General features: G+C 38.2%; 4 protein-coding genes across 10 annotated transcripts; 2 read left to right on the top strand and 2 right to left on the bottom strand.

Moving 5' to 3' along the window:
- Positions 1–15849: 15849 nt before the first annotated feature.
- LOC110803870 (GDSL esterase/lipase At5g45960) lies at positions 15850–20730 on the top strand. Its single transcript, XM_022009412.2, has 5 exons — positions 15850–16172; positions 16271–16401; positions 18916–19149; positions 20039–20315; positions 20500–20730. Exons 1-5 carry the CDS (start codon positions 15875–15877, stop codon positions 20691–20693), a joined length of 1134 nt encoding a protein of 377 aa, XP_021865104.1. The 5' UTR covers positions 15850–15874; the 3' UTR covers positions 20694–20730.
- Positions 20731–20932: 202 nt separating this feature from the next.
- On the bottom strand, positions 20933–36499 carry LOC110803871 (GDSL esterase/lipase At5g45950). 3 transcript variants are annotated; one of them, XM_056833264.1, is made up of 6 exons: positions 36041–36499; positions 32741–32838; positions 32266–32499; positions 31511–31760; positions 27210–27400; positions 20933–21204 (listed from the first exon to the last, which is right to left on the bottom strand). In XM_056833264.1, the coding sequence occupies exons 1-6, from the start codon at positions 36333–36335 to the stop codon at positions 21154–21156; spliced, it is 1119 nt and encodes a 372-aa protein (XP_056689242.1). In that variant the 5' UTR covers positions 36336–36499; the 3' UTR covers positions 20933–21153. The 3 variants fall into 3 exon arrangements, with proteins under 3 accessions (XP_056689242.1, XP_056689241.1, XP_021865105.1); XM_056833263.1 differs by having other exon boundaries at positions 32741–32871; positions 36041–36495; XM_022009413.2 differs by lacking the exon at positions 27210–27400 and having other exon boundaries at positions 32741–32871; positions 36041–36490.
- Positions 36500–39182: 2683 nt separating this feature from the next.
- Positions 39183–42161, top strand: LOC110803868 (uncharacterized). Of its 2 annotated transcripts, none has more exons than XM_056833231.1 (7): positions 39183–39581; positions 39923–39989; positions 40104–40134; positions 40229–40369; positions 41582–41607; positions 41717–41750; positions 41857–42161. In XM_056833231.1, the coding sequence occupies exons 1-6, from the start codon at positions 39286–39288 to the stop codon at positions 41717–41719; spliced, it is 564 nt and encodes a 187-aa protein (XP_056689209.1). In that variant the 5' UTR covers positions 39183–39285; the 3' UTR covers positions 41720–41750; positions 41857–42161. The 2 variants fall into 2 exon arrangements, with proteins under 2 accessions (XP_056689209.1, XP_021865100.2); XM_022009408.2 differs by having other exon boundaries at positions 41692–41750.
- Positions 42162–43865: 1704 nt separating this feature from the next.
- Positions 43866–54285, bottom strand: LOC110803861 (serine/threonine-protein phosphatase 7 long form homolog). 4 transcript variants are annotated; one of them, XM_056833948.1, is made up of 5 exons: positions 52561–54285; positions 46588–47503; positions 46403–46490; positions 44851–45283; positions 43866–44757 (listed from the first exon to the last, which is right to left on the bottom strand). In XM_056833948.1, exons 2-4 carry the CDS (start codon positions 47496–47498, stop codon positions 45227–45229), a joined length of 1056 nt encoding a protein of 351 aa, XP_056689926.1. In that variant the 5' UTR covers positions 47499–47503; positions 52561–54285; the 3' UTR covers positions 43866–44757; positions 44851–45226. The 4 variants fall into 4 exon arrangements, with proteins under 4 accessions (XP_056689926.1, XP_056689925.1, XP_056689927.1 ...); XM_056833947.1 differs by having other exon boundaries at positions 50587–54284; XM_056833949.1 differs by lacking the exon at positions 52561–54285 and adding an exon at positions 47614–47752.
- Positions 54286–72089: the final 17804 nt, after the last annotated feature.

The following is a 72089-nucleotide window of genomic DNA, read 5'->3' as shown; positions in this document are numbered from 1 at the left end:
ATACAAGATGTATATTGAGTGTGTTCAGGGAAAGAGGACTGTGACAGGATACACAACGGAGTTCTTGCGTTTTTCAGAGCACAATGAGTTGGGAGAATCTGAGAGTCAGAAAGTGGCTCGTTATGTTAGTGGCTTGAAGGGTTCCTTGCAAGAAAAGATGGTCTTACAGATTGTGTGTTCTATGGCTGAAGCATTAAGTATGTCTTTGAAAGCAGAACTGATAGATAAATCCCGTCGAAATTTCTCATCTTTCAGGAGATACTCGCCCCAAAATAACTTTGAGACCGTAGGTGATAAGGAGAAGAGCGTAGATGCTAAGGAATATAACCCTACAAGCAAGGGGGCTGGTAGTTCCAGTAGTGCGCAACAGGGTAGGACACCTTCCCAAAAGTCGAACAACCCGTATGCTAAACCTGGTGGAGACACGTGCTATCGCTGCAATGGCAAGGGACACAGGTCCAACGTTTACCCGTCTCGGAGAGTAACTGCTGTTTTGGAAGGAGATGGAGAGAAACCTGAGTTAGAGAATGATGAGTACGCAGACGTGGAGTTTGCAGAAGAGGAGTCCGATGAGAGGGTTAATTTTGGGTTGTAGAGGGTTCTTTTGACCTCGAAGGATGAAGGGCAACGCAAAAATTTGTTCAAGACTCACTGTTCTATTCAGAACAAGGTTTGTAATTAACCTGATTGTGGATAATGGTAGCACAGAGAATCTGGTTTCACAGAATCTGGTGGAGTATTTGAAGTTACAAACAGAGCCACATGAGAAGTCGTACACCCTCGGTTGGGTCAGTAAGGGGTCCCGAGTTTGAGTCACATTGGCCTGCAGAGTCCCTATCTCCATAGGAAAGCACTACAAGGAAGAGTTACTTTGTGATGTTCTTGATATGGATGTTTTTCATGTTTTACTTGGTAGGCCTTGGCAGTTTGATAATGATGTTACTTATCGGGGTCGAGATAATGTGATGATGTTTGCTTGGGGTACACATAAAATTTCTATGGCACCTGTTTCTCATTTTGAAAAGAGTCTGGGGGGGAAGAAGCCTAGTTTCTTGATAATGACGTATAATGATAAGGAACTTAATGATGCCTTCAAGGAATCTGATTATTTTTGTCCAGTAGTGATTAAGGGGTTGTTGAGTGCGGGTAAGGAAGAAAAACCAATTCCTGGAGTAGTGCTGGAAATCTTAGAGGATTTCAAAGAACTGATTGCTGATGAGCTCCCTAATGACTTGCTTCCTATGAGAGACATTCAACACCAGATCGACCTAATTCCAGGTTCAAGCTTACCCAACCTTCCCCATTATCGCATGAGCCCTAAAGAGAATGAAATTTGAAGATTTGTTGAAGAAAGGGTTCATCCGTGAGAGCATGAGTCCTTGTGCAGTACCGGTCCTTCTAGTTCCCAAGAAAGGAAATCAATGGAGAATGTGTGTTGATAGCAGGGCCATCAATAAGATAACTATCAAGTATCGGTTTCCAAATCCTCAACTGGAAGACATGCTTGATGAGTTGTCAGGTTCTAAAGTGTTTTCGAAGATAGATTTGCCTAGTGGATACCATCAAATCAGAATCAGATCTGGAGATGAATGGAAAACCACTTTCAAGAGCAAGGATGGATTGTATGAGTGGTTGGTGATGCCTTTCGGATTTCCAAACGCCCCTAGTACTTTCATGTGGTTGATGAATCAAGTTCTTCGTCCTTTTACAAGTTCTTTTGTTATGGTTTATTTTGATGATATTCTGATTTATAGTAAGATTCAGGTAGAACACCTAGAACTCGTGAAACAGGTGTTGCAAGTATTACAGGAGAACCAGTTGTACATTAATCTAAAAAAGTGTACATTTTGCACCAACAAATTGATTTTCCTAGGCTTTGTTGTTGGTGAAGAAGGGATTCAGGTGGATGAAGAGAAGGTGAGTACAATTAGGGATTGGCCCGCACCGACATTAGTGACTGAAGTACGTAGTTTTTATGGTTTGGCCACTTTCTACAGGAGATTCATTAGGGATTTCAGTACCATTACTGCGCCAATAACAGAGTGTTTGAAGAAAGGGAAGTTCAGGTGGGGGGATGAGCAGGAAAAGAGTTTTGCATTAATCAAAGAGAAGTTGTGTAGTGTTCCAGTATTAGCTCTTCCTGACTTTGACAAAGTGTTCCGGGTTGAATGTGATGCCAGTGGAGTGGGTATTGGAGCTGTATTGTCCCAAGAGAAGAGACCAATATATGGCTTTCTTCAGCGAGAAACTAAGTGATGCTCGTCAGAAGTGGAGTACCTATGATCAGGAATTTTATGCAGTGTTTAGAGCCTTACGTTAGTGGGAACATTATCTGGTTCAAAGGGAGTTCATTCTGTTTACTGACCATCAAGCCTTGAAGTTCCTTCACAGCCAAAAGGTGATAAAAAAAAATGCATGCTCGGTGGGTTAGTTATTTGCAGAAGTTTCCTTTCATCATTCAACATAAGTCAGGGGATCTTAACAAAGTCGCAGATGCGTTGAGTAGAAGAGCTTATCTACTGATTACCCTAAACCAGGAGATTGTGGGCTTTGAGTGCTTGAAAGAATTGTATGAGGGCGACGCTGAATTCAAGGAGTTATTGAAGGAAATAATGCCCTTGGTCCAAGTATGCATTCAATGTTAAATCTAATAAATGCGGTTCAGTATTAATTAACAAGTTAATAATTCAGTGAGATCAAGTGAGCTGAATGCCTAGCTAGAGGCCGCTTCAGTTCAAGTGGAATTAATGATATTAATCCACAGCTTACTCTTGACTGAACCCGTAGGGTCACACAAATAGTACGTAAACGGATCAAGTATTTAATGGCATTAAATACTCCAACTATGGATATTCGGAATCGACGGATCTTGGTTTCAGTGGGAGCTGAGATCGTCACAGGCAAGAAATGAATACTCCGGAAACGATGATATTGCCGGAAACGGAAATATGGATCGTATCGGAAATATAAATATTATCCAAGTCGTAGATGTTGCCGGAAACGGAAACATGCTACGTATCGGAAAATATTATCCGAAATGGAAATATTGCCGGAATCGGAAATATTGTCAGAATCGGAAATATTATCGGAATCGGAAAATAGTTCCGGAAACGGAAATATTAAATATTTGTTCGAAACGGAAATTAATTCCGGAATCGGAAATATTAAATATTTTTCGTATCGGAAATGAATTCCGGAATCGAGAATTTAATCGGAAGCGCATCGTACGAATTAGCATCGGACGAGGCCTGCCAGACGAAGGCCCAGCACGAAGCCGGGCCATCGCCCAGCAAGCCAAGCGCAACAACCACACGCCAAGCATACGACCAGGCCCAGCGCAAAAGCCAGGCCCAGCCGAAGCTTGGGCGCGCGCGGGGGGCTGCGACGAGTGGGCTGGCGCTGTGCGTGGGCCGCAAGGCCTGCGTGCGGTGCTAGCGTATTACTCGAAGTGTGTTACTCGAATCCTAAGGCTACCGGGATTCGTCATATGATTAAATCTAATCCTAAAAGATTTAGTTTATTTAATTAGAGTCCTAGTAGGATTATAATTAAATAAATTAGTATCCTAATAGGATTCCAAATCCTTTTCCATAACTCTATAAATAGGTGCCTAGGGTCACATATTTACAACGAGTTTTCAAGTATTCAAAGTGAGTTTTTGAGAGAAAAATTCAGTCACATAATTGCTTAAAAGTGCCGAAAATAATAGTACCTTAAGGGCGATTCTAGTTGGTCAATCTTAAGGCGGATCCGGACGTGCTGTGGACTATCTACGGAGGGACGACACTTGGAGTCCTAAAGACTTGTTCTTGTTCGGTTCGGGCGCAGCTAGGGAAGGCACGCAACAAAGAGTATGCATCTAAACTATGCTAAATGATTATGTGTAAATAATATGTATTCCTGGCTTTATGGTTTTTCCGCATGATTTATGAATTGTCATATGTATCATAACCTAACAGTGGTATCACGAGCCTCTTATTATTTTCATAATCTAAATTGCATGAACATGGTTAAATATTACAAATTTGCAAGAATTAAAAGGGGTGATTAATTTTCGTAATTGTTAATTAATTGCAAATTGCGTTTATTTAATTATACGTACGCAGTTTTTCGGCAGTTTCTTCGTTACTCATCCAAATCGAGTGATTTTTGTATCAATTCCGCATGTAAAAGGCATTCTAAAATTTTGACAAAATTAATATTTTTCTGCCGAACCCAGAATTCTCAAATTCGAAGCCTAACTATGACTTTTCGGAGGTTTTAGTTTTTCGAATGCAAAATTTCGTAAATTTAAGATGTTAAATTAAATATTTGCGATTCTTGTTGATAAATCTTGAATTTTTGATTGACCTACTGTATATGTTTAAAAAGTTTGAATGCCTAGCCTTGTTAATTATGCAATCTAATTTGTAATTATGATTAATTTGTTGAAAATTAGAATAATTTAGAATTAATTTGATTTTCATAATTAATTATAATTTAATTAGATACCTATGATTAAAAACCACCAAAAAAATTGTAAATTTATGATAAATTTTAAATTTTTATGACCTAGACTTGAATCGGAAATCGATTGAATAATAAATTTTCGATTTTTCGCCCTAAAATTATGAAATTAATATTATTTATTAATTTGTCATTAATTTTAAATATAAATTTTTTAAATTTTATGCGATTCGCTCATATAACTTGCACGCACAAAGCAATGGACGCTACGTGTTACCCTTAAGGGGTGTTGTATAGTGCGGGCATGTGACGACGAGCAAGGGAGCTCGTCGCCCATGCGGCACGAATGCAATGAGCAAGGCCATGGTGCACGAGCACAAGGCAGCAGCCCTGCCTTGTGTCGTGGGCTATGAGCAATGGACGATTGGGCATGGGCGAAGGCAAGGCACGGCAGTCGCGTGTGGGCAGCAAGCGAGCTGCGCCACAACGCGCACTGCCTCGCGAAAAGCGTGCGGAGCCTCGCGCGCAGCGAGCGCAAGCTCGCGTTCCACGAGTGCTCCGCCCAGCGTCGATGCCTCGCATAGCGAGCGATGGCTCGCAGCATCGAGCGCTGGCGAGCGCGCACAGCGAGCGTTGGCTCGCATGCAGCGAGCGCTGGCGAGCGCGCACAGCGAGCGCTGGCAAGCGCGCGCAGCGAGCGCACAGCGAGCGATGGCTCGCGTGCATCGAGCGCTGGCGCGCGCGCAGAGAGCACCAGCTCGCATGAGGCCTTGCGAAGGAAAGCAGCAGCAGCAATGCGACGCAGGGCATAGGATGCGCGCACATGGCCAGCGATGGCTGTGTGCGTGTGGCCCATGGGCGTACGTTGCGTAGGATTGTTGCGTTACGATTAGATCGTTTTGAAATTTTAATTTGAAATTTTCAGTTTACGTAATTTTAATTTATTTTAAAATTAATAATTTAAATTATTTTCTTGGATTTTAATTTTGAATATTGTAATTATAATAAAATTTTATTTATTCTAATTATTTTACTAAAATTAAAATCATGAATTAATTTAAATACGACTGAAATTAAATTAAACTTTTTGGATTCAATTATAAATTTATATGAGCTTTAAATTTTAATAAAATTTGTATGTTTCCGGTTAGACTAGAAATACATTTTTATGTTTAAAATTAGTAAAGCATATGAATTTATTGGTTTAAGTGGGAGCCCTTTTAGTCATAAACTCTTGATTAGGTCTACAAATCCTTAAGGTTAAAACAACTTGATTAGAATTAATAAGGAGTGAATAATTGGTAGATTATTGGTGCCCTTGATTAATTGCTGCAAATGTTTACGTGATGCATAATGTGTTTTACTAACCAGCTATGTGGGCCATTCATGATAATGAATGGGTGAATGGTATATATTGTATATGTACTGTTTTGCATGTTATGAAGTGACTAGTATGGCCCAAATAGGATAGAAAATATGGTTTGCGTACCATTAATTTGAATGTAATTGGTCTAAAGTACCAAAGTTGTTTTTCAATTCAAATATGGTCTGCGTACCATCAAATAGTTGTAATTAGTTTTAATTATAGCTTATCCTATTTGAAGAAAATGGTGCCTCCCACGGAGATTTTCAAGACGGACTTTGAAGTTAAAGCTTCAAGATGAAGTCAGGCCATACTAGATCACATTTATCTTATGCATGTTTTAAGTTATTTATTGCTTTTAAATATGTCTTAAAATGCATGAGATCAAAAGCTTGATTATGTTGCATGATTAAGGATTTTAGTTCACTTAAAATCTAACCAACATAGTAAGAGCCTTAAGTTCCAAACTTAAAAAATTGAGTTAAAAGGTGCCATGCCAAAATATACACTTGCTTGGATATCCTTTACATCAATCTAGTAATAGTTTTCGCTCAGCGAGGTGTTACTTATTGGTCCTAAAGGGGCAAGGTACACAAATAATTGTGAGTACATGTTAGTTTTGGTGAAACTCAACGATATAAGTAAGGAGTCCTTTTATGTCGTGGAAAAATCGATAGGTTTACCTAATAAGTTCTTAGACGTACCTATCAACCAAGAATAGTTTCTAGACTATTAGCAAAAGGCTTTTGCTTACCTAAGATGTTTTAGGATTAAGTCGACAAACTGTGCTTAGTTCTTCAATGATTTTAGGATCTTGGAATCATTTTATTCACACCTGCCGGAACACATAACTTGAATAAAATGCTTAATAAACATTGAATTATGCATGTATGCTAGAATTTAAGTTTATTAAGAGAAACTGTGAATGGTTATTTATTTGTTTATTCTTTTCAATTGTAGTTTTAAATATGGCAAACAACAATCAAAACATCATCATAGGTTCTGAGCTTATGGTCAAGCTGAACCTGGCAAATTTTCTTGAATGGGAAGCTAAGCTAGTTGAAATAGTCAAACTCAATGGACTTGAGTATGTACTGTCACATCCCATGCCAAGCTACTATGCCAGAGACATGACCCCTGAGAGATTTTACGCCTGGGATGCGGATCTCAAAAAGGTTATGAGTCTCATGCTGAACAATATCCCTGATGATTGGGCTAGAAGGTTTGTAGCCTATGAACCTTTTACGCTCATCAAGAATCTGAGGGACATCTGTCGTGGAAGCACGGAGGATAGGGACCTGAACGTCCATGAGTTGATTGAATCAATGTCTGGTCTAAAGGTTAGTTCTCCCAACAGGTGTTATAGGATGGAGGTCCAAGAAACACATGTTCAGCTCCTTCGCACTAAACAGAGGGTAAGCGTCCCACTGAGGTTCCATGTGGATCTTATGCGTTCATACTTTGATCGCCTAAGTCTACTAGGAACACCAATAAGCGAAAGGATGGCAGTCTCTATCTTGCTCAATTCACTACACAGTGGGTTTGGTCGCTTCAAGCAACTATACCTAAGTGAACCAAGAGAAGAAACAGTTGCAGAATTTGTTCACCTTGTCAGAAAGGCTGAAATAATACTGGACTGTGAAGCCAAAGATTTACTCAAGGCTAGAAGGAGACCGTTCAAGAAAGGTGGAAAGTCCAAGGGCAATGCTAAATCAAAGCAGGACAAGTCCACATCAAGTTGTCTTTATTGTGATGGAATAGGCCATTACAAAAGAGAATGTCCAAAGCTAAAGGAAGATCAGAAGAACGGAACAGTCGTTCCATCTTCAGGTATTTTCGTTATAGACTGTATACTTGCTAATTCAACTTCTTGGGTATTAGATACAGGTTGTGGCTCACACTTATGTTCCAATCCACAGGGACTAAGAAGAAGTAGAAAGGTAAGCAAGGGTGAAGTCGACCTACGAGTGGGAAATGGAGCACGGATTGCTGCATTAGCTGTAGGAACTTACTATTTGTCGTTGCCCTCCGGGCTAGTTTTGGAACTGGAAGAATGTTTCCATGTTCCAAGTCTTACTAAAAACATCATTTCAGTTTCTTGCTTAGATGCTAAGGGATTTTCCTTTTTAATAAAAGACAATAGTTGTTCGTTTTATTTTAAAGAGATGTTTTATGGATCTGCTAGATTAGTCAATGGACTTTATTTATTAGATCACGACAAACAAGTATATAACATAAATACCAAAAAGGCCAAAAAGGATGATTCAGATCTCACCTATCTGTGGCATTGTCGATTAGGCCATATAAACTTGAAACGCTTAGAAAGACTTCAAAAGGAAGGAATTCTAGAACCATTTGACTTAGAGGATTATGGTAAATGCGAATCATGTTTACTTGGCAAAATGACAAAGCAACCTTTCTCTAAAGTTGGAGAAAGAGAAAATGAACTATTGGGTTTAATCCATACAGATGTATGTGGACCAATGAGTACAAATGCTAGAGGTGGTTTCAGCTACTTTATCACTTTCACTTATGACTTCAGTAGATATGGTTATGTCTACCTAATGAAGCATAAGTCTGATACCTTTGACAAATTCAAGGAATTTCAGAGTGAAGTAGAGAATCAATTAGGCAAGAAGATTAAGGCACTGCGGTCTGATAGAGGCGGTGAATATCTGAGCTATTAATTTGATGACCATCTGAAAGAATGTGGAATTCTATCAGAATTGACTCCTCCTGGAACACCACAATGGAACGGTGTGTCGGAACGGAGGAACAGAACCTTGCTAGACATGGTCAGGTCAATGATGGGTCAGGCCAAACTTCCATTAGAATTTTGGGGACATGCACTAAATACAGCTGCACTCACTATAAATAGAGCTCCGTCTAAAGCTGTCGAAAAGACTCCATACGAATTATGGTTTGGAAAGCCTCCAAATGTGTCTTTTCTGAAGATTTGGGGATGTGAAGTATACGTGAAACGATTGATTTCAGACAAACTTCATCCAAAATCTGACAAATGTATCCTTGTGGGCTATCCAAAGGAAACAAAGGGGTATTACTTCTACAATACATCTGAGAACAAGGTGTTTGTTGCTCGAGATGGTGTCTTTTTGGAGAAAGATAACATTTCCAAAATGACAAGTGGGAGAAAAGTAGACCTCGAAGAAATTCGAGTCGAACAACAAACTCTAGAGAATGCTCAAGATGACATTCAGGATGAAACTCAGAGATCTTTAGAAGAATCTGGTGAGAATCATGGTCAATCTAGAAATGTTACCCCGCGTAGATCGCAAAGATATAGATCTCAACCGGAAAGGTACTTAGGTATTTTGACGAACGAGAGCTATGACGTTCTATTACTTGAAAGTGATGAACCTGCGACTTACAAACAAGCTATGACGAGCCCTAGCTCCAAGGAATGGCAAGAAGCCATGCAATCTGAATTAGACTCCATGTCTGAAAACCAAGTATGGGATTTGGTCGATTTGCCAGATGGCTACCAAGCCATTGGAAGCAAATGGGTTTTCAAACTGAAAAAGGACAAGGATGGGAAACTTGAAGTTTTCAAAGCTAGATTGGTTGCAAAAGGTTACAGGCAAGTCCACGGTGTGGATTACGATGAAACCTTTTCACCAGTTGCAATGCTAAAGTCTATTCGGATAATGTTAGCAATCGCTGCATATTTCGATTACGAAATATGGCAGATGGATGTCAAAACTGCTTTCTTAAACGGCGTTTTAACAGAAACTGTGTTTATGACACAGCCTGAAGGTTTTGAGGATCCAAAGAATGCTAAAAAGGTATGCAAGCTAAAGAAGTCAATCTACGGATTGAAGCAGGCATCCAGGAGCTGGAATATACGTTTTGATGAAGCAGTCAGTGACTTTGGTTTCATCAAGAACGCAGACGAATCTTGTGTATACAAGAAGGTCAGTGGGAGCAAAATTGCTTTCCTAGTATTGTATGTCGATGACATATTACTTATCGGAAATGACATTCCTATGTTGAACTCTGTCAAGATTTGGCTTGGGAAATGTTTTTCGATGAAAGATCTAGGAGAAGCACAGTACATATTGGGCATCAAGATTTACAGAGATAGATCTAAAAGGATGATTGGACTTAGTCAAAGCACTTATATCAATAAGGTGCTTGATAGGTTCAAGATGGAGGACTCCAAGCGAGGCTACCTACCCATGTCTCATGGAATGACTCTAAGCAAGAATCAGTGCCCAAAAACACTTGATGAGCGTAGACGAATGAATGGGATTCCATATGCATCATTGATTGGTTCAATAATATATGCTATGATATGTACACGCCCGGATGTTGCGTACGCACTCAGTGCTACGAGCAGATACCAGTCAGACCCAGGAGAGGCGCATTGGACTGCTGCCAAGAATATTCTGAAGTACCTGAAAAGGCACAAAGATGACTTCCTGGTCTATGGTGGAGATGATGAATTAATTGTTAAAGGCTATACGGACGCAAGTTTCCAAACCGACAAAGATGATTTCAGATCACAGTCTGGGTTTGTCTTCTGCCTCAACGGAGGAGCAGTAAGCTGGAAAAGTGCTAAGAAAAGCACCATTGCGGATTCTACAACTGAAGCGGAGTACATTGCTGCACATGAAGCAGCAAAGGAAGCAATATGGCTAAGGAAGTTCATAGGTGAACTTGGTGTAGTCCCCTCCATTAAAGGGCCAACAGCCCTGTATTGTGATAATAACGGAGCTATTGCACAGGCAAAGGAGCCTAGACACCACCAGAGAGTCAAGCATGTACTTCGTAGATTTCACCTTCTACGAGAGTTCGTTGAAAGAAAAGAAGTCGAGATAAAAAAGATTGGAACTGATGACAACATATCAGATCCATTGACTAAACCTCTGCCGCAGGCGAAGCACAACTCGCACACTGCAGCTATGGGAATCAAGCATATTGGAGAATGGCTTTGATGACCCTGTTTAATGTTTTAAAGTTTTAGAGTTTAAATCTTTGTAAAACATTATTGGTTAATCATTCACAATAAATGAAAAGAATTCATTTTTCCATTTAATTTGTGGTTTATTAAATGATGAGTCCCTTCAATTTGACAATATATTCAAGATAGACTGTCAGGACCAGTCCTGTGACTAAGAAATGTCTATCAAGTGAACTTGAATGTCAAAGGTTGAAAATGGTCCCTAGTCGGAGTTTTCTATAAAATTGGACGCATAGAAAACGTTAGACGATTAGAATGCAAGATGACTAGTAGTTCTGTTTCTTGAACTATGTGGACATGGCAATGTCATAATCATTTGCATAGATACTTACTTTGGGAAGACTAGTATCGGACAAGACCTATGAAACTTTACTGTAAGAGATGAAAATCTGTCATAAGTAAATTTCATTAAAATTATTAGACACTAAATCCTCAATACCTGAGTGATTTGAGATTACTTGTTTGAGAACTGGTTGCTTTGACGTTGACCAACCGTCGCACCGTAAAAGGAGGCTATAAAGGCAACGCTCAGGTAATCACCTATCAAACGAAGTCTAATCTCAAGATCGCAAGATTGGGATTGTCCTCCCATAAATCGGGATGAGATGCTTAAAAGTTGTACAAGGCCACTCGGAGAGCTAGAAACTGTGAAATGCATGGCCGTGCTCGGATGAATCATAGGCTATGATTATCTGTTTATTTGATCAGTTGAACTCTGAAACCGAGGAACACCTCTGGACATAATAAGGATGACAACTCTTACCTTATGTTCAAGAGCAAGCATCGAGCGACAAAGGAATTAGGAAATGCACACTTGTCCCTAAGGACAAGTGGGAGACTGAAGGAAATAATGCCCTTGGTCCAAGTATGCATTCAATGTTAAGTCTAATAAATGCGGTTCAGTATTAATTAACAAGTTAATAATTCAGTGAGATCAAGTGAGCTGAATGCCTAGCTAGAGGCCGCTTCAGTTCAAGTGGAATTAATGATATTAATCCACAGCTTACTCTTGACTGAACCCGTAGGGTCACACAAATAGTACGTAAACGGATCAAGTATTTAATGGCATTAAATACTCCAACTATGGATATTCGGAATCGACGGATCTTGGTTTCAGTGGGAGCTGAGATCGTCACAGGCAAGAAATGAATACTCCGGAAACGATGATATTGCCGGAAACGGAAATATGGATCGTATCGAAAATATAAATATTATCCAAGTCGTAGATGTTGCCGGAAACGGAAACATGCTACGTATCGGAAAATATTATCGGAAATGGAAATATTGCCGGAATCGGAAATATTGTCAGAATCGGAAATATTATCGGAATCGGAAAATAGTTCCGAAAACGGAAATATTAAATATTTGTTCGAAACGGAAATTAATTCCGGAATCGGAAATATTAAATATTGTTCGTATCGGAAATGAATTCCGGAATCGAGAATTTAATCGGAAGCGCATCGTACGAATTAGCATCGGACGAGGCCTGCCAGACGAAGGCCCAGCACGAAGCCGGGCCATCGCCCAGCAAGCCAAGCGCAACAACCACACGCCAAGCATACGACCAGGCCCAGCGCAAAAGCCAGGCCCAGCCGAAGCTTGGGCGCGCGCGCGGGGCTGCGACGAGTGGGCTGGCGCTGTGCGTGGGCCGCAAGGCCTGCGTGCGGTGCTAGCGTATTACTCGAAGTGTGTTACTCGAATCCTAAGGCTACCTGGATTCGTCATATGATTAAATCTAATCCTAAAAGATTTAGTTTATTTAATTAGAGTCCTAGTAGGATTATAATTAAATAAATTAGTATCCTAATAAGATTCCAAATCCTTTTCCATAACTCTATAAATAGGTGCCTAGGGTCACATATTTACAACGAGTTTTCAAGTATTCAAAGTGAGTTTTTGAGAGAAAAATTCAGTCACACAATTGCCTAAAAGTGCCGAAAATAATAGTACCTGAAGGGCGATTCTAGTTGGTTAATCTTAAGGCGGATCCGGACGTGCTGTGGACTATCTACGGAGGGACGACACTTGGAGTCCTAAAGACTTGTTCTTGTTCGGTTCGGGTGCAGCTAGGGAAGGCACGCAACAAAGAGTATGCATCTAAACTATGCTAAATGATTATGTGTAAATAATATGTATTCCTGGCTTTATGGTTTTTCCGCATGATTTATGAATTGTCATATGTATCATAACCTAACAGTTATGGGCCAAGTGCAGTATAGGGCAGTCTAGTGCGGATTTTCATATTCGAGATGGCTATCTTTTTAGAGGGGATCAGCTGTGCATCCCTTGCTCGTCCTTAAGAGAATAGTTGATTCGATACCTTCATGGTGGTGGGCTTAGCAGTCACCTGGGTAGAGACAATACAATTGCTGGATTGGAAGAGAGATATTATTGGCCTCACTTGAGGAGAGATGTTGATGCGATAGTCAGAAGGTGTTACACTTGTCAGTTGTCGAAAGGTCAGTCCCAAAATACTGGTCTTTACATGCCTTTACCAATTCCTGATGATATTTGGCAAGATTTGGCTATGGATTTTATGATGGGACTACCTCGTACTCAGAGGTGCGTGGACTCTGTGTTCGTAGTAGTAGATAGATTCTCCAAGATGACACACTTCATTGCTTGTAAGAAGACTGCTGATGCATCCAATATAGCCAAGTTCTTTTTCAGAGAGGTGGTGCGCCTCCATGGGGTCCCTACATCTATCACGTCAAATAGGGATACCAAGTTTCTCAGCCACTTTTGGATTACTCTTTGGAGGATGTTTGGAACAGCCTTGAACAGGAGTTCTACAGCTCATCCACAAACTGATGGGCAGACGGAGGTGGCTAACAGAACTTTGGGGAATATGATTCGAAGTGTTTGTGGAGATAAACCGAAGCAATGGGATTTGGATTTGCACCAGGTGGAGTTTTCTTACAACAGTGTTGTACACTCGGCCACGGGAAAATCACCATTTTCTCTAGTTTACACATTTGTTCCTAAGCATGTGGTTGATCTGATAAAGTTGCCTAAGACACCTGGAGTTAGTGCAGCAGCGGAGAACATGGCTGAAGAGATTGTAGCTGTTAAAGAGGCTGTCAAAGCTAAGTTGCATGCTACTGGGCAGATAAACAAGGCTGCTGCTGACAAACGGAGAAGAGTTAAGGTTTTTTGTGTGGGGGATGATGTGATGGTTTTTTGCACAAGGAGCGATTCCCAGTTGGTACTTACAACATGCTTAAGCCGCGCAAGTATGGTCCGTTCAAAGTGACTCGCAAGATCAATGACAATGCTTATGTGGTAGCTCTCCCGGATGACATGAACATATCCAATACCTTCAATGTTGCTGACATTTATGAGTACCATGCAGATGGGACCCTTTATGAGGATACGAACTCGAGGTCGAGTTCTTTAGAAATGGAGGAAAATGACGTAGGAAGGATGGCTGCACGATTCGACAAAGAAGCAAATCGTCGAAAATTGCTGAAATGATTGCTACTAGTCGAGCCTCCGGTGTCCGATTGCTTAATAGAATATATTTTCGGAAAGGAAACGGGCCCACGAGTTCGTTTATGGCTCGAAAACTGCAATTTAATTATTTCCGACTTTTGTTTTTGATTCCGTTTCTTATTAGGGTTTTGTGTTAACTATTTAAACACTTTATTTCGTCATAAAAAAACAACTATTCTTTTGATAATAAAATTCTGAGAGTTTTATCTCTTTTCCGGTGGATTCCAGAGTTTTACAGATTTATCGCTCGTAAATCTGTCCGTTCATTCTAAAGATTAGCGCTTGCTTTTCTTTGGTAATTCCGACTGCGTCATGATTCTACGCTTCCGCAAAAAGTCTCCGGCCGGTGGGTATGAGTTAAAAACCCACCGACTGGATTTGTTAACTCTCTAATATTTGTTTTTCCTATATTATTAAACGTGATCTAGAACCTAATTTCAGGGTGATCGGTTAGTTTTTTGTGATGGTGTTTGCTTAATTTGCTCATTGACGTGTCTGTGCTTTGAGGGTATATAGTGGGTGTCAATTATTCATGTTTTGGTTGACATTAAATATATAGTGGAGAGGAAACTAGATTGGTGTTGCTGCAGTTAGAATTGGTTTTTTTTGTGCCTGCAAGAGTGTACTTGCAATCGCGTGTGCAGGAGTGTACTTGCGCTAATGTGACTAATCGTTGATGTGGTGCGCAAGTTAATTTCAATCGGACAATGAGTGTACATGTTCGTTGATTTTGCGTGGAATCCAAAGCAGGTGTGTACCTGCGTTTGTGTTGGTTCTCAATGTGTCCTAGCATCGCCAAACTCTTCACCAGTTAGTGCGGAGTGTACCGCACCAAAGGAACATGAGTGTACCTGTTTGTCTCGACATCAGATTGATGAACAGCTTAATCATAACTTGGTTACTTCATTGGTTTATATAGGAAAGTATAACATAACTCTATTAGATTAAGGACTCTATTAGATTCCTAAACTAACACAACTCTAGTTTACTAAATATATTAGAACCCTAGATATACCATAACTCTAACACTAATCATTTTTAGACGGATTTAAATGATTTAGAGACGAAATTTCTCATCTCTATAAAATGATTTTTTTTATATAGTGACAGCATTAACGTACGGCCATTCTTAATGCGGGAAAAATAGTCATTATAAACGTCCTCCCGTCTTAAAAAGGAATTTAAAAAGTATACGAGTTATTATGTTGTGAATATGGGCAAAATAAGGACATAAAACTTCAATTCCATCAATGTTATTTTACCTAAAATGTTGATCCACATAATTAAATGACCATGCACAACTAACATTGTAAGTTGTAACTATAACATGGAAAATATTACAAGGCACTTTTTTTAGTTTAGAAAATTGTCCCTCTTTCTAGCTCACTACCACCGTACTTAACTGGTAAAAGAGTGGTTAAGAATTTCAAATATGTGAACTACACTTTTCTCTAATTTTCCAAAACACAGCGACCTGCCTATATTGCATGCATCAAGTCACGTACAAAATGACTACATAAAATATAACCTATGAAATCAATAAATATTATAAATACAAAGTTTTCAATAACAAATAATCCTAAATTTCTGCCATGTTTTTGGGCATGGAAACCTCCATGAACATACTCCACCCTAACTTAGTACTATTTTTTCTTCGTACTTTCATCTTTTTATTACGTGCTTCGGCCGAGTCTTCTCTCGCCGAGCCTAGGGCGCCGGTAAATTCCGTCCAAGCAATATTTGTGTTCGGTGACTCGACCTCCGACCCGGGGAACAATAACTACATAAGGACTCCGTTTAAGAGTGATTTTGCACCTTATGGAAGGGATTTACCCGACCATGTTGCTACGGGAAGGTTTAGTAATGGAAGACTGAGTACGGATTTTATTGGTACGTACGTAACATTAGTAACTTATTAGAATACAATGATTATTTAATTTTATGTTATGAAGTGGTAAATTAATATTTATTTCTATGTTTTGTTGCAGCAAGATATGTTGGAATAAAAGAACTAGTTCCACCATATTTAAACTCGTCGCTTAGTATAGAAGAGTTGATGACTGGAGTTAGTTTTGCTTCTGCTGGTTCTGGATATGATCCCCTTACACCAACACTAAGTGTAATATTCCTTTCTCTTTTATGAAAATTGCAAGTGGCAAACTGCTTGTTTGGATTGGGTTCGGATTGGGTTCGGTTTGGGTTCCGTTCCATTCGGGCCAAATTCGAGTAAAATATAAATCGGTTTGATTTCGTGTCTATGAGGTCGGTAGGGGGTTGGGTTGGGTCATATTTGATTTATTATCAATATGCTTATGACAATAAAATCTAATATATATATATATATATATAAGAGCCATATTTGCTGAACTATTAGAGCGCCACCCAGGATTACTAATGGTTTCGGCCAATGAAATAAGATTTCTAATTCATTTTTGAATTAAAAAAATCGAGTGCCACGTAGATAATTAATTAGTGCCACGTAGATATTTAAATTAATCAATAATTACTAATATATACAATTCCATCCAAAATCAAATGTTATAATAATTAAAAAATAAATCTAAAATAAAATTCATAAAAAACCAAACATTAATCTAATATACATATATAAAGGAGGCATATTTGCTGAACATTAGAGCGCCACCTAGGATTACTAATGGTTTCGGCCAATGAAAAATAAGATTTCTAATTTATTTTTGAATTAAAAAAATCGAGTGCCACGTAGATAATTAATTAAGTGCCACATAGATATTTAAATTAATTAATTAATTACTAATATATACAATTCCATCCAAAATCAAACGCTCTAATAATTAAAAAATAAATCTAAAATAAAATTCATCCAAAATCTTACACTAATCTAAAATAAAGATAATTAATTAGGTGCCACGTAGATATTTAAATTAATTAATTAATTACTAATATATACAATTCCATCCAAAATCAAACGCTCTAATAATTAAAAAATAAATCTAAAATAAAATTCATCCAAAATCATACAATAATCTAAAATAAAATTCAATCTAAATCAAACATTAATCCAATATTAGAGCGCCACGTAGGAAATCTAATGGTTTCGTCCAATGAAAAATAAGACTTCAAAATTATTTTTGAATTAAAAAGAGGAATGCCACGTAGATAAATAATTAGGTGTCACATAGATATTTGTATTACTCCCTCCGTCTCTTTTTTTTTACGTATTCCATTTTGGGTGTTTCTTTTTGTTCTTTACATTTCCTTTTATATTGTCACATAATACATTAATATTCTATCAAAATTTGTGCCCAAATATTATTTTAACCAATTAAATCCATTGGACATTAAATATTTCTCATTTTCCCAATGTCAGATTTTTGATAAAAGTGAAAACATTATAAATTAACGTAATTTTTCTTGTTTAAATAAAAAAGCAGAGGAATCTCAATGCACATTAAATAGTCGTTAAATCGCGTGAAAAACATCAAACGTAAAAAACAAAAAGAGACGGAGGGAGTAATTTCTAATTTATTTTTGAATTAAAAAAATCGAGTGCCACGTAAATAATTAATTAGGTGCCACGTAGATATTTAAATTAATTAAATAATTACTAATATATACAATTCCATCCAAAATCAAACGCTCTAATAATTAAAAAATAAATCTAAAATAAAATTCATCCAAAATCATACACTAATCTAAAATCAAATTCAATCTAAAATCAAACATTAATCCAATATAAGAGCGCCACGTAGGAAATCTAATGGTTTCGGCCAATGAAAAATAAGACTTCAAAATTATTTTTGAATTAAAAAGTCGAATGCCACGTAGATAAATAATTAGGTGCCACGTAGATATTTTTATTAATTAATTATTAATATTTCATATATACAAGTTCATCCAAAATCAAACACTATAATAATTAAAAAATAAATCTAAAATGAAACTCAATCCAAAATAAAAAAAATCAATCTAATCTAATATATAAAATATAGCAATTGATATATATAGGAGTTTTATTTTAACGTAACAATTTAATAGAAACCGTGCATCGCACGGGCTAAAATCTAGTCTAAAATAAAATTAAATCCAAAATCAAACATTAATCCAATATTAGAGCACAACGTAGGAAATCTAATGGTTTCGGCCAATGAAAAATAAGATTTCAAAATTATTTTTGAATTAAAAAGTCGAATGTCACGTAGATAAATAATTAGTTGCCACGTAGATATTTTTATTAATTAATTATTAATATTTCTTATATACAATTTCATCCAAAATCAAACACTATAATAATTGTTTTAACGTAACAATTTAATAGAAACCGTTCATCGCACGGGCTAAAATCTAGTAATCATTATTAGACACGTTTTGTAATTTGTAGGGTTAGTTTGGTTTGGGTCAAGTCAAGGTAATTTCGGATCAAGTTATTTCCGGTAGAGTTCAAGTCTCGAATTGGGTAATTGAGTACGTACGTATCAGTTTTTACAGGTCCAGTATTAAGATTAATTAAATTTATAAAGAACATGTCATCATTAAATATTTAGGCATGTGGGATACCCAGCGCCTAAATATTTAATAATCATACCCTCAATTTACCGAAGTGACCAAGTTGATTTCAATTTAATTTAAGTATAGAGACGTGTATTTGCAACAGGGAGTAATTCCAATGTCAAAACAAATGGACAACTTCATGCAGTATAAATCAAGAATTGCGGGCACAATTGGTCAAGAAAAGACCACTGAGTTGATTAGTAAATCAGTATTCATAGTAAGTGCAGGAACTAATGATTTTGTGGTGAACTACTTCACTGTACCAATTCGGAAGAAGATGTATACTATCCCTCAATATCAACACTTCTTGGTGCAAAACGTTCACCAATTCATCAAGGTTAGTCTCAATAGTGCGCCTCTATCACATTGGCGGAGTCACATGGGTGCAAGGGTGGTAAACTGACCACTAAAAAAATATTGTTTAATTTTATTGTATTAATTAAGAATATAATTAATAGACTTATCTAAGTACTCCAGTCACCCGACTTGACATGCCATTTTCAAAGACGACTTTCCCACTTCTCGAAAATCCAACTTCTTACCTTTTCCCAAATCTAGGAATCTTAATTCTGGCTTATAATTCATTTTTCATATTGTTAATTGAGGATTGTTGATTATTAATAGATGAGGAATAAGATATTAAGATGTAGTTACAAGTATATTCGATGGTTTTGATACAACATGTAGTTATAATGTCGATACCCCGACTAAATTTTCCTGGATCTGTCACTGCTCTATCCCTTATACACTTAGTCGTAGATGCATCGTATCAGGGATGGTAGTAGAAAATTAAAAGCATCGAAAATACCTTATTTAATTAGGTACATTAGGTAGAGGTATGTAAGAATTCCCTTAAGAAAAAGGAGTGTAGGTGAGAATTGCAAGAGTTAATGGATCTATGAATCTATCGATCAAGTCTTACTTGTATGAGAATAACCTTGGTCAAATGGTCAAATGGTCAAATGGTCAAATCACAATGGGTTGTTAGCCAACCTTTGATTAACTAGTATGTAAAATCCAACTGATTATATATGTCTTTTAAACCCTTTTAAGTTGAGGTGTTTACTAAAAGTGTGAAAGTTTTCACGTTTATTACATTATTGGATATATTCTCCTCAACAAATTGACATTGTATACGTAGGTGTTACATCTTATTTTCAAAGATTTATGAACTCTACTATTACCTAATTATATTTATGAAATATGAATGTTGTTTCCTTAAATAGAATCTGTGGGACCAAGGAGCAAGGAAAATAGCAGTTGTTGGAGTACCACCAATGGGTTGCTTGCCAATTGTGATCACCATGGCATCAAACAACTCCATCTCACGACGTGGCTGCATTGAATCTCTATCGTCCGTTGCTACAGATTATAATCAACTTCTGCAAGTCAACCTTAAGTCCTTGGAACTTAGCTTACAAGATCAACACACCAAAATTGCTTACATTGACGTTTATTCACCGTTGCATGACATGATCCAGTTTGCTCGAAATTCAAATTACGGTATAAGTTTTTATTATGATTCATTTTGCTTAATCATCACATCTACTTAGAGTTTATATGACAAGTCACATCATCAATTGATGGTACGACGTGTTGCGCTATACAAAACAACTACTACGTATATTATATTTTCAAACACTGAATTCTTGGCTTATACTATGTAATTTTAATTCCTGCGCCGCAGGTTTCGAGCACGTAAACAGTGGGTGTTGCGGTACCGGTTATCTAGAAACGGCATTTATGTGTAATCCGGCTGCTTACGTATGTAGTGACGCATCTAAATATGTATTTTGGGATTCCATTCACCCCACTGAAATGACTTACTATCTCATCTTCAAATCCCTTCGTTCAGTCATTGATTATATCATTAAAGATTGATTAATATTAATTATTTGATCGATCATTTTCTTTCCCTTTTCTGTGACTAAATACGTCTATATCAATTAATTACATTGACTTTTGCTTCAAGATTAATTGAGACTTTCCGGTGCATCAATAAGTTAGCATGGGTGAGGCGTTTAAGGGGCCTAAATATTTGCGGACCCGTCTCAGATGCAATTGTTACACATCTCTCTATTTTAGTCTTTGGATGTGATTACTAATTAAGTACGTAATAATTATGTCAAATTGATAATTATATTAACCCTTATCAATATCCGAATCTCGCTTCGGCTTAATTACATAATTTAATAAACATATCAATAGAAAAAAGTGGTTGGAAAAATTTTCAAGATCTCATCAGCAAGGACTTTGTACATCCTTTGAGAAGGATGAACAGCGTCCCAGAACACATATTCATCTGGATTTTGGCATGTTTCTGCTCCTTTGCACGTCTCGCCTAGCTCAAATGATCCTGACCCGCAACATCCCTTTGTAGTCTCACTAAATCCTGCGATCGACAAAAATGAAGTTCAGGTTAATACGGAGTACTCCCTCCGTATTTATTTAAGAGATACACTTGTTTTTTCCGGCCGTATTTATTTAAGAGATACACTTGCCATATTTAGTAATTTATCAACTCCACTATCTAATTAAATAATACATCTAATTTACCCTATGACCCACCATCCTATTAAACAAATAGTTTTTGAAACCCACCCCCACCTCCAACCCCCAAAAATGACATGGTCCCCACTTATTTATTTATTAAAATATCTACCCAACCCCACTTGTTTTATTATTTTATTTCATTCAATTTTTCTTCTTAATACCCGTGCCCGACCAAGTGTATCTCTTAAATAAATACGGAGTGAGTAATATTCTAACTTCTAAGGACTACTGAGTACTACTACCTTCGTTTCAAAATTATCTTTACATTTATTGTTTTATTCCGTTTCATTATATTTTTATATTACGTTTTATTCTATTTTGAATATGAAACTTAAGAGTTTTAGTACAATCAACCTTCGAACTCCCCCTTTTTCTCTCTTCTCTCATCTTTTAGGGTTTTAATTTTCTTTGCCGTTTAGGCCGGTAATAGTCTAATTTCTTCGGAAATTAGACTAATTCCGACCCTTATTCTTGTTTTTTCATTGTTTTCTCTTTATGTATTTTCTTGTTTTGTTTTTTCCGTTGTTTGGTACCCAATTTATTCTTGGGTGGTTCCCAATTTATTTGGGTTTTTCCTAGAGTTTTCTAGGTTCTTGATTCTCATCCATGGATGAGAATTTTTTTAGGGTTTTTAGGGTTTCAATAATTAGGAAGGAGATTTGGATTCATACAGGTTTAGGGTTTATCATCAACTCGTCAATCAGAACAATTCGTGCGCATATTGCGAAGGGCTCTACATGGAAAAATGCGAAAACATCGAAAATCACTGCTCACGTTAAGCTATAAGCGGTGGAGTACGAGATGTGCTTTAGGATGCAGAATAGTAATTGTTTTGATTGTAACAGTTATGTATTTTCTTTGAATCTGTGGTATGCAGATCTATTTTATTATTGTAGATGCCGTATGGCTGATTATTAATGAAATTGTTCTTCCCCGTCAAAAAAAAGAATATGAAACTTACTCCTCTTACTCTACACCATTTATTACTTTCCACCCACACTAGTGGAAAAAGGCGTATTTGCATCCCCGCATTTGCCACGCCATTCTGAACATGTGAAGGAAATAACAAATTTTAGCATAAAATTTAGTCATTTGCATCGCAGATTTGTTAAACTGCGAGGCAAATGACTCTAGAATGCCCCCAGAGTAATTTTGCCACGCAGAATTATAAATCTGCGATGCAAATTACTCAATCAAGTGCATCGCAGATTTATAATTCTGCGTGGCAAATGACTCTAGGGGCATGCACAAGCTTTTGATTTTTTTTTTTTTTCGAATTCCCGCTCACACTTAATTGCAAAACGAATATTCAAAACTACCGCCCTCCCCAACGAAACCACCACGAATTGTGAGCAATAACCTAGGTTTTGCTCGACAAACAACACTGCTTCACACCCAAACTCAACAAACGACAACACTGCTTCACCGGCGGCTTCATTGTCGTCGTTCCTGTTCCGGCCCCTGCGTCGTTCTTCTGTTCGTCCTGATAGCGCATCCCACCACAAGGCCCCTGCCGTCATTCTCCAGGCGACGCAGCGCACAACAAGGTCCCTGTTCCGGCCCCTGCCGTCATTCTCCAGACGACGCAGCGCTGGTCCCTGTTGACGCCGCCGACCACGCCGCCGCACACGCCGCCGCACACTCCGCCGGCGCCCCTGCTCAGTCACGTCGTCTCTCCTCTTTTAATAATTAGGTACATTTTAAATTGTTTTTAAATATTTATACTTTCAATATATAATTGGGTTTAAATTTAGTGTTGTGGAATTTATTTAGTTGAATAAAAAAGTTGTTACATTTAAGATTGAATTTAAATTTTGATGTTAAGATTGAAAGTTTGTGGATATTGTTTAGTTAAATTTTAATTGAATTTTAATTGTGCATTTTGATTTGAATTGTGGATATTATGATTGAATTTTAGTTTTACATTTGAATTGAAATTTAAGATTGAATTTTAATTGTGGATATTATTTAGTTGAATAATTGGGTACATTTTAGGATTTAGGTTTTGTTGAATTTTAATTGTAGTTTTTGATGAATTGGAATAGGTTATTATAATAGTTGGTTTTGTTGAATTCTAATTGTTTATTACATTTAGGTTTTGTTGAATTAAAAGTTATGAAATGAAGTTTTGGGTTTGTGTAGGTTTATGAGATGGTTTGTGTAGGTTATGAAATGAATTTAGGTTATGAAATGAATTTAGGTGATCGATATATGAAATCATGTTTTGGGTTTGCTACAAAATTTGGGTTTGTGAATTTGTGATGTGAAATGAATTGTACTATTAGTTATGGTAGGTTTTGTTGGAAGCCATGGATTTATAATGATATGAATAGCCTAGTTTATATTCTAACATCTTGACAAAATTTGGTCATATTGTTTTATCTTTAGTGGTTGAAAATGGATCGGAGTTGGATGTATGGTAGTAAACGATTTTCTACAAGGTTCTTACAAGGGATTCAAGAGTTCATTAAGGTTGCCTTGAAACATCAATCAGAACATGAATCAAGTTTAATTCTGTGTCCTTGTTGTGATTGCAATAATTCAAGGGGGTATCGGGATATTGATGATATTGTTGATCACATAGTTCGTCGCGGTTTTAAGGGTAACTACACGACGTGGACATGGCATGGTGAGAGCATAGATCATGGGGCAAGTTCTAGTATGCCGAGCTCGAGTCAGCATAATAATTGTGATAATGGTGATGATAATGAAATTGAGGATGATATTGGTGTTGAAAGTGAGGAAGAAGAGGAGAAAGATAGGATAGATGATATGATGCATGATGTGGAAGACCATCATTTCGTTGAGCGTCCCCGTATGTATGATAATATAATCAAAGCTTCCGCAACACCGTTATATCCTGGTTCTACACAAACTGTACTTGGTGCCGTCATCGAATATTTCAACTTAAAGGTGGAAAACGGTTGGACCAACAAGAGTTTTTCACAGTTTTTGGAGGCCACGTCCGGTAATCTTCCTGAAGGAAACAAACTTCCAAGGTCAAACTATGAGGCCCAGAAGCTTATGTGTCCTTTGGGTATGGATTACGAGAAGATACACGCGTGTCCAAATGATTGCGTGTTGTATCGAAAGCAGTATGCAAATCTGCATGAGTGTCCAAGATGCGGATTTTCCCGTTACAAGATCGTGGAGAATGATGCAACATCAACAAAGAAGAAACCTTCTCCGGCTAAGGTGCTTTGGTATCTTCCTATTATACCAGATTTAAGCGCCTTTACTCAGAAGAGAAAACTGCAAAACTTTTGAGGTGGCATGCCGAAGGGAGGAAGAAAGATGGGTTAATGAGGCATCCTGCTGATTCTCCACAATGGAGGAACATTGATCGAAAGTACAAGGTCTTTAGGGAAGAAGTTCGGAATCTCAGGCTTGGTCTTTGCACGGATGGAATGAACCCATTTGGGACACTTAGTACCCAATATAGCACTTGGCCGGTTCTTCTCACCATATACAATTTGCCTCCTTGGTTATGCATGAAGCGTAGATACATCATGTTGTCGCTCTTAATCTCTGGGCCTAAACAACCCGGAAATGACATAGATGTGTATCTAGAGCCACTCATTGAAGATTTGAAATTGTTGTGGGATGAAGGGGTGTTGATGTTTGATGCATACGCCAAAACCAATTTCACTTTACGTGCCAAGATTTTTTGTACGATAAATGATTTCCCGGCTTATGAAAATTTGTCAGGGTATTCTGTAAAGGGAAAGAAGGCATGTCAAGTTTGTTATGATGATTTGGTCTCGAGGCGCCTAAAATTTTGTGGGAAAGATGTGTACATGGATTACCGGATGTATCTTCCTGAAGATCACCCATTTCGAAAAGAGAAGGAAGCTTTTAATGGAGAATTGGAGATGAGAGAAGCTCCTGCCCCCTTATGTGCGTGTGAGGTTTATGAACGGGTTAAAGACATTGAGACAGAGCTTGGTAAGCCTTATAAAGGTCAGCCAAGTGGTGGCTACAAGAAGAGGTCTATCTTTTGGGATCTCCCATATTGGAGAGATTTGGAAGTTAGGCATTGTTTGGATGTAATGCATATTGAGAAAAATGTTTGTGATGCCATTGTTGGGACATTGTTGAATATGCAAGGGAAAACGAAGGATGGGCCTAAAGTTAGACAAGATATGGCTGCTATGGGTCGCTCCGAGTTGACACCTCAAGAAAGGGGAAAACGCTGGTACCTTCCCCCGGCTTGTTTCACCTTGTCTAAAAAGGAGAAAGCTAACTTTTGTGAGTCTTTGCATGGCTTAAAGGTCCCTGCTGGTTACTCTTCAAATTTTCGTAGACTTGTGTCCATGTCTGACTTGAAATTAGTTGGAATGAAATCTCATGATTGTCACGTGTTGATGCAACAATTGCTGCCGGTTGCAATTCGAGGGATATTGCCGCCACAGGTGAGGTATACCATTACAAGATTGTGTTTCTTTTTCAACACAGTTTGTAGCAAGGTGATCAATCCAACAATACTGGATGATTGCAGGCCGATGTACTTGAGACCATGTGTCGGTTTGAAAAGTATTTTCCGCCATCATTCTTTGACATGATGCCTCATTTGATTATTCATCTTGTTCGTGAAATTAAGCTTTGTGGGCCAGTTTGTATGAGGTACATGTATCCCTTTGAACGGGAAATGGGTACCTTGAAAGATAGAGTGATGAATCCGGCCAAACCTGAAGCTAGTATTGTCCAACGAACTGTCGCGGAGGAAGTTGCTGCATGGGTTTCTCAATATATGGCACGTTTGAAAGAAGTCGGAGTACCAAAGTCTAGACATGATGGGAGACTTGGGGGTCAAGGTACAATTGGCAGGAAAAGGATATCAATCGGTTCTGAAATGGTGTGTAAGGTTGAGCTGTTTGTGGTGCAAAGTCTTAGTGAAGTCCATCCATACGTGGCTGAGCACATGAACTTTCTTAGAGAGCAATATCCTTCAAAAAATGGTCCTCAACTGATAAAAGAGCATAATCGTTCATTCCTCACATGGTTCAAGCGTCGAGTGATGGATCAATTTTTCGACACGCCTAATGAGGTATCTGACATGGTGAGATGGTTGGCATATGGTCCTAAATGTCAAGTCGTATCTTATGAGGGGTACGACATCAATGGCTATTCTTTTTACACGAAACGACAAGATGACAAAACGACGATGCAAAATAGTGGTGTTACGGCAATATGTTTGTCTTCAGAGTATGCTAGTGTAAAAGATAGAACACTTGTAGATAAGACGAACTCTTACTATGGAGTCATTGAAGAAATATTAGAGTTGGAATATAAGTATTTTAAGATTCCTCTATTCCGGTGCAAGTGGGTTGATATTAGTCGCGGTGTCAAAAAGGATGAACATGGGTACCTGACACTTGTAAACTTTAGTCGAGTTGGGCATCTTGCAGATCCTTTCATATTAGCATCACAGGCAAAATAAATCTTTTACATGGTTGACCCTGCCGATCGTAGTTGGTCAGTTGTTCTAGAAGGAAAAAGAAGAATACTTGGCGTTGAGGATGTAGATGATGAAGAAGAGTATGATGAGCAGGTTAATGAGATTCCACCTTCCTCCTGGCATATCCCTCAAATAATTGACGATGTTGACATGAGTTATAAGCGCCGAGATCATGATGAAGGATTTTATGTTGAAAAAGAGAAATAGTGAGATAGGTACTATTTTGGCAACTATTTGTGTCTTTTGCCGACATTACGGTATGATAATTTGTGTCTTTCAAGTAATTTGTTTCTAGTTAATTCTATTGAACTTTTCTAACATGTTACATTGTATTTGCGTTATTGTTCAAAATAAATAATAAGGAACATGTCCCGTGCCATCTATACCTGAACATAGGCTCCGAGAAAGTCTTTGTTGCCTATGGTACCATATGTCCAGAGTTGATCCTTGATCACCACAACGACGTCACTTCCGATAACGTGAAAGTGAGCGTTGATGATTTTGAGCCCGCGTACAAAGAAGCTCCCATCCCCGTGCCTTCTCAATATATTAAGAAACTTGCTCAAGCTCATGGTACCTTCACTCAGTGGCCAAAGCATTTGGTGTCGCTTACGAATGAGGAGGTAACTAACATATGCATGATAATTTGAAGTAGAACATTTATACCATGTATGCTCACTAATATGTATATCGTTGTTTGAAAATCATACCTCAGGTAAACAAGCCTACAAGTAAAGAGCCTAAAGGGAAAGGGAACAAAGGGAAAGAGATAGTGCTTGGGAGAAGTGGATACGAAACAAAAGCGTCCAACACTAAATCAAAAACATATTTCCTTGAAAATTATAAAGTGCAAAATTTGAGTGGTAAGTGCAATGTAATGAAAACTATGATGTTAGGATTAAAAGAAGGGGAGCACGTTAAGGTCCAAGGCACTAAAAGGACATTCAATATGGAAAAAGACTTTGAAATTAGTGTCACCGTTGAAGACACCGATCAAATTCTCTCTGGAGCATGGCTAAATATATCGATAATACAAGTTTTTATTATGTGAGTTACCTAAATTAATATTTTGCCCCTAAATTTGATTTTTATGATTGTCTTAACGTTCTTATTACACTATATATTATAGGGCTTTGAGTGAGTTGTGTTTTCACGATGATTGTCACTCCAATTGGATTCATGTGCCCGGAGATGATCTCGGCCACCATGTTAAAGACCGATGCAGATCGAATTCTATCGTACATGACGAGGTCCATGAGTGCACTTACTTCTAAGACATTCATCTTATGTCCGTACTACGAAAAGTATGAAAATTAATTTGAACTTTGTTTTTAATTGATTGTTATAAATTTAACTTTTTTTTTCTAACTACATATGTTTATTGTTTGTATGTAGGAGTCACTGGATACTTTTAGTTCTTTGCTTATCTAAACGTGAGGTCTACATATTTGATTCTCAACAGAAGAAGAGAAATTTGATGATTAAGGAGCCACTAAACAAGTAAGTAAAGTATGCATATGAAAATGCATTTTTGCCTAAATTTTGAAAACATTCCTTAGGTTCTTTAGTTCAAAGTTGGCTTCGAAAACTTCATTTTTGCCTAAAAATGTCCTAGAACGACCCAATTAGCCTTAAATGTGAAATAATAGATTGTAAAGAGCCTTAGAAAGTTGTAAATAGGCATATTAAACGTGTAATAAGTTTGAAAACTTTCCTTAGGTTCTTTAGTTCAAAGTTGGGTTCGAAAACGTCATATTTGCCTAAAAATGTCCTAGAACGACCCAATTAGCCTTAAATGTGAAATAATAGATTGTAAAGAGCCTTAGAAAGTTGTAAATATGCATATTAAAGGTGTAATAAGTTTGAAAACATTCCTTAGGTTCTTTAGTTCAAAGTTGGGTTCGAAAACGTCATATTTGCCGAAAAATGTCCTAGAACGACCCAATTAGCCTTAAATGTGAAATAATAGATTGTAAAGAGCCTTAGAAAGTTGTAAATATGCATATTAAACGTGTAATAAGTTTGAAAACATTCCTTAGGTTATTTAGTTCAAAGTTGGGTTCGGAAACGTCATTTTTTCCTAAAAATGTCCTAGAACGACCCAATTAGCCTTAAATGTGAAATAATAGATTGTAAAGAGCCTTAGAAAGTTGTAAATATGCATATTAAACGTGTAATAAGTTTGAAAACATTCCTTAGGTTCTTTAGTTCAAAGTTGGGTTCGAAAACGTCATTTTTGCCTAAATATGTCTTAGAACGACCCAATTAGCCTTAAATGTGAAATAATAGATTGTAAAGAGCCTTAGAAAGTTGTAAATATGCATATTAAACGTGTAATAAGTTTGAAAACATTCCTTAGGTTATTTAGTTCAAAGTTGGGTTCGAAAACGTCATTTTTGCCTAAAAATGTCCTAGAACGACCCAATTAGCCTTAAATGTGAAATAATAGATTGTAAAGAGCCTTAGAAAGTTGTACATATGAATATTAAACGTGTAATAAGTTTGAAAAACATTCCTTAGGATATTTTGTTCAAAGTTGGGTTCGAAAACGTCATTTTTGCCTAAAAATGTCCTAGAACGACCCAATTAGCCTTAAATGTGAAATAATAGATTGTAAAGAGCCTTAGAAATTTGTAAATATGCATATTAAAGGTGTAATAAGTTTGAAAACATTCCTTAGGTTCTTTAGTTCAAAGTTGGGTTCGAAAACGTCATATTTGCCTAAAAATGTCCTAGAACGACCCAATTAGCCTTAAATGTGAAATAATAGATTGTAAAGAGCCTTAGAAAGTTGTAAATATGCATATTAAACGTGTAATAAGTTTGAAAACATTCTTTAGGTTATTTAGTTCAAAGTTGGGTTCGAAAACGTCATTTTTGCCTAAAAATGTCCTAGAACGACCCAATTAGCCTTAAATGTGAAATAATAGATTGTAAAGAGCCTTAGAAAGTTGTAAATATGCATATTAAACGTGTAATAAGTTTGAAAACATTCCTTAGGTTATTTAGTTCAAAGTTGGGTTCGAAAACGTCATTTTTGCCTAAATATGACCCAAGGAAACAAGTAAAGTAGTGATTTATAATTGCACTTACATGTAAAATATTCTTTGCATTTACATGTGTAAACAAAGTATATATAATTGCATATTTTATCGAATGTGTAGTGCTTTTCGGAGTTACAAGTGATTAAGTGGACAATCTAAGGGAACTAAATTAACATGGATTCCAGCACAGGAATAATTAGTTTATTATTTACCTAAGAATCAAGTTTTTCAAAATTATAACATACAAGTGATAGAAATTTTACTTGTGTTATTTATTTTAATGCATGTAGTGTGCTCAACAATCGGGATCACTAGAATGTGGCTACTACGTCATGCGTTTTATGTACGACATAATAATGAATCATGGTAATAGTCAAGATCTTACTAAGGTATGTTCTCATAAACTACGTACTTTATATAATAAATTGAAGTACACAAAACTATTATATATATTGATCGATCGTTGATAAATTGAATTATTTACACTTTTTTAGGATTTTTCAAGAACATTGCCTTATTCACCGGAGGAGATTAATGAAGTGAAAGATTTTTGGGCAGATTACTTCATGAACAATGTCGACTTTTAGCTTAATTTGTAATATGAACTCGATCTCTAGCTAGATACCTTTGTTGTAGTAATTTTATGTTTGTTGTAACATGTTGGTTGATCTATGACGAATTTAATTGCCTTTTATCGGGAACGTTAATTACGTTGTAAACTATTGTGACAGGTATTATTTATAAATGTATTCCCGGTATTGGGAAGCGTCTACTTTCAAAGACGATCATGTCGGAATTTCCAATAAAATATTAAAAAACCAATTTAAAAAAAAACAAAAAATAAGTCATTTGCCACGCACGTTAGCTTAATGTGCGAGGCAAATGACTTAATTTTTTGGCGCTCAAATTGTCATTTGCGTCGCACATTAAGCTATTGTGCGTGGCAAATGACTTTTTTTTTTGGCGTCTGAAGTCATTTGCCACGCACTTTAAGCTAATGTGCGTGGCAAATGACTTTTCAACATGGTGCCTGAAAAGTCATTTGTCACGCACATTTGCTTAATGTGCGACGCAAATAAGGGTCATTTGCATCGAGATCTTTTGCCACGCACAATGTGCGCACAATGTGCGGTGCAAATGTGCTTAAAAGTGCGATGCAAATGACCCTTTTTCCACTAGTGCCACTTTCTCTTTTTTTATTAATTTTTTTCTTATATTAACCCATCTTTTTACACTCTTCATTTACTTTATCCGTATTTTATTACCTTCACCTATCTTTTTACACACTCTTCATTTTTTGTGTTAATATTTGTACAAATAAATAATCGTGAATAACATTATGAAATAGAGTAATACATACGAAATTTCTTATTTTAGGAGAAATCTATGACTAGTGACTAGATCAGTTTACTGACCTTAAAGTCATGGGATTTACGTCTCACTAAGGTGTATTAACATGTTAGGTAATGTATTAGAGTGTCTCATTATTGCGAAAGGTCTTGAATATTAAAATACACAGTAGGGTCGGAATGTAGGTGAATCTTTTTATTTAGTGATACTGAGAATTCCGAAGAAATGCAACACTAACAATGACACTGAATTAAATATTTGAGGGACGGAGATATTATAATTTAGATACTTACCATATTTCTTCGGGTTATTAATTGCCGATTCTATGATATTGTATACATCAACAAAGATCGTTTTCATGTTTAATTGAGTCCGAATTGCTTCCATTTGTTTCTGAATTTTGGAGTTAAGTGACAAGACTGCTTTGTTCATTTTGTCCACACAATGTATTCCATCACCTGTAAATGTCATCACAATAGGCATGCATCCTATAGGGGGTACACCAACAACGCCTATTCTTTTCGCGCCAACCTTGTGCATCTCCTACATTAATTTTTAACACGATGTGCAAATTAATTAGGCAGGCCACGAGACATAGATTCACTCGATCAAACAAACCGCCCCGTCTAATAATAACACACGTTGTAAGTGTCTAACTAAAGATGGCTCTGGGCCGGATGGGGTGGGGCCAAGGCATGGCATGAGCAGTTGAACACACGATTGTGGGTCATGAGCCGGGTTTGGGTCGCATTTTTTTGAAAAAAAATACGACAAGATACAGTCCGGTATGATAAATTACTCCGTAAGTGAAATTAGGTTTAGGCATGAAGGTCCGACCAGACACGGACGCACATGTGCCTAGATTGCCTTTTAGAAATTTTCTGTTCGGCCCAAAACAAAATAATTGGGCTTGACGTGGATAGTGCCCGTTCAGGCTCAAGACATATAAACCCGGCACGGCTTGACCCACATCCATCTATATGTGTAACTAGTTATTGAGTAGCGACAAGTATTTAGTATTTAGTAATAGAGCAAAAATTTGGTGTACCTCAATGGCAAGGCGCATGCGAGAGACCAAGAAATCCTGGTATTTATCCAAGGTAAATTGCTTGGGTCGAGTGGGCTCCAAGAAGTAGTTTTGGAGATAATCGTTAGTGCCCATGCTCAAGAGTATAACAGCCTTCCTTAGAATTTCGTTTGCCTTTTTGTGTCCCACATATTGTTCCAGGTGAATCTTGTAGTGCTTCAAGTATTCTACCTGTTTACTCAATGATATGGTTTGCTGTCCATCAAAATTCAAAAGGAAATATAGATTACACACATTATTTTTTTTGTCATAAAAAATACTGATCATATATTCGAAAGTTGAGACCTTTAGAAAAGGTCGTGCATAGCTGCATATATATATGTACTATTAGCTTTTTCTGTTAATTACATACCAAGTATTATACAAATATGACTACTTTATAATAATCACAATAAATATTGTTGGCTTGTTGCCCATTTTCTAAAGCACGACTTACAGTGAGATTGGAAGTAAGATCATCATAACCAGAGCCAGCAGAAGCAAAGCTAACAGCATGTAGCAGATCCTCTTTTGTAATATTTGGGTCTAGAAACCCTGGTATTGTACTTGCATAACCAATTGCATCAGCTTTCAATAAAAAGTTATCAAAGAAATTAGTATAATATGTTATGAAATTACTTTATTTGGGTTGTTTGACCAATTAAATTATTACTTGCCACAACATATACTATAATGTCCTGACTTGAATCAGCACATGAGTACGTGACAACAAGTCAACAAACCCTCTTAAAACAAAAATTCAAGTGTTCAAGAATATATGTGACACTTATTACCATCGAGGTTTTGGCTTAATTAGTGGCAAAGACTGATGATATATGTACGATACATATATTACATTGCAGGTAGGTAAATGTAACACTTTCTACTTGAGGAATGATCATAAAGATATCAATTCGATCATTGTAGTAATATCTAATTAATCAGGAAGTATTTAACTAGTTGGGTGAATTTATTACTTTCGGTATGAAATTTTCTTCAATTAGTTAGGTAAGGAAATTGATGTTGTTTCCGAATTAGGATACGCCACTTGCAGCTAGTAGGACTATCCTTAGAGAAAAATGTGGTATGCAATTTCTAGTAGTAATATGCAACAACTAGTAGTGTCATCTATGTTTGTCAACAACGTACAATAAATCAATACACTCAGTCGTATATACGGAGTGCTCCATAAGAACTATCGGCTATTGTTACATACTCAGCTCTCACTACTTCCGTTCCTTAATAAATAATAATACTCGCACCATTTTTCTTTTCGGGTCGTCCCTTAATACTTGCACCGTTTCTATAATACTCCCCCCGTATTTATTTAAAGGATACATTTATCTTTTCCGGCCGTATTTATTTAAGAGATACACTTGCCATTTTTAGTAACTTATTAACCCCATCATCTAATTAAATAATACATCTAATTTACCCTATGACCCACCATCCTATTAAACAAAAAATTTCATAAACCCACCAAACTGACATAGTCCCCACTTTTTTAATTATTAAAATATATATCCAACCCCACTTGTTTTATTATTTTATTTCATTCAATTTTTCTTCTTAATACTTGTGCCCGACCAAGTGTATCACTTAAATAAATACGGAGGGAGTAAATTTTTTTTACCAATATTATATTATTTCTCACACTTACCTACTAACCCACTCCCTATAAAAAAATTCATTTAAAAACACACCCCCACCCCACCCCACCCCTTACACATTTCTCATTAACTATATTAAAAAAAATACCTCACCATCAACTACCACCCATTAAATTAATAAGTCAATTCAAGTGTATTAAACTCCACATCAGTCAAACTGGTGCAAGTATCACTACAAGAAATTGTACTATTAACGACGGGATATTCCGTCGTTAAAGGTCAATAATTGTTGATTAACGACGGGATTTTCCATCGCGAACCCGTCATAAAAGTGGGCCGTCGTTAATGTAAAATCCCGTCGTTAACCCGTCGTAAAAGACATTTGCGACAGTTGTTCCCGTCTTTGTTGGATTGTTATCCCCGTCGCAAAAGCCATTTTGCGACGGGATTTTTACCCGTCGTTATTAGGTTGTAACAAAAGATACAAATTTTTGTAGTGTATTAAGGGACGGAGGAAATAGTGACTTAGCGTAAGCATAATTCAGTTTAGACTCGCTCAAGCTTCATCCCGAGGAGAAAGGAGAATGTGGGCGCGCAAGGCGAAGACAACAGTCAAGGGCCATCGACCATTGCACTAGCTATGCTTGTAGTTCGTAATGTTATAGTTTCAATGCTTGTAAGAGCATGTATTGCTCAAGTTAGTAACTGATTGTTATTTATTTTTCAATGTTGTATGATTGTTGCTATAGCCCATAATCTAATAAAAAGTTAGAAAATGAGAATAGCTTTGTTTAATCGAATATTTTGCTGTGCTGTCAAAAAAAAAAAAAAAATTAGACTCTCCCAAGACCCAAGACCCTCCCAACTTGTCTACTATTCCAACACTGCCTCCTTCGTTATGTGCCTTTAGAACCAAGTCAAAGTTCCACTCAGAGTACTAAACTAGTTAATTTACTTTTCCTGGTGCGAATGAGACAAATGCAACATAAATTACAAATGAGAGTGGACGATTTAAATCTGAGACCTGTTGTACATAGGCCATCAGTCTTAACCACTATGTCAAGACTTTATTGGTACGTAACTACTTAATAATACTGTATAATCTATATATATATATATATATATATATATATATACATATATATATATATATATATATATATATATATATATATAAAGGAGGCATATTTGCTGAAATATTAGAGCGTCACCTAAGATTACTAATGGTTTCGGCCAATGAAAAATAAGATTTGTAATTTATTTTTGAATTAAAAAAATCGAGTACCACCTAGATAATTAATTAGATGCCACATAGATATTTTAGATACAATTCCATCCAAAATCAAACGCTCTAATAATTTAAAAAAAAAATCTAAAATAAAATTCAATCCAAATTTTAGTTTTCTTATATAGTAAACCTTTTATCTTTTTAGGGGCTTACAACAAATTTTATCTACGTATCAATTTTTATTTTTTGGTAAGTAAGCAATATATTCACAACCGAACGTACCATATTTCTCTAGTACAATGTACAATAAGTCTATGTAAGTTTGTTGTAGTAGTACCATATTTGTCCATCTTTGCATTTAGTATGGCATTATCATTTACGTAGTATCAATGTACTTTACTTACTCCCGCTCATTTCAGTTAGTACATTTTTCCTTGTACGTGATATATATTCAAACTACACGATTAATCCCATTAATATTTTTAATATATTGTTAATAAAAAAAGTATGAAAATTTTACATTTTCTAAATAATATTTTTGGAAAACAAATTTCACGACATTTCGATCATGTACTATGAGGTGGCTTTTTGTATACGTGCGCTAGGGTTTATTGGCGGAGTACGTCCGAAATTTAGTGTTAAAGAGGCAAGAAAAAAATCAAATTACGTAAAAAAATAAGACGCAGAATTATAAAGGTGAAGAGATCAAACCTTACTTAAATCTTGAAACTCAACACATTATACCACTGTGGAAAGGATGTACTATTTACTATTATATTGGTGTATTTAGTAGTATGTGTATAATTAGGGTGTTTTTTAATCTTGTCTCCGCTATTGCTAGGGTTTCTGAGCTTTGAGCTTGCAAAAGAAAATATATATTGCAAGTAAAATGGAATGGATGGAGTAGTAATATTCTTACCTACGAAGTCAGTTCCGAGTTTCCCGTCACAGAACCTTCCGGTAGGGCGACCACCAACAAAGTCCATCCCATAAGGTAGGAAGTTGCTCTTCATTGTGGTGGTGATGCGATTGTTGTTGCCGGGATCAACACTAGAATCTCCAAACACGAGCAAACTCGACAACCGGTGTTTAGTTCTCAACTCTCGGATTTCAGGCGCCATAAGAGCATGTATGAATGTAGGCATAAATAGCATGGAAAGCAAAATTATTGCCCCCATACAAGAAGTTTTAGATCCCATAATAATGATCTCCATGAGCTAGCGTAAACCAAGTGACAAATTTTAAAAGATTATACACTCTTGTATTTATCTGAGATACTAGTTCAATAAATAAGGAAAAGAAAATAATAATTTAGGAGTAAGATTTTACATAAATAAGGGACAATTAAGTTGTCATTGTCAAGTGAACTTAATTGACAGAATGAAATTTAAATATGTATTGTTGAAACATTTAATGAATTGTTAGGTTCATCAACTGAATTAGATTCAATAAATAGCCGGCAATATATACTTCCTCGGTTCCTCCGTTTTCTTTATAATTGCGCCACGTGAGGTTTCACTGCTTCAGACTTGGTACACATCTTTAATCAATAATATATATAATTACACAGAGTAAAATTATTATTCAAATAATTATGGAATTAGTGGGGCATTTACCGACGGCTAACTTGTTTTAAGCAGTCGGTAATGTCATTAAAATATCGACTGTTTTAAAGCGGTCGGTAATTTTATTATTTATCGGCTGTTTTTTAAACGGTCAGTAAAAACAAGATTTTACCATACTACAAGTTAAAATCAGTAAAAAACAACGCGTTTTCTTGTAATGTGATATTTTAAAATTATATACCGAGACGAATCGGGTTAGCTCACATGACTATATTATTAATTTTTTTTACACATAAACTAAAAAAAAAAAAAAAGATTTTGAGAGACACAAAGAGATCACACTACAAGAGAATGCCTAATTTCTATCCGCCAAAAGTAGTAGGTGAAAGGCTAAAAGTGGTCGGTAAATTATTTACCGACAGCCAATGGTCGGTAGAGGACGGTCAATGTTCACCTGGTAGGTAATTGGGTAATTGCCGACTAAAAAACAGTCGGTAAAATTTGCCGACTGAAATACAGACCAACCAGCAGTCGAAAAATTACCCACTACTTTAATAGTCGTTAATTAACCGACCGCCCATTAAGGTAGTCGGTAAATTACCGACCACCAAAGAAGTTTGTAATTTACCGACTGCCAAGGCAATCAATAAAATACCTGCTTTGGTGGTCGGTATTTTACCGACCGCTTCAGTGGTCGACATTTTTAAATTCTTGATGTCATTGTTATATATGCAGCAAACTAATCAATGTTAAAGCAGTCGGTATCATTATGCAGCAAACTAATGCATGTTGGTCGGCAATATATTTTGGGTAGTCGGTATTTTAACTAATAAACAATAACAATAAACAAAAAATATAGCTCGAAATGCATATTTTTCTTGGGTTTTTAAAATTCATTTTACATATTAATCCAAGCTCGAAATTTTAATTGTCGAAATTAATGTATGACTTCAAGTCTCAACCTTGGAATTTAAAGTTAAGTTGATATTTATTCGAGGAATTTTATAGTTAAAATAAGTCTACTTGTCTCCGCATCGGGGTTTATAACAAAGTGATTAACACAACATTTTACTAGCAAAAATCCAACCTTTTTATTCATCAAACCACAAACACTTACATAAAGTTTTCAAACTCCATAAACTACAACAACTACGAACTTCAAGCTTCCTAATCTATGCTTAACCAAAAACCTTCACGTACATTGCACTAACCACAATTTAAACGATAGCACAAAGACATAGAAGAATGTACACGTGATCATTTCTAATCTCTTCTTTCACACCACCTTCTGCCATCGATCTTCTGATCTTCTCATACTTAATCTTCATCTTCTCATGCTGCTCGTGCACCCGCTTATTATCACGTTGAATGCAACCAATCCTTGCCTCGAGAACTTCCACTTCACCAATCAACCTCCGTTTCTCAGCAATGAGGGCATTAGTTATATCCTTCTGCCAATCCAAAATTTCTTCATCCACCCAATCAAACGCATAACACACTTTTCCCAGTCGTGAAATCATAGAATTTGCAGCCCAATAATGTCCTTTTTGGATTATCATGTGTCCACCAAGTTCTTTGAACAACAGGAAAGCCATATCCACGTTTCCTAACCTTTTCGCTGAGACAAATTCATCTTTTATAAAAGAATCAGCAAGAAATTAATTAATTAGTTTATGAACCCTAATTTCAGGAGTTCACAAATTGCAGAAATTAGAGCAAAAAAATTGGAGCTTTTCTGTTACCCTTGTGCAAAAATTCCACGACAATCAAAGGGGATATCACGAATTTTATTTTTTTAAACTACAAAGAATGAATTCAAGAAGAAAACGGCGAAGAAGACAGGGCAAGGAGAGAGAAAACGATTGTTTTTTAAAGTTCTGAATTAGCTAATTTAAGAGCAAGATCAAGGGGGTCTTGTCTTAAGATTTTCTTTAATTGTCATGTCAACATTTCATTAATATTAAATTATTAAATTATTGTTAAGACTCTTTAAGATTCAATCAAATTTAGCTCTTCACTCATTAAATCATTTAAGACTTGTAAATTTATGTACAAGGTCATTTTATTAACTCACATATCAAGTCTTACGTTGAGTCTTAGTTTTTCAAGACTCAATTTAAGACTTTGATAAGACTCGTCTAATTCAATGCTACAATTTCAATGTGTATGATCTTAAGACTGATGAATCATATGCCACGTCAGCACAACTCAAGTCTTAAGACTTGGGGCTGATCATGCTCTAATGGGGATAAGGGGTGAATTTCTTGGAGGGAAAATATATATATTTTTTTAAAATCGTTAAAATGTGACTGTACCGTGCACGTGACAGTCAACGCTGAAAACTGAGTTTGACCGCCGAAAAATGGACCTTGATCCCTAATCACAACAAAAAAACATGAATTGAGTCCTATTTCACAACTTTTTTGTCAAAAAATCATTTGTCACAAAATTTGGCCTATAAAAGATCATTTCTTACAAAAATTCCTAATCAAAATCAACTCACACAAATTCAAGCCCATTTCAATTTGTTAAAAAACTTTTTTTTAGAAAAAAGATTAAAAATTTGATCCTCAAGCTTTAACAAATCAAGCAAAACCCAATGGCAACAAGAACAACATTGTCATCTCACTCTCCCCAATCTCTCTCCTCACTCCTCTTAAGCCCTCTTCACCTTGTCAAAAAATACTCCTACAAAAACACACAACTCCAAATCCCACAAATCCAGCGAAAGCCCAGAACTAACCTCTTCATTACTAGAGCAATGAAAGCTGTTGTTCAACGTGTCACCTCCGCCAGCGTTCAGGTTGACGGCCGCATTGTTTCTGAGATTGGCCCTGGAATCCTAGTCCTCATTGGCATTCACGAATCCGACACGGATTCCGACTCCAATTACATGTATTCTTTTTTCAATTTATTGATATTTTATATTCTTTGCGGAATTTGGGTTTTTTTAATTCTGTCAATTATACACCCAGTTTATCTAGAATGCTAAGTAGGCTACAGTTTATAATTGTAAAATAAAAGTGGGTATAACTATCTCAGATTCTCAGCTGTATAATGGATACTCTTGCTTGATTGGATTTGACGGAGTAGATTTTTAGTATGGGTTTACTCAAATAGTCAATGTGAATTTATCATGATTTCACAGCAAAATGATTGTGATTTGGATGATTGGATATGATTGTATGATAATAATGTTTTTAGGGAGATGAAATTAAAGAAATAAAGTTTTGCAGATGCAGGAAGGTGTTAAACATGAGATTATTCCCAAATGAGAATACAGGTAAAGCTTGGGATCAAAGTGTAAGACCCACTATCCTCTACATTTACATTTACATTTACATTTACATGTAACTGTAGTTTTTTTTTTAATGAAAAAAGGTATAGTTTGTTGATTAGTTTAGTGTGAATTTCCAGGTTATGCAGAAAAATTATGAGGTTTTATTAGGTGAGCTGGAAGAATTTTTTGTTTGAATTTTGAGATTTTGTTTTCTGTTTGAAAAATTGAAGTTGTTATTTTGTGAATTTGTGAATTTGTTCAGTGAGCCAATTTACACTGTATGGAACATTGAAGGGTAACAAGCCAGATTTTCATGTGGCAATGCCTCCGCAAAAAGCGAAACCATTCTACGAGTCTGTGGTGGAGAATTTCCGCAAGGGTTACAACCCTGACTTGATCAAAGGTAGCTCCTTGTTTTAATAGTTTGAGAAATGTGCACAATTCCTCTTAATGTGAATTAGCTGACTGCTGCTCTAGCGAAGTTAGGAAAGAATCAGTGATTTAACACATTGGTTTGGGAAGTTAGGAAAGAATGCAGATACTGTAAGCACCAAATACAAATGGAATGTAGATAAACTAATTCTTTTCTAACACATTAGTTTGGGAAGTTTGGATTTAGCATTATTGATTTAACTCCGACATGACCTGAATTTGTACTTATTATGGGTGTGCTTGTGCGAGTCTATGAAATAGTTGTATGCACCAAACCATCAATTTTTCGCCCTGTTACTAATAAGTGACTAAAATGTTAACAGTATCAGTAGTATCTGTAAGAAAACCTAGTTTATTTGTGAGAACAAGGGCCAGTGAATTGTAACCAAGAGAAGCTTCACTCTAACTTACAGTGGAAAAGGTGAAGCTGTATCTAACTATGTACCCTCTAAGATTTCGAGTCAAAGAAAAACTGAAATATGATCAGATATTCAGATGTGTTATACTCCATAGCTGTCATTTGACCCATAGATGGTTATCTCTGCGTAGATGAACAATGGCCTTCATGAACTCAGCATTGCTGATGTTTGCTTCTTTTTGTGAACACAAGCTTACCAAGTCTGCTTAGAACTAAAGCTATTGTTTATCAGTGTGGGATTTGTCAGTAACGACGACATGAGTTTAAGGATTGAAAATAACAGGCCCGTTGAACAATCTTAGATTTTGATGTATCTAGCTTAGCTCTTCCTATATAAGACGTCTAAAAGATATTAATTGGCATCTAATTATAAGATTCTCCAGAGATTTCCCTCTACTCCCCTACACAGCCTTCAAATTTTACCTGTCAAATTGCCACTAGATATTTCATCATGGCTGTACGCCTTTTGAATTAACCAAGATAACCATGTTATTGTCGTAAATTCGTACCTAAGCTGGATGATTATCGACCAAATTGCATAAATGAAATATCCTTGGTTTCATAAAACTTTAAATATTGGAGTAGTGATATTCTTATGATGGTTGGCAATGGAATCTTGATTATGGAAACGGAAAGCATCAAACTGATCCTGAACCTGAACCTGAACCTGCTAGTATTAGATATGCATGGATTTTTAGGTTTTATATCAATGGTTGACAGTATAGCAACATCTCACTTTGCTCTGTTTTGTTTACTTCACTGCAGATGGCATATTTGGAGCAATGATGAAGGTAATTTTTAATTTGGTCAATAGTTGTGTTTTTATTGCATACGTCTTTGAGAACATGTATTTTATGCTTTTACTTGATACTTAGGTCAATTTGGTTAATGATGGACCAGTAACTTTGCAACTGGAATCACCACAGACATCTAAGTAAGCACACACAGCCTCGTTGATTTTATGCTTTCTAGTTTCTAGTCATTTACAATTACAAATAGAATATGGTGTTAAACTAACAATCTAGCAATGTAATATTTAGGAGAAACAATGATGCAGAAGAACCATAACTTTGCCTTTGTCATACATGGTTATTGGATCAGAAGTTAAACTCGCGTTCAAGTGTTTATAAGAAACTTGTTCTTGTGCTGTTGAATCTAATGCAAAAGTAGCACTTGGGCAGCTTTTAACAGCAACTCGGGAATTGCAGAATGATACTATTGTAACTTTTTCAAGTGAATTGATCATCATATTTTTCCTTGTACTGAATTAATTCGATAATTGCTTGTCTATCATATATGTCATAGATTTAGTTCAACATAAATAGAAAAGAATGGATTTTTACTAGGTGGGATTGGCAGATGGTTTTTCTGAAACCTGCAATGGCTTGAACTGTGATTCTGCGCCTAGTATCATGTCGGACCATGCCCAATAGTATGCCAGTTAGGTAGGAGGTAGGTGACATGACATGACATGTGGTCTGATATTTTAATGATTGCTTAGATAGTCAATTATAAGAATTTTCGTAATAACAAACTCGGACTGCTTTTTGAATTTGTCAACAAAATAGTAGCAAGTTTCATTCCATAAATGTGCATTCCAAGTCCTTGTAGATTGAGTTACAGAATAGAGAGATATACTCTGTAACTATGTAAATTTAGATTGTTGGTGAGTCGGATTCGGATAGTCGGATTTAGTTTCATTCCATAAATTTAGTAGTGCTACACTAGATGGGTTTAACAAAATTCCCAGACCAAGGGGGTTTCTCAATCATCATTCATCTCCCACACTAAAGTTGTGAAACTATAGGCAGAGTTAGCCTTAATTAGTTCAAGAATAAAGAGTAAAGCTCCAAGTAGTTGCAAACACAAAGTAAATCTTGTAATCATTATATGGAATCTGCATCCCTATTAGAAATTAGATGGTTCAAATAAACCCAAAAAGGAAATAGATGATACTGAAACGATGATTAATAAGCCTTTAGCACCATTTCCAAACATAATAGGCTCAGCTCAATTTGAAAACACAAGGGAAACATTTTCACAGGTTAAAATTAATATCCCTCTACTTAATGCCATAAATCAGATGCCTCCTTAATGCAAAATTCTTGAAATATATCATTCTTAGCTTCAAACGTCAGTTCCATCATTTCTAATCAAATTCCAGAAAAGTATTAAGGATCATACTATTTCTTCAATTGTACGTACTCAAATCTTTTCTTTATGACTAAGGTGTACTGTTGACAGTTTATGTTCAGCTGGGAAGAAACCCACTTTTATTGATGATAAAACTGAGTTCTGCATCAAGCTCCCTAGGTTAAGTTCATAGGAAAACACTTGAGAGCATTATTATGATAACAAAATGAAAATAATACGCGGTTTCCAATTAATCAATATCAGCCCTCGATCACTTAAATGTAAGAAATCAATATATCAAAGTTTAGCCACTTTAACTCATCGTAAGTTACAACCATTGTAAAACCTTTTGTCAACAACAAGAATACATTGTCCGTGTGCATCGTATTAAAATTGGCGAATCTTGAACAGCCCTCTTTTAATTGCTAAAACATTTTTATTATATCACTCTGTTCAGTGCTAGAATTTACAACAGTACGTTTTACTTATCAAATGATTCGGTTCAACTAAGGCAAAACAACACAGATTTTCCCTTGAGCACAGTTAGTAGGGTTGAAAAAGGGCGATATGCATTCATCTGATTTTATTTATTTTTAGCTTCTAAATTATAGGTTATATATTAACTTATATTTTACCTCGTCTTATACCAAGTAGTATTTGAGCGATTTCCGTCAATATTGCACAAAGATAAGTTAATTCCCAAAACACGTTACTTTTCTTGTTAATTCCCACCATACCGTCCACGTCAGCAAGGGAGAGAGAAAACTAATTTTTTTTTTCCGGTTCAACACTAAACCGCTATCTGAGATAGCGGTTTGATTTAGAACTAAACCGCTATCTCAGAATGCGGTTTATACTACTTAACCGCATTCTGAGATAGCGGTTTAGTTCAAAACCAAACCGCTATCTCAGATAGCGGTTCATAATGCCCCCTGCATCCAAGCTTGCAGTTTCCAGTGTTCAGCCAGAAAATGGGCTGAGATCTTCTGCCAAATAGTCCAACTCCAACAACCTGTAAACAAATCCAAGATCTCCAACAACGTCTATAATCCGACTCCAACGTCTATAATCCAACTCCAACAACCTCCACAAATCATACCAACCAACCAAACCATAACACTTATGCAACAAAATAGAAGAGTGCAAACAAAAAATTTCCAAAAGTTCAATCGTTCCAATAATGACACATGAGTTTCTAAAAGTTCTAAAAGTTCCAATACTAGCAAAAAGAACAAAAGATTACACAAAATTTCTAATGTAGCTCAAATCTAAGTTCTACGTTGTTTCTTTGAATGCTCGGACGATGAAAATGAGGACTCATCCTCCTCGGCAATTGGCTCGGGACGTTGACTAGGAGAGCAACCCTTTTGTCGCCGGTAAGTGAGAAGCTGCAAAGGAGGAGATGAAATAACTTGTGATGCTGGCGGAGATGCAGGAGGAGTAAGAGGTGGAGGGCGTGGAGAAGGTGGTGGTGGAGGGCGTGGAGAAGGTGGTGGTGGAGGGTGTGGAGAAGTAAGTGCTAGAGGGCGTAGAGGAGGAGTAAGTGGTGGAGGGCGTGCACGTGGTGGTCGAAAACCACGCCCTCGAGAAACATGTGAGGTGGAGGTGTCGGGTGTACACTGAGACGAGGCTAAATCATATTGTTGGAGGATATGTTCTTGCCCCACTCTTGATAAGGTCTCAATGCAAGAGGAACTCAAATTGCGTAACGTATCAAGAGTGAGAGGAAGGGCCAAACTGGGAGGTAACTCTAACGCAGAATCCACAGCTCGAGTGCATCTTGAGGCAAGATCAGCCAATGCATGTGACTACAAAAAAGAATGTGAAACAATAAAATTAGAATTCAACATTAGTTATGAATATAAACATTATACATGAAAATGGAACAAGGATTAATTTACCAAAATAATATCAGAGGAAGACGGCTGATAATGAGTGGTGGGGGGTGATCGTGTAACAGGAGTAATGAGGAGTCTCGTGATGCTACAATACCAATCCATATACTCCTTCATCCTCTCACGATGACCGGCAAAAGGAGTGCCTTGAACAATCCGACTCTCACGATCACGCCACTCCTCCACATATTTGCGATGCATCTCTTCAAACTTCTTGTTTTTATGCCGTCGATCCACATTATGAAGATCAACACTCGTGTCACACGCAACGAGAACTGACTGTTCCAATCCAAACTGACGCATCACTCGATTTGGGTAGTGGTACTCAACAATGTCAAAGCAAATCAACGGTACAACTGAGCGCCATATATCTCTATCACATCTACAAATCTCGGGTAGTAAACCAAGTAACCGTCTCTGAATATGGCTGCCAAGTCATCTACAATAAGTAAAAAGTGAGTATTTAGGCAATTTTAGGTGAAATTAAGCAATTTTAGGCTATTTTGGACAATTCTAGGTGAATTTAAGCCTTTAGGTGTGATTTTAAGCTATTATAGACTATGTTAGGTGAACTTAAGCGTGTTTAGGTGTATTTAGGCTATTTTTGGTGGATTTAGGCTAATTAAGGTGAATTGAAGCTATTTAAGGCGATTTTAGGCCATTTTAGGCGAACTTAAGCCTTTTTAGGCAATCTTTGGTGAATTTAAGCTAGTATATGCCATTTTAGGTGAATTTAAGCTATTTTAGCCTATTTTAGGTGAATCCAAGCTATTCTAGACTATGTTAGGTGAATTTAAGCTAGTTTAGGCTTTTTTATGCTATGTTTGGTGGATTTAGGCTAATTAAGGTGAATTGAAGCTATTTTATGCGATTTTAGCCTTTTTAGGCAATTTTTGGTGAATTAAGGGAATTTTTAGACAATTTTTGGTGAATGTAGGCTATTTAAGACAAAAATAGCACAAATTTACCTAAATTAACCTAAATTAACATAACTTTATCTAAGTAGAATCGAGGGAGCTCAAATTGACGTTCGTTGACTTAATTGACCTAAGTTGACCTAACTAGTTGAATTAATCACAATTTAGACCAAAGTTGACCAATGTTGACTTAAATTGACCGAAGTTGACCTAACTAGTTGAATTTAGGCAATTTTAGTTGAATTTAGGTCAATTTATGCTATATTAGTTGAATTTAGGTCATTTTATGGTTTTTTAGTTGAATTAATCACAATTTAGACCAAAGTTTACCAAAGTTGACTTAAATTGACCAAAGTTGACCTAACTAATTGAATTTAGGCTATTTTAGTTGAATTTAGGTCAATTTATGCTATTTTAGTTGAATTTAGGTCATTTTATGCTTTTAACTTGAATTAATCACAATTTAGACCAAAGTTGACTTAAATTGACAATTTAGACCAAAGTTGACTTAAATTGACAATTTAGACCAAAGTTGAACTAGTTGACTTTAATGCACCTACATTGACAAAAATTGACCAAAGTTGACCTAACTTGAAACAAAAGAAGCATTTGAGTAATTAGTAAGGTGAGATATTAAATACCTGTGTCTCCTTTTGATGGTCAAGTGCATCCCTAAAGAAAGAGAGTCCACTAGCTGTATGGCCACATGAAAAGTGAACTCTAAGCCAACTAACAAAACAAGTAAAGTAAAGTGTTAGTAAAGTAAAGTGTTAACAAATTACTTGATTTATCGAAGTAGTAATGAGTAGTTAAACAAATAAGTTACCTGCATGCTAAGGGGTCCACTCCACGCTGATGCTGAGTACCAAGAATAGATGGATCGTCGACCTCAATAGGATGCTCTGGGTCAGGAGGTGGAGCATCGCGAACTCTCGAAATCCTCGGACGACCAATGTGAATATGCTCCCATGACCATAACTGCAGAAGTATAAGTGGACCACCAATGTCACGGGATCGTCTACGAGCGGCTCGACACATCTGTCGATACAAATAAGCAAGGGTCGCACTCCCCCAGCTGTATGTCCCATCTCTACGCAAGTCGCGAATCAATGGCAAGTAGACGAGCTGCACGGCATCACCGCTCTTATCAGCAAACAAAATGGACCCCATAAGTGCAAGAATATATGCTCGGCTAAACCTCTCATAAACAATATCAGCAGCGTCATCAGGGGGGCCCTGACTGAAGTGTCGCCTCAACCAAGTCATCCTCAATGATGAACCCTGGAGAACAGGTTTTCCATCATCACCAGGCTCTGGTCGTATCCCTAACAACTCCTCGACTAAAGCTGACCACACCCCAGTACCATCCCCTGTGACAGGAGCCCCATGAACTCTGAGCCCCAACAAAACAGCGACATCCTGCAGAGTAATAGTAGCCTCACCAACAGCCAAATGAAAAGTGTGCGTCTCCTGTCTCCATCTCTCAATCAATGCTGTGATCAAAGACCTATCTAAGGCTAATCCACCACCAACCAATCTATGTACACCATAGAACCCTGCTAATCTAACAAACTCCAAGACTCGATCATGTATCACCCACTCTCCTAAACCAAGCACGTGCTCCCGACACGTCAAAAGCCTGTCCATACCCCCTCCCCAAACATCCTCACTCCTATGCTCCGCCTGCAACGTCAAAACCGAAGTATCACGTGGGCCGGGATGGATCGTCGGCTCCATGAGACCTGAAAAAGAAGTTTATTAGAAATCGTAAAATCACACGTCAAAAGAAATATATGCACAAAAATTAAACTTAGAATCACACATCAAGAGAAACATAAACTGAGTTTATTACCCCGATGATCCAACACCACCCCTAGCTGCACAAGTTTTCTTATTATGCCCTTGACGTCGACAAATGCTACATGATTTTACATTGACACTGCGTCGAGCACTCGAATCCATCTCATTAGGGTATCGAGACGACTTTGGGCGTCCCACACCACGCCGTTTACTAGCATCAGCAACTATTCTCACCCCAGTATAATGAGGCCAATAGGGAACATCAGGAAGTGGATGAAAGCTCTTCAAGTATGTTTGCCTATACTCGACAATGGTAAAGAAAGGATCAACGAAAGCAGCATAAGATAAGCTGCGAGAACGACAAACCGCAAGCACATGGGAGCATGGCAACTTGTAGATTTTTAATTTCTCACAAGTGCAAGTTTTGGCTACAAGGTTAACAGTGTGTACGTTACCACCTTTACCTGAAGCCCTGCCTCCTCGTCCAGTTGTAACCTCAAATAGCCCCATCTCATGATCAAAGGCTTGGACCTCGTGAGCACCAGATTTTGCCATGTTCATTTCAATTGTTGTTGTGGCCTTCTCAACGAAATCGTGGCCTTCTTCAATTCTCCTTTTACCCCAACCTCGTCTTGTAACAAAGTAGGAGTTCACTCGGTAAAACGTCATCCGAACAAGGGCGGTTATCGGCAAACAACGAGCACCTTTCATCACCCCATTAAAAGCTTCGGACATGTTTGTGGTTTTCACGCCATATCTAAAACCACCATCATGGTGGATCGACCACCGATGAGAAGAAATATCCATCAAGTACTTATGAGCTTCAACATTCAATTCACCAATTCTTCCCAAGTAGTAATCAAACTTCTTTCTTTGACGAGCATCTGCGGCTTTTCCGAAAAGGTTCTTCACATAAGCATTCTTGAACTGAGTGTTGACATTAGAGGCAAGGTGACGAGTACAAAATCGATGGTGGGCACGCGGCTCCTCCCACCCACTATTGACCTCATTCATTGTTTGCAAAATCCCTGCATGTCTATCAGAAATGACACATAAACCTTCCCTCTGAGTAACTAAATGCCGAATGCATTTCATGAACCATTTCCAACTCTCACCATTTTCACTTTCAACAATAGCAAAAGCAAGAGGGAACAATTGAGAATTCGCATCTGTACCCATGGCTATGAGTAACGTGCCCTTGTACTTACCATACAAATGAGTTCCATCTATGGTGATTAGGGGTCGACAGTGCTTAAAACCATCGATGGAAGGCTTGAATGCCCAAAACACTCTAAAAAAAATGTGAACAGAAGGATCTTCATTAGAAGCCAAGGTACACCATTCCACGACGGTTCCTGGATTAGATTCTTTCAATGCTTGCATGTACCTAGGCAACTCTTCGTAAGATTGCTCCCAATCACCAAAAATGCTTGCAATAGCCTTTTGTTTCGCTGACCAAGCTCTCTTGTAAGTGATGGTATACTTAAACTTGACTTTCACCGCTTGCACAAACACGGATTTTCAAAGAAGGATCGGCACGAATAAGATCTTTTATCTCATTGCATACAAAATCAGAGGAGAGAAGAGGATGATCGATTGAGTTTATGTCACCCAAACAATTACTTGCATGGGGGCCATTATACCTCACAATTCTGAATGAAGCAAGACAAGGATCCTTGATTGCACGTAACCTCCATGAGCATTTGCATGAACTCTTTCTTTTACACTCAACTACGTATTTTGTGGGCTCACTCTCCAACACCTTAAATGAATGATTTTTAGCTATGGAATAACCTTTGACTATGTCTTTCAATTGCGCCAAAGAATCAAACTCTTGCCCAATAGCAAATTCACCATCGAAAGAGTGGTTGTTGGACCAAGTCCTCCAAGAATCAAGCAAAATCGGATCCAACTCTGCAACATTGTTGAAAATTTGAGATGGAGCGCTTTCTCTTATAGCTTTGTCATTAGCATCTTGTGTATCTTCATCTTCATCAACATCACTATCCACCCCAACCGCTTCATCTCCAAAAAAATCAACACATATTTGATCTAGAGAATCGAAAAGTATCATAGATGGATCACCATTTGTGGCTTCTACATGTGGTGTTTGAGTTTGAGAAGTGAGCTCTGAAATGTGTTCACTAGCATATTGTTCATCCGTAAGCATTCTTGTGAATGAACCCGTTAACCCACTTTGATTTGTCAAGGGCAAGTAGGGAAATGGACTCGCCCATGAATCCATTTCATGAAAGGATTCCAAGTGGGATTGAGTTTCGGGTTGCTTTGGAAGTTGCTCGATGAACAATTGCATTGTGGTTGATTGTGTTTGAGACATAGCAATCAACATTGCTTTTAAAGAATTGTCATCATCCAACGGAATGGCTTCATATGAACCGGACATCATTGGATACCTCATTAGTAGCTTCAACTCCACATATCTCGAGTCACATCTCATAAGATCATAAACCTTACTCAAAACCTCATCATAACTCATTTGACAATTGACAAACCCAAATTTTCGCTCTCCTCCTTTATATGTAACATCACCGCTACTTTGCAAAATTTCCCCTCCCCAATGACAATAAATAGGATAGTCTGGCAACTCCATATTCTAAACAAAAAATAATATGATTAATAATATGAAATCCCTAATTTGGGCCATCATAATCTGATTTCAATTCAATTGAACTTGAAAAATTGAAGACTAAAATTCCAAATTGAAAAACTCAAGAGCTTAAAACGAATCAAAGATCAGAAATAATTCAAAAAAATAAAAATCACAGCATAATCACTTTAAAATAATATAATTCATAACATCGCTATCTCAAATAGCGGTTAGATATACGTTAACAATAAAAAAAATTACAATTAATTCAGGGTAATCATATCATAAACTCATCAATCAAACATAAGCATGATCTTCCTAATAACATCATCAAACAAACCTTAACATAGCAACGATTATTACTGAATTAATAATTAGCTTCAAATATATTAATTCAAAAAAAAAATTAGGGCTTACCTGATTTCGAACCACCGACGACCGGTGGTGGGTGAGAAAGAAGCTCGACGGCTTTGGTGGCTGATGAGGAGGCTCGACGGCTGGTGGTGGTGAGGAAGAGGTCCGACAGCCGGCAAGGGCTGAGGAACAATTTCGAAACGGAGGAACGATGGAGAAGGGTGAGAAAGAGACTCGAGAATCCGTTGTGGGTGAGGAGGCTCGACGCGACGGCCGGAGGTAGGGCGAGGAATGAGGTCGGCTAACGGCGAGCCGGCCGGTGGAGAGAGAAACAGGGACGACGGCGGGTTAACCGCAGGACGATGGAGACAGAGAGAGAGACGCAGAACAAAGCGGGGTTTTTTTTGTGCTTTTGATTTTTTGAATTTGCTTCCTGGAGGTAAGTGATAAGTGGTAAACCGCTATCTGAGATGGCGGTTCATTAAACAGGAACCGCTATCTGAGATGGCGGTTCATTAAACAGGAACCGCTATCTCAGATAGCGGTTAACCCCCATGAACCGCTATCTCAGATGGCGGTTTTGCGCTGCTTATTTTAAAAAAAAAAAAGACCGGTTCACTATGCTGACGTGGACGGTATGGTGGGAATTAACAAAAAAAGTAACGTATTTTGGGAATTAACTTATCTTTGTGCATTATTGACGGAAATCGCTCGTAGTATTTTAACCAAGCTTCTCCCACAAATTATCAAAAAACAATTGACGAGCTAAGGGTCGGAGAGGTGGATCTCTTATGTTATCAGATATCACATGCTACTTACGAAATAACTGTTAGGAATTAAACACAACTTAGTTAAGTCGACAAGAATACGAAACAGATTTGGAGTCAAATATAAGTCTTGTTTGGTTTATATGTTGTTTCCTTGTTTACGTAGAATTGTAATTAGGAAACTAATAGTATTTTGGTATGTAACAATCTCTACAATTATTTAGACTTGGGGAGCAAGTATAATTATAGTAGACGAGGGTTTTAGCCTACAAAAGAGGATTTAGGCCTAGCTAGAAAATAAGAGGGAAAAATTGGTGAGAGGAATCATCAATTGAGGGGTTATTGTTTTATTTTGCAGGAACTTCATAATACGATAATATTTGAGGGGAGGAAATCTAAATTTCCTCACAAATACTTGTCTCTTTTATTATTGTTTTTGCTATTTGTTCTATATTGTATTTGCAGGGTTTGTTCCCAATAGTTTGTGGCACGCGTTTGGTTATAACAAATTGGTATCAAGAGCTGTGTTTAGCCATGGATGATTTTGGGAACAAGTACAAGGTAGAACTTTTTATTGGGAAGACGAATTTCTCATTAAGGCAAAGTACAATTAAGGATATTCTTATACATCAAGGTCTTCACAAGACTTTGGAAGATAAGAAGCTTGATTTGGTGGACAAGGACAAGTGGGAGGATATGCAACTACGGGCTACTAGTACGAATAGATTGACTCTTGCACCGGAGATCAAGTACAACGTCTTAAAGGATAATAATCCAAAAGAGTTGTGGGATAAATTGATTAAGATGTACGCATCTAAGTCATTGGCCAACATGTTGTTCTTGAAAAGGACCTTTATTCACTCGAGATGGAGGAACACATCACACTACAAGATCATCTAAATAAGTTTAATGGCTTGATCACCTAATTGGCGAGTTTGGATATGAAAATCGAGGAGGAGGACAAGGCTATATTGTGCCTAGTTGCACCATTGTTATTTACCACATATGAAGGGTATGCTTGTTAGGGGGGAAAATACCCTCTTGATGACATTGTCAGATGTGCCAGGTGGAGCACACGTGGCTGCCAGCGAGGCGTGACAGAGCGACCTTCCATCTTGCTCTCAAAGGCTAGGGTAGGGGCAACGGTTACGAGCCGTTCCCAGCTGTTAGATTATGATTCATATGACAAAACATAAATCATGCGGAAACACCATAAAGCCAGGAAACATATTATTTACACATAATCATTTAGCATAATTTAGGAGCATACACTTTGTAGCGTGCCCTCCCTAGCTGCGCCCGAACCGAACAAGAACAAGCCTTTAGGACTCCAAATGTCGTCCCTCCGTAGATAGTCCACAGTACGTCCGGATCCGCCTCAAGTTAGACCAACTAGAATCGCCCTTAAGGTTACTAGGAAATTCTGTTAAGTGTTTGCAAGTGTTTGGCTTATTTTCTTTCAAAACTTACCCTTAGAATACTTCAATCCCATGTACATAAATTATGACCCTAGACCCTTATTTATAGAGGTTTGGAAAGGGAATTGGAATCCTAGTAGGATACGATTTAATTAAACTTAGAATCCTATAAGGACTCTAATTAATTAAATAATCCTTTTAGGAATAGGAATTTAATCATACACCAAATCCTAATAGATTTAGGAATTGTGCATGGACACAAACACACACACGCACGGAGCCACGAGGGCGCCCACGCGTGCGTGCGCTTGGCCCACGCTACGCAGCCCACGCTACGCAGCCACGCCTTGGCGCGCTGGGCCTGCCTTACGGTGGGCCTGGCGCTGCCTTGGGCTGGGCGTTGGCGCGCGTCTTGCTTGCTGGGCGATGGCCTGGCTTCGTGCTGGGCCTTCGTCCGGCAGGACTCGTCCGATGCTAATTCGTACGATACGCTTCCGATTAAATTCCCGGTTCCGGAATTCATTTCCGATACGAACAATATTTAATATTTCCGATTCCGGAATTAATTTCCGTTTCGAACAAATATTTATTATTTCCGTTTCCGGAATTATTTTCCGATTCCGATAATATTTCCGATTCTGACAATATTTCCGTTTCCGGCAATATTTCCGATTCCGGCAATATTTCCATTTCCGATAATATTTTCCGATACGTACCATGTTTCCGTTTCCGGCAACATCTACGACTTGGATAATATTTATATTTCCGATACGATCCATATTTCCGTTTCCGGCAATATCATCGTTTCCGGAGTATTCACTTGCTTGTGACGATCTCAGCTCCCACTGAAACCAAGATCCGTCGATTCCGAATATCCATAGATGGAGTATTTAATGCCATTAAATACTTGATCCGTTTACATACTATTTGTGTGACCCTACGGGTTCAGTCAAGAGTAAGCTGTGGATTAATATCATTAATTCCACTTGAACTGAAGCGGCCTCTAGCTAGGCATTCAGCTCACTTGATCTCACTGAATTATTAACTTGTTAATTAATACTGAACCGCATTTATTAGACTTAACATTGAATGCATACTTGGACCAAGGGCATTATTTCCTTCACCAGCAGCCTTAATTATCTACTTAATATCCAATTATGTACATTTATTGTCCATACGTTACATTTCATTATGTAAAGCCTATAAAATGGCTTAGCTAGATCAGTCTAAGGAGACGAAAATACTCATTTTGGCAATAACACTCTCATTCCATGCTTTTTACAACTTACTCTTGTTACCCTAAATTTCACTACTAGAAAAAGGACATTTAACGACGAACAATTTCGTCGTTAAAAGCTTCAATTTTCGTTGTTAAAACCTTTAACGACGGGCATGATGTTCGTTGTAAAAGGTTTCGTCGTTATTGGCTTTAACGATGATGTTCATCGTTAATAAATAATGTTTATTAACGACGAATTACGGTTTCGTCGTTAAGCATTAACGATGGAATTATCGGTTCGTCGTTAACGATTAACGACGGAATATTGTTTCGTCGTTAACTTTTAACGATGAAATCATTATTTGTCGTTACTAATTAACGACGAAGTTAAAATTTCATCGTTAAAAGTTAACGACGAAACAATAATGCGTCGTTAATGCTTAACGACGAAACGGTAATTCGTCGTTAAATACTTATTCACTATGATCAATTATTTATAACGACCAAAAAATCCCTTGTAAAATGTCCTTCTCAACTGTCAAAAATTTTGAATTTTGGCAATAACGACCAACTATTTTGTCGTTAATATTGCTATCAAAATAATATTATTTGCGCTTTTCGAAGCACCTACATTTTCCATGTGAAACAATAAAGATTTTATAAATCAATTAAAAGAAATGAAAATTGCATTACTCAAAATATTTTTGACAATAGAATTTCAAGTTATGTTAAATCAAAATACACATCCCATTGTCTTTAAATTTTAAAAAATTAAGCTAAAACATAAGTAATTCTTCTTCAATCTAAAAGAACGAAATAAAAATCTAAGTAGTTGAAGGGTTATGTCTTGGAGTGCCATCTTTTGAAAAACGTTGTAAGAACACTTTTTTAAATGCTTTAACCTCATTAAGCTCATCTTCAACTGAACTCATGCGACTCTCTAGTCCATTGTTTTCTTCCCGTACCGTATCCACGCGATTGGTAAGAACATGTTTTTGTTTGTTTGCCTCATTCAACTTAGATTGAATTTCCACCATACTAGGTTGTGGTACTGATATTTCTTTAAGTGTTATTCCTCCTCCAAAACCCAAAACCCGATTACGAGACTTCAACTTAAACACCTTTTATGCTACCTATATAAAGAAGAAAAAAAGTTAAATTTCATGGCATGGAAAAGTAAACATAAAACCAAACAAGATATAAATGAAGAAAAAGTACTTGTACATGGGAAAGTGTTGGTTCTTCTTCCATTGTTTTCTGAATTTCCTCCTACAACATACATAACCATCTCAATTAGTATCATACACGGGTGACTCTAATTAAAGGCCAATTGTCAAAGTTCTAATCTCCTAGTTAAGTTTCAAGATCCAACGATATTCTGTTTTGACAGATCCAACAAATCCCATACCCTAACAGGGTACCTCTCACTTTTCCTACTTGGTATATTTTAATTCAAAAGCTGTAAATAATATTGAAAAGAAACTTCAAGAAATCACATATTCATGGAAAGCACACTTAGATTACAGATTTAAGTTAAAACTATCTGAATAAAACTATCTTATACTCATTTTTGCATTCTTGTTTCCAAAAGTTAAAAGCTTGATAAACTTTCATTTAAGTCTATAGGACTCTTCTAAACCTATCTTTAACTCATTTAAGTCTATAGAACTCGGAACATTGTATACTTCCCCTGGATGTTTGTTTCTTTCATCTGAATGATCTAGATTAGTTTCTTGTCTAACATTTAATGCATCCCACGAAATGTAGGTTCTTATTCTTTGAAAAGACGGGAATTGAATACTTCTCTCGAAACAAGGACTAGGTTTCCAAAATTAGTTGTACAAGAAGAGAATCGAGTTCGAATGTTCGATTTGTAGTGGCCAAGGCTTAGATATTGTTGAGAGACCAAATAGTGTTCCTGATGATGATGCAGAATGGTTAGTTTCAGTCATTTATACATATTTACAGTAGCTTTTTGTTCTTACTCTTTGAATATTTAATTTTTACATATTTGCAGTATCTTTTTGTTCTTACCCAAGTAGTAAGTGCATCGATTATTTATCTCTAATACTTCAATTGGAATTATCTATTCTTTAGGTGAAAGAGAAGTTTTAGTATACTGTCCGAGATGCCTTAACATAATATGATGATTTGATAATATTATGATATATCCTAAATTTGAATATTTGAGGCACCTTCCCATGCAGTTTACATACTTCTTATTAAGAACATTGTCAGATTTAGTTGTATTTTATGTTCCAAAGAATGTTGGGATCACTCTTATCAGTCTTAAGATCATATTATGTGCTGATATGTGAATACCAATAGTAGAAAAAGTTCCAAATAGATCTAAGATATTAAATCATCTATGTTAGCTTTGTTGTTGCTACAGGTTTAAGCGTTTAACTGGTCGGACTGAAATAGCAATTACTGCCAGGGACTACAAGTTCTACAACCCAAGACATAAAGTTAGGCGTGCCTTATCAAACACTTCATAAAGTTAGCAATTGCTGTTTTTTTAGCATTACTCTGTAAATTCTTGTCCAATTTTTATATTTATTTTAATTGATTCTGGATGGTTCAATCAAGTAATTTCAGACTTGAGGTTTTGTTAATCAACATAAGAACAAATAAAAGGCAATACAATTCTCACTCCTTTGCACAAAAAGCTACCAATCTATAATAATGGCCCAACTCCATTCCATTCCCTTCCCTTCCCTCTTTCTTCAATCTCATACTCTTTCTCTCAAATTTCAAAACACATCATCTGAATTAAAAATATAAAATAAAAAGATTTGGAACATGCATCTCCAATTTAAAAAGAATTGGAAGTTTGGAACATGCCCTATACTTCATATTACCAAAGCTTATACTATACCAAAAAACTAATACTGAATTAATTAGTTATATTCCAGTTTATTTCAGTTTATTGTATAGAAAACCGTAGTTTATTTCACCATGAGCTAACATAGGTGAGAAAAGGCTTACATATTTTTGTGCCGTTTCCACTCAGTTTCCTGCAAACCGCTGATGCCATCTTTAAGGCTTCTAGTTTTTCCCAGGAAACTTTCAAACATTGCTAGAACCTAAAATATAAGAACACGATTTGAGTGCAGAACCAAAAAAGAATGATCATAACAGAAAAATAGGGGGGAGGACCGGAGGGGGGTATATCAATTAGGACATGGCTTTAATCTGTTAGGACATCGAGCTTCGATTCCATGCCACTTGATGATAGAACTTCATCAGTGAACACATGCCTTTTTTGTTGAATGAACTCAGAGTAACTTAGATGTCCTTGATTGTATTTTCATGTGTTTTTACATATTCTTCACTTTGCTGGAAGTAGTAAGTTGACTTGTAATAAGCCACAAACAGACATTTATTTAAGAGACTTAGTTTTATGAAGAAACAAACTCATATATTACATATTATGAAAATACCTTTTTGCTATTTCTTCTAATATCCATGCTTCCAAAAGTAACTATATATGATCCCATCAGAGTGTATATATTGTTGGTATAAATCAGGCAAAAGATAAAGTCAGCACTGCTGTTATTTGGGCTTCAGCTAGGTGAAGTATAATTCATTTAAAAAAGTGGCAAGGTAATAATAAGTGATGCAGCTAGTTCTTGTTCACGACTTCTACGCCGGTTTTTTTACTATTAGACGTCTACTCTTTTGTGCAGATGAGAATTAAGGAGTATCATTCTTCATTTTTCTCAAAATATATTAGATACGATAATTCTCAATATAGCTTACATATATGCATAATTCCTTTTGCAGCCCATGAGCCAATTTCAGTTTAGCCAAAATGAACAGGAAGTTAGCCAAATAATGGAAGTCATAAATAATTCCAACTTTAAATTGTTCCAACTAAGGCAAGGCCACAAAACCAAAAGCTCGTAATCAACTTTAACTCTTTTAGACAAATATTATACTTTGTTTTATCACCTAACCAGAGTACCTTACATTTCTCATGTGCAAAAGTATCTGCTTTATAATTCTGATTCACCTTATAACTAGCTTCATGATTTTGAGAAATATAAAACAACATCTTAATCAACTATCAAGTCTAGAGAATAAAAAGTTGTTTCTAGGCTATGGAAATCAAGGGTAAGGTAGCTAATATAGTAATATCAACTATTAGTGGTTTATTTCTTGGCATGATTCCACATAAAAAGTCTTAACAACAACATATTTGAAAGAAATAATTATATCCAAAAAAATTTCATACAAAAATATGGTAACATAAAATGAAGTGTGACATGCATGCTTCAAAAATAATGATTATCAAGTAGTCTAACGAAGTGGCCAGCTAATAACCAAGTAAACTAACTAAATTTGTCTAGAACACAAAACCATTAAGATAGTATACATTGAACCAACGCACAATGTGATAGATAAATTCCATTACACTCCAATTGTCAGAAAACTGTTCATACAAACCATACCACAATATCGAATTCCTGCCCATTCTCAATTTAAATTCGTTTTGCAGTCAGGCGCGCTTAGCAAACAGCAAAATCAAATGATTGAAGTTACAATCTAAACAACTGCAAAAAAAATTAAAAAAAAATGTAATGGAAAGAACTAACGAAGAAAAAATCAACCTTGGATAGAAGGCGATTCTTGGAAAAAGGTGTAGCAACTTCAGTTAAAATAGGAACATCGTAAATCATCCAATGTAATGTCAAAACCTTTCTATGCTTGCATAAAAAAAATGTCAAAACCTAAATCGCCACCCCACCCCCCAATAAATAAGACTAAATAAAATTACTTGAAATCGAACCCTAAAAAAAGTTACTTGAAATCAAATTTGTACCTTCACTCGTAGTTATCATCGAAGTCGTTCCCGGGGTACTGGATCTGACCTATTTTCTGTTTCAATCCAACTCGTTGATTAAACTCGAACAAAATCAAGATATTTCTCTGTTAGGTTTCTTCGCGATTGGCCTTCAAAATTAAGCAGATCAAGTATCAAAATCAATAACTACGCATATCAACTATGAATTTCGGAATCAATATATGAAATCGTGGAACCAATTGACTTCAATTTAATTGAAAAATTTAGCGAGGGGGAATTCAAACTCGCCAAAATGTGTTCGATTGAGGGTTTCAGCTATAGGATGACGAGGAAAGACATTCTTTATCAAATTGCTTATCATCATTGAGAAATTGGGGGAGAAAGACATTCTTTATTAATTTGGTTAACATGAATTAGAAATTTGGGGAAGTTCGAAGAATGCAAAATGCTGGGAGAGAATTAGGTTTGGTTTCTAGTATGTATATTGATATTTTTCAGCATAGGGTAAAATTTTAGATCCCACTTTTTACATTAACGACGAAGCATTACAAAAATAATAACCCGCTCTATTTTTTCGTTCAACTTTTCAAGATAACCCGCCGTGTTTTTAAATTTTTTAGTTTTTTTATGGTTTAACGACAATATTTTGATGTTCTCGTTAAATGGTGGTCGTTAAATAGGAAAATTCTAGTAATGTTTGCCCAAAACAATTTGGCGCCCACTGTGGGGCTGACAATCAAAAGCAGCTCGATAATTTCATTCCAGTCACCAAGGCCGGCAATGCTAGCTCATCCAACGATATCACTCGTCGTTTCGAAGCCAAGGAGCAGCGCATCAATATCCTCCAAAAGGAAAATGAAGCATTGCACTCCCAGGTCCGATCTGCTGCCTCCATAGCCACCGGGTCCAGGTTCCAATACCGACGAGACACCTCTGGGCTGAGCCGCCGCTTAGACCTCGACGTTGCCCCGGATCATCCTCTCCATGTACCCTTCGGCGAACCTGGAGGCCCAATCCTCGAACAAATCCGTGAATTCGAGCCCCTGCCGAGTCAGCCCCGCTCCAATCCGAGTTGGATGCCTCCCCCTCCAACTCGAACATCTTATGCAGGTGCATCGGCAACCACCGCTGCCACAACGACCGCCCAAGCCGTTTCATCTCAGGTTTGCATGACGACATCCACCATGGTGTCGGCGCCCATCTCCAATCTGGCATCTCGTCCGTTACCTCCCCAAATGGTAACCATGTCAATGCCCCTACCTGTCTCATACCCGGCGCAAAGACCAACACAGACGACTCAAGTGCCCTGGGATCAACTCTTCTCTCAGCAAGTCGTCCAACCTGTCGTCAACCTAGTCACTTCAGCACCAGGAGCACCTCCCCAGATGATGGCGGTTCCCTTGGCCAGTCAAGCACCACAAGCAGTATTCCCACACACCCCGATGCGCCCGGATTCTTCTCGAAACTATTCTCTATACACCACTCCTAACAGGTCAGTTGTTCCAAATAGTCATGGTTTAATAACTCCTTTTCCTTATGTTGCAGGTACCAACACTGCCTAGGGGACACCTCCCTTCATGCAACACGTTGTACCTCAATTTACCCCTCATCAACCTCACAACATATATCCGCAAAACACCTATTACCAACATCTCCAAGCCAGTCTCCCAGAAACGTTTAGCCCCCTCGTCCCAGTGCTCAACGACATCTGTGAAAACACCAACCACCAACTCCAACAAATCATGACCATGATAAACAAAATTCCAGGAGTACCAACGCCAATCAAAGAAGCCAGTCTAGACAGCTATGCCGACTCACCATATGCCGGCCCTATCGATGCAATCGACATCCCGAAGCGGTTTAGCCCACCCAATATGCCCATGTATGATGGAACAGCCGACCCCAGAGAGCATATCTTAACCTACAAGCAGCGGATGATGACGATCCCAGTTCCCAAGCATATGAGGGAAGCTAGTCTTTGCAAAGGCTTCTGCTCGACATTGACCGGACCCGCCTTGAAGTGGTTAACCAGCCTGCCAAACGGATGCATCACCTCCTTTGCCCATCTCGACAACATGTTCAACAAGCAATTCTCTAGCAGCAGGGGGTTGGAGAAGCAAACAAGCGATCTGTACCGTGTGGTCCAACGTCCAGACGAACCTTTGAAGGATTCATAGCTCGGTTCATCAGGGAAAAGGTAACGGTACCAGACTGTTACGTCCCAACCACGATCGAAGCATTCAGACAGGGATTGTATGGTGAGACCGACCTACTGAGAGATCTGATTAAATACCCCTGCAAGACGTTCGAAGATGCCCAAGCCAAAGAAATGGCTCAAGTTAGGTTTGAAGAAACTCTCTATTCCAGGAAAGGAACTAACGACTACACCAAGACGGACAGGCGGCTACCTTATCCCAAGAGAAGCAATGATCGTCCTGCCCCTTATTCCCGACCTCAGCATATAAAGGTGGTGGAAGAAGACGACGACCCCGATTGGAAGAACAGTCCGGATCTGCCCCCAAGAATTAACGAATACTCTTTTTGTGTTGACACTATAGGTCTATTGAACCACCTCTCAAAGATGGGGAAAGCAGTGCAATGGCCTCCGAAATCCAGCAAACCTGACTCGAAGAAAGATCCTTCCAAGTGTTGTGACTTCCATGCCGACATTGGCCACACTACCAATGAATACGTGGCGCTAAGAAGAGAGGTGGCTTACCTGCTAAAGAACGGATACCTCAAAGACGTCATGTCAGACAAAGCTCGTGGCGTCATCAACAAAGACAACTCAAATTCTCCTTCTCGCCCTCCTCCACCTCCTCCTCATACTAAAACTGTAAATTTTATTGCTGGAGGTTCTGACGTTTGTGGTTTGACTTTATCTGCAGCGAAGAGGCATGCTCGAGAAAACGAGATCGATAGACCGACCCGGGCTGTGGCTGCAAAATATTTAACCCCCATATCCTTTGACGAATCTGATGCAGGTGACATCTCCGACAAGCACCATGACGGCCTGGTAATATCTATCCCCTTTGGAAACTGTATGATCAAATGAGTCCTGGTCAACAATGGCAGCTCCACCAATGTTATGATGCTCGATGCCCTTAAGGAGATGGGGCTTAACCCAGACACAGATGTCGTCAAGAAATCCACAGTTTTGATAGGGTTCAGCGGCGAGGCGAAGACCACTTTTGGAGAAGTGCCTCTACCCGTCTACGCCCAAGGGGTCAACCAACAGGTAAAATTTTGCGTTATTGATTGCCCTTTCGTCTTAAAACATTATCTTGGGCAGGCCTTGGATTCATGACATGAAGGCCATCCCATCGACGTACCATCAGACCATCAAGTTCCCAACTCGATAGGGGGTTCAAGAAATCAAGGGAGATCAACAAGAGTCCAAGGAGTGTTACAAAGCGGCCCTGAAGCCTTCGACCACCAACAAGTCTTCGTTATAGCAACTACAGTCCAGTTCCGACCCTACAGGTTACAAAGAACCCAAATCCGAACAGCTTGACGAAGTCATCTTGGATCCAGCTAAGCCAAAACAAGTCTTCTTCATTGGATGTGATATACCTGACAGCATCAGGTCGAAACTCATAACCTTTCTCAAAGCCAACGCAGATTCTTTCGCATGGTCCCACGAAGACATGCCGGGTATCGGTCCAGACGTCATCACTCACAAGCTTAGTGTCCACCCACATCACAAACCCATCAAACAGAAACGACGGAAGTTCTCCCCGGAACGCAACCAAATCATCAACGACGAGGTTCAGCAACTACTAGACACCGGGAAAATCAGGGAAGTCAAATACCCGATTGGTTGGCCAACGTCGTAGTAGTCAGAAAGAAGAACGGGAAATGACGTGTTTGTGTAGACTTCACCGACATCAATAAAGCATGCCCCAAAGACTCATTTCCACTACCCCACATCGACGCCATGGTTGATGCTACTGCTGGACATAAAATGATCACATTTATGGATGCATTCAGTGGATACAATCAGATTCTGATGCACCCGGACGATTAGGAGAAGACCGCCTTCATCACGGTAACGTGGAACTTACTGTTACAAAGTCATTCCTTTCGCCTTGAGGAATGCTGGCGCCACCTATCAACGTCTCGTCAACAAAATGTTCAGGAAACAGTTGGGAGACACTATGGAGGTCTACATCGACGATATGCTAGTAAAGTCCAAAAAATCTTCAGATCACATCTCAGACCTCCAGCAAGCCTTCGATGTCATACGAGAATACAGAATGAAGCTCAACCCCACCAAGTGCTCGTTTGGAGTCTCCTCTGGAAAATTCCCGCGCTACATGGTCACTCAAAGAGGCATCGAGGCTAGTCCCGACCAGATCCGTGCAATTATCAATCTACAGTCGCCACGAAATCAAAAAGACGTGCAGAAGTTGGCAAGAAGAGTGGCCGCCCTCAACCGTTTCATCTCTAGGTCGTCTGATAAATGCAAATTATTTTACGACATCCTCAGGAAAAACGAAAGTTCAATTGGACCGACCAACACGAAGCTGCGTTTCAACAACTCAAACAATACTTATCGGAACCTCCGCTGCTATCGAAACCAAAAGATGACAAAGAATTACAAGTATACCTCGCAGTCACGGAGTCGACCATCAACGCAGTCTTGGTACGAGAAGAAGACGGCAAGCAGCTACCCGTCTACAATGTCAGTAAGTCCTTACTTAGCGCCGAAACAAGGATGTCCAAATGGACAATACAATTAGGGTGTTACGACATCAAGTATGAACCTCGCACAACCATCAAATCGCAAGCTTTGGCAGATTTGGTGGCTGACTTCAGCCCAAGTATCCAACAGGAAGTCGACAAGGAGGTCAACATGCTAGCCGATGGTGGACTTTCCTCAACATGGACCCTTCAAATAGACGGCTCCTCCAACATACGGGGGACAGGCTTAGGTATTGTGCTAAAGTCGCCACAAGGGGACACCATAGTGCAATCTGTCTGTTGCGAGTTCAAAGCTACCAACAACGAGGCAGAATACGAAGCCTTGATCTTAGGATTATCACTAGCACTCGACATGAGTATCCGTCGACTCTAGGTACGTTGTGATTCATTATGGATTATCAGTCAAACTAACGGTTCGTATGCAGCAAAGGATTCTAAGATGCAGGCCTACCTGGAAATAGCAAAGAGGCTCGTCAACAAGTTCGACTCATGTACCCTACAACAAATACCAAGAGATTAAAACACCCAGGCCGATGCCTTAGCCAATCTTGGCTCGAACATCAAACCCAAGCTCACCTTCATCCCCGTAGTCCACTTGATGTACCCAGCCATCACAAAAGGCAACTTACCCATCACCGAACAAACTCCACCAACTCAAATGCCCACATCATGGCGTGACCCCTATGTACATTGGCTTAAACACCATACCATCCCACCTGGAATCACCCACGAAAAATCCTTCCGTATGAAAGCCTCCAGGTTCATCCTAATCCATGGGGTACTGTTTAGAAAATCAGTTGCAGGACCATACATGAGATGCTTAGATCATGACGAGATCGAGTCGACCCTGAGGAACATCCATGATGGCGAATGCGGAAATCACGCTGGAGGACGAAGCTTGACCCACAAAACTCTGACCATGGGATATTTTTGGCCAACTATGAAGAAAGATGCAATCACCTTCGCCAGGAAGTGTGACTCTTGCCAACGGTTTGCATCCATCCCTCACCAACCTTGTGAGGAGCTCCATCCCATCTTGTCCCCCTGGCCCTTCATGAAGTGGGGAATGGATATAGTAGGCCCCTTACCACAAGCGTCAGGTCAGCGTGTCTTCATGTTGGCAATGACCGATTACTTCTACAAATGGATCGAAGCAGAAGCATTCAAACGAGTCCGAGACACTGAGGTCATATCATTCATCAAGAGGAACGTCCTTAGTCGTTTCGGAATTCCCTCCGAGATCGTCTGCGACAATGGTTCTCAGTTCATCAACAACAAAACCAAAGAGTTCTGTGGCAGGTACAACATCACCTTACACACATCGAGGCCACGGTACCCTCTAGAAAATGGCCAGGCCGAATCAAGTAACAAGATCATCATCAACAATCTCAAGAAACGCCTCGACGACGCCAAAGGAAGATGGGCAGACGAACTACCTATGATCCTTTGGGATGATAGGACGACACCCAAGACGGGAACCAATCATACTCCCTTCTCTTTGGTCTTCGGTTGCGAAGCAGTCATTCCTCCCGAAGTCGAACTCCCCACAGCAAGAAGTAGCTTCATGACCCCACGAATGAACGACTCAGTCATGTCCTACGACATCGACACCGTTGACGAACTCAGGGAAGAAGCATTGATCAGGATGGCATCCTACCAACAGGGAGTGGCAAACAGTTACAACAAAAATGTACGAGTTCGAGTATTCCAACAAGGAGATTGGGTTCTACGCAAGGTCTTTCCAAATAAGAAGGATCCTCGACACGGGAAATTGGCCCCAACTTGGGAGGGACCCTATCAGATCGTAAGAAGAATAGGTTATGGCGCATATGAGCTGGTCGACAGAGACAGTACCCCCATCCCAAGGAGCTGGAACGCAACGCACTTGAAGTTGTATGTAGACACCTAAATCGTGTTTCCCCACTGGGATGATGACCATACCATTATCCTTATTAGGCGGTTGGAACAACTCCGTACGGAAATCCCAATTGCTAAGAATATTTCCAAAATCCAAGAGCCCAAATCCAATCCCCGAGGCCGTTTCCATTCCGGAACTCGGTACAAAATACAATTTCCAAAAATCAATTTTAAAATCTAAGTACAATCTCACCCAATGGACTATCCCATTGGTTTTACAAGGCCTTTTCCAGTCAAAATGACATTAAGCAATCCAAATTCGGGCGCCGACCCACAAAACCGAGCAAGCCGGGCCTCGTCCCGTAAAATGGAAATTCAAAAACCCGAAACGGCTTGTTTTTAGACGCAAACCAAGCCTTAATCCCCAAGAAATCACTACGTGCCAACTTCATACAAATCGTACAAAGGTACACCAATACAAGACAAAGCAAGGACGGAGCCCGCGTCTTTGTTTTGGCGGCTTCTGCGCCACGTGACCAGCGCTGGGCGCTGCCAGCTGCGTGATGCGCTGGCGTTGGCTGGCGTTTAGCAGCAAATCCTTCTTTAAAAACCCCTAATTCTGAGCATTATAGGGAGGCAAAAATCGAAACATAACGTCGTAATACCAAAATTGCCACTCAAATCAAAATCCAAAAATCCTCCAAAATCTCATACAATATTTCAAGCTCTAAGCAATTGGGAGCTCTAAAAGGAATTCTTGCCTAAACCTAAATAGGTAATACCGAATCCCACCATAATCAATCATGTTTCTTTGATTTTGTCTTTCAAAAATGATTAGTAAGTTGGCATTTTTAATCTTAAAAATGTCACTTACAACAATCATAAATTTCTTTCAAAATCCAAACTTTATGTGACACCAAAATGCAAACTTTCAAGATTCAATGATGTTCATGGTTGTTTGTAATCACCTCCTTGAACTAGAATTACCTTCAAAATATGGAGTAATCAAAGATGATACCTTTCTAATGTTTAAAGGATTAGTCTTTGAGATTCAAGACTCTACTTTTCAAATTTCAAGTTCAAGTTTCAAGATCCAATAATGTTTAGGGTTGTTCATAATCACTTCCCTAAACTAGGATCATTTCAAAGTAAGAGCACATCAAAGATTAGGCCTTTTCAACATTAAAATGTCCGATCTTTGAGATTCAAGACTCTTAAGTTCAAAATTTCAAGTTCAAGTTCAATATTTCAAGTTCAAGTTCAAAATTTCAAAGTTCAACATTTCAAGTTCAATATTCCAAGTTTCAAACTTTTCAAGTTCAAGTTCTATGTGCAAAATCTAGGATACTTTGGGTGAACAATTCATCCTAAAGTTGAGATTCTTTTAGCTTTGAATCCGTGTCGGACGCACTTATTTTTAAGTATCCGTTTGGCGTTCGGATCTCATGTGCTTAAGTTCGATTTCAATATTGCAATTTAAATTCCGCAATTTCCATTATGCACCTTTCAATTCCGCAATTTCAATTCCACAATTTCAATTATGCGCCTTTCAATTCCGCACCTTTCAATTCCGCACCTTTCAATTATGCAACTTTACTTGCCTAGTCCTTCTAGGCAATGTGGTTCTACTTCCTAGACCATTTCTAGGGGGTCTTGTATTTTACTAATTCCGCATTTATTTTCAATTGTGATGTTGTTTTACTTGTTTATCGCTTTCATCACCTCACATGCTAAATTCAACAAAATACAAGGTTACACCACGCTTAACAAAGATAATTTCTTGGACAAACCGATCTTAGGTTCCTCAAATTAACTTTAAAGCAAAGTGGCCACAATACAAAGTGGAAATTCTATTTGTTCTAAATTCAAACCCACATAGTCTAAACTAGGGTATTATCGAAAATGTTGTGTCACACACTTGAATTATTTCTAAAGCTCGCGGAATAAGCATCTCGTTCCCTTGCCCGGATCTCACCCATCCGTTTTGAAGATTCAAAGCCTTATCCTAGTAGAGTCATCTTTTTGGTCTTTCCAAACGAGATCCGAAACAATGTTTGGTGGCGACTCCTTCAAAGTACAAAAATACAAAGGTCCTAACACCGCCCCGTAGGAATGGGAAAAAAGGCAAGCAAAAAAATACCCGCCTACAATTCTGGCGAATACACTGGGGAAATCCTGATTTCAACTTCGAAAATACGAGCAGACTTTGAGCATCAAGCCACTGATCTACTTAAGTTCTGGATGCCAGCACTGGCGCCAGGCGCAGGCCCTTGCGCCAAACGCCACTGCCTGCATCCAGCACAGTGGCTCACAGTGGTTTGTTGCCCATGTTGCTCGAGTTTTCAAGTGGGAGTCAGTCTATTTCTGTATTTTGAAGGACGCTCCCAAACCTTGAGAACGAATGTCGAAAAACGAGCTTTTCAAATACTATATTCAAGTGCGATTTCAATTTTCAATTTCTAGGCATTTCATGCATATTTGGAAAACCATATTTGTGCAAAATGAATTTCTACCTTCCCTAAACGGATGTGTTCTACATTCGGGCTAGCCCCAGGTGGCAACGAAATGGTGACTCTCCAAACGGTTCCCGACCAAAGTGTGTGACCATTTCCGCGCCCACCGAAACTTGGCATTTGCTTGACATTCCCGATGTCAAGTATGGAGGTTGTCTGCCGACACACACGTCCCTTAGGTGCGTGGATGTGCAAGTTGTCGCCGGATCCGCCTCTTAGTCAAGTATCTTTTGACACCCAAAGCCGACCACTTGTATCATACAAAACTTAGACCGACCTTAGGTTGAGAACTTTGCATGTCTGTGAGGGGGTCCAAAAAGCATGAGGCTAATGCGTGACCTCGTCCCTCGTGGGTGTGACGCTTCTTTTTGTCAAATCAAGTGTAATTGGATTTCCTGTGAGTTTACACCCAATTGACTAGTAATATAGGAGTCGCCATTCAGTTTTTAACGACAATGAGAAAAACTGACAAAACCCGGTTATCGTGACATAAAGGGAGTGCAATTTTGTTTGACCACGACGGCCGTAGGTTCCCTTGTGATCCCTGGTGGTGGGGATCGCTCAACGTACACCCGCAGGGTAGAGATTGAGGGTTCGGGGGACTGTAACTACCGAGAGGAGTACTCGCTCTTCTATAACTCCAGAGGCAGGATATCCTTACTAGCTCAGCATAAATAATTGAAGGGACATGCGTTAACTATTAAACTAATCTGAGTTGATTTTAACAATATGCAACATATAGTACTAGATCGAGCGCGGTTATCTGATTTAGATTGTTTTAAGGGACCTAGCATGATAATCCAATTTCCCAAAAATATTATATTTATTAAGTGTGATCGAACAATCAGATTTTAGTTAGTTTAACAGTTCATAAAAGGGCAAGGAAAGCAATTAAACCATGGAAAAGGGACACATTACGACGCACCCTTGAGAGGTGCGTCACGGTTCTCAGAAAACTAACCACTTTGACCTTGCTATTTCTCCTTTTATTTAACGAATCTCAAATTATGGGACGGGATACGTTCTGTACGATTTATGGATCGATTGCGACAGAACGCGTGATCAATTTTGCAGCGTGAGGCTTAGGCTTAGGGGGTTCAGAGTCAATACTCAAAATAATAATTGTGTGTTGTTCCTTTCACGTCGAACTTAAGGCCCTATTTATAGAAAAGAGTTCGTGGAAAGATAGAATTGTAGAACTCTAATCCACGAGGAATTAGGAAAAAACACGTACCAGGTATTTTCAGCGCCCAGGCCTGGGCGCCGAAGATTTCGGCGCCCAGAGCCAGGCATTGAAAATAGGATCTGGGTTGTTTTTCTTAGTCAGATTCGGAGTCCTAGAATCCGGAGTATTTGAGATTTAATTGAGTCTTTTAGTGCGTATTAACCTTGTGACGGGATGCGTCTGGGCCCGTTACGAACTCTAGGCTCGTTAGGATTTTAATTAATACGTAACTCTTTTTTCCGAATCGTATTAGGAATAGGATTCTCTCGCAATTTCTATCTCATTTAGGATTTATGTTGGAGTGCAACACCTAATTCTGACAGGTTTCTATCTTTTATGACTTGCCACTTTTAACAACTACCCATTACGGCAGTTACTATTTTTAGCAGGTTTCCATAAATAGCAGGTTTCTATAAACAACAGGTTTCGGGTGAAATGAAAAGGGGAATTGAGATTCGTTATTTTATAGGAGATGCGTTGTCAAGTGGAGATTTACGTTTTCATCATCGAACCTTTCCTTTCGGGAATGGGGACAAAAGTAGGTATCTACAGTTAGCCCCCACTTTGACTGAGTCTTGGAGTAAGACGATGGTCATAGTATTAGACGGAGTGCGTCGCACAAGCCATGGTGACCTGTTTTGGCGAGGGTCTCACGAGCCCCAAAGTGATAACATTTGACTTAAGGGTCATCACTTGAAGTGTCGACATATCCCTCACGTGTCATTGGGATTTGTCAACGGATAGTATAGAAAATTCCTCACTTTGTCATTGGAAGGATCTAAAGGTGCGCAGAAACTCCCTCACTTTGTCATTGGAAGGATCTAAAGGATCTAAATGTTTTTAAAGATTCTCATTTTCAGGGCTAGCTAAACGAGAAAACCCCCTTGTTCTTATGGGACGTAAAACGAAGGAAAATCCAGCACATCGCTCTTTTTTGGAAAAAACGGAAAACCAATCTTTGGAAAAAGGGAAAGCTACTCACATCGTTCTTTTTTGGAAAAACGGAAAACCAAAAGCTACTCACATCGTTCTTTTTTGGAAAAACGGAAAACCAAAAGCTACTCACATCGTTCTTTTTTGGAAAAACGGAAAACCAAAAGCTACTCACATCGTTCTTTTTGGAAAAACGGAAAACCAAAAGCTACTCACATCGTTTTTGGGAAAAACGGAAAACCAAAAAAAAGTTATCGCTGCAGCGACTAAGGACCTGCGCGGTTAGTGACACAGACCCCGCCGGCTAAAGATGGCAAGCCTGTCCGCTAAGGGTGGACACCCCGTCCGATAGAAGTGGACGAATCTGTTTTGAAATTTGTTTATGCTTTTTGAAAATAAGGACCTACGCGGTTTGTGACGTAGACCCCGCCGGCTAAAGATGGCGAGCCTGTTTCATTTGTTTTTTGAAGATTCTATTTTTCGAAAACTGAGGATCTGCGCGGCTAGTGACGCAGACCCTGCCCGCTGAGGGTGGACGAGCCCTGTCCGCTAAGGGTGGACGTCCCTGAATTCGTCTTTTCGATTTGGGAACTCGCGTGGTTCGTGACGCGATCTTGCCAACTGAAGATGGGCAAGTGAAGGAAATAATGCCCTTGGTCCAAGTATGCATTCTATGTTAAGTCTAATAAATGCGGTTCAGTATTAATTAACAAGTTAATAATTCAGTGAGATCAAGTGAGCTGAATGCCTAGCTAGAGGCCGCTTTAGTTCAAGTGGAATTAATGATATTAATCCACAGCTTACTCTTGACTGAACCCGTAGGGTCACACAAATAGTACGTAAACGGATCAAGTATTTAATAGCATTAAATACTCCATCTATGAATATTCGGAACCGACGGATCTTGGTTTCAGTGGGAGCTAAGATCGTCACAGGCAAGGAATGAATACTCCGGAAACGATGATATTGCCGGAAACGGAAATATGGATCGTATCGGAAATATAAATATTATCCAAGTCGTAGATGTTGCCGGAAACGGAAACATGGTACGTGTCGGAAAATATTATCGGAAATGGAAATATTGCCAGAATCGGAAATATTGCCGGAAAAGGAAATATTGTCAGAATCGGAAATATTACCGGAATCGGAAAATAATTCCGGAAACGGAAATATTAAATATTTGTTCGAAACGGAAATTAATTCCGGAATCGGAAATATTAAATATTGTTCGTATCGGAAATAAATTCCGGAATCGGAAAATTTAATCGGAAGCGCATCGTACGAATAAGCATCGGACGAGGCCTGCCGGACGAGGCCCAGCACGAAGCCAGGCCATCGCCCAGCAAGCCAAGAGCGCCGCACAAACAGCCACGCCAGGCCCAGCGCAAGGCCAGGCCCAGCAGGCTGCGCGCAGCGCACAGCACGCGCAGCGCGCAGCGCGCGCGGGCGCTGAGTGGGCTGCTGCTCGCGCGCACGCATGGGGCCCATCGTGGCTGCCGTGCGTGTGTGTGCAAGTGTTTGTGTTCATGCACGTTTCCTAAAACATGCAGAGTTCGGTTAATGATTAAATTCCTAATTCTATTTGATAAATTAATTAAATTAGAGTTCTTGTAGGATTCTAGGTTTAATTAATTTGTATCTGAATAGGATTTCGATTCCCTTTCCATACCGCTATAAATATGAGGCTAGGGCTCACAATTTATAACACAAGTTTCAAAGTATTCAAAGTGAGTTTTTGAGAGAAAAATTCAGTCACACATTTGCCTATAAAGTGCCGAAAATAATAGTACCTTAAGGGCGATTCTAGTTGGTCAATCTTAAGGCGGATCCGGACGTGCTGTGGACTATCTACGGAGGGACGACACTTGGAGTCCTAAAGACTTGTTCTTGTTCGGTTCGGGCGCAGCTAGGGAAGGCACGCAACAAAGAGTATGCATCTAATCTATGCTAAATGATTATGTGTAAATAATATGTTTTCCTGGGTTTATGGTTTTTCCGCATGATTTATGAATTGTCATATGTATCATAACCTAACAGTGGTATCACGAGCCCCTTATTATTTTCATAATCTAAATTGCATGAACATGGTTAAATATTACAAATTTGCAAGAATTAAAAGGGGT

Source organism: Spinacia oleracea, chromosome 6 (assembly GCF_020520425.1).
Source record: "Spinacia oleracea cultivar Varoflay chromosome 6, BTI_SOV_V1, whole genome shotgun sequence".
Classification (NCBI taxonomy): domain Eukaryota; kingdom Viridiplantae; phylum Streptophyta; class Magnoliopsida; order Caryophyllales; family Amaranthaceae; genus Spinacia; species Spinacia oleracea.
The sequence above is the reverse complement of the archived record's forward strand: the minus strand, read 5'-3'. Positions and strand labels throughout refer to the sequence as shown.

Excerpts from the sequence above, each read along its gene's own strand:
- LOC110803870 (XM_022009412.2), top strand. The coding sequence starts at position 15,875 with ATGTTTTTGGGCATGGAAACCTCCATGAACATACTCCACCCTAACTTA. Across the intron at positions 16,402-18,915 it reads CCCTTACACCAACACTAAGT|GGAGTAATTCCAATGTCAAA; the intron begins GTAATATTCCTT and ends TATTTGCAACAG. Across the intron at positions 20,316-20,499 it reads TGCTCGAAATTCAAATTACG|GTTTCGAGCACGTAAACAGT; the intron begins GTATAAGTTTTT and ends CCTGCGCCGCAG.
- LOC110803871 (XM_056833263.1), bottom strand. The coding sequence starts at position 36,335 with ATGGAGATCATTATTATGGGATCTAAAACTTCTTGTATGGGGGCAATA. Across the intron at positions 32,872-36,040 it reads ACTCGGAACTGACTTCGTAG|CTGATGCAATTGGTTATGCA; the intron begins GTAAGAATATTA and ends TTTTATTGAAAG. Across the intron at positions 21,205-27,209 it reads TTCTCGGAGCCTATGTTCAG|GATTTAGTGAGACTACAAAG; the intron begins GTATAGATGGCA and ends TGTCGATCGCAG.
- LOC110803868 (XM_022009408.2), top strand. The coding sequence starts at position 39,286 with ATGGCAACAAGAACAACATTGTCATCTCACTCTCCCCAATCTCTCTCC. Across the intron at positions 39,990-40,103 it reads GTAAAGCTTGGGATCAAAGT|GTTATGCAGAAAAATTATGA; the intron begins GTAAGACCCACT and ends GTGAATTTCCAG. Across the intron at positions 41,608-41,691 it reads TATTTGGAGCAATGATGAAG|GTCAATTTGGTTAATGATGG; the intron begins GTAATTTTTAAT and ends CTTGATACTTAG.
- LOC110803861 (XM_022009407.2), bottom strand. The coding sequence starts at position 48,944 with ATGCAAGCATTGAAAGAATCTAATCCAGGAACCGTCGTGGAATGGTGT. Across the intron at positions 47,504-47,613 it reads GGTGGTGTTGGATCATCGGG|GTCTCATGGAGCCGACGATC; the intron begins GTAATAAACTCA and ends CTTCTTTTTCAG.